We start from the raw sequence: 60,600 nt of genomic DNA, 5'->3' as shown, positions 1-60,600 counted from the left end.
TGAGCCACCTCACCAGAGAACCCACACAGGGGAGAAGCCTTTTTCCTGTTCAGAATCTGGGAAATATTTTAACCGGAAAGCGCTTCTTGTTAAACATCAGAGCAGTCACACAGGGGAGAAGTCTTTTTTATTTTCTTAATGTGGGAAATATTTTACTAGGAAATCAGCTGTTAATAAACATCAGAGACGTCACATAGGGGAGAAGCCTTTTTTATGTTCATAATGTTGGAATAGTTTTAACCAAACTTGAATTTTCTTAAATGGGTTGTCTCTTGTCATTCCTCATGTTTGCTGACAAAGGGATAAAACTAAACTTCATTAATTCCAGATGTAAAACTATACCCATAATTCACCCCCTGAAGGTTAGTCAGTAGGTGACTAAGAGAAAAAAACACCCCACATTTCAGTATATAGGGTGAGGTGATGTATACACACTCACTCTCCAAGCCTCTCATTTCTATGGGTTTCATTGTGATCACCAAAGGCGTCATCAGGTGACTATTTAATATTGATCTATATTCAAGCGAGACTGGACAAAAGACAATTAAAATCATGTATCATGTTATCCGAAACAGAAAACTAGCCCCATATAGGCAGATCCCAGACTTCAAACTATATACTTCATATAGTTTTTACATCACGAGAGACATGGATCTATCATTCTACAGGAAACAACCTAGGGGTTTTCAGCCTCGGTTGGAAGAATACAGATCTATACAGATCTACTATTGCTGAACCATGGATACGATTGGAGAAGCCAGGTTGTGATCCTCGGATCAACTGGCCTCTTACCTTGTATGGACTGAATGGATTGTCATCTTCCTACGCTTATCCTTACCTCCTCTCTGTGCGTGCCACAGGTGGGGTAGCGATCCTGGGAGCGAATCAGCGGAAGGGTGAGACTGTAATGTTCACTCTGTTGGGTATTTTGCTGGGACTGTTCTATGTGTTAGCTGCCTGTTTTGTGGTTCAAAAAAGCATTGCCACACTGTTTTACCCTCACTGTGTGTTGTCTGAGTAGCGTTATGCCCATGTTAAAGGGAGAGCCGGCGCTCGGTGGGACGATCCCTGATTCATGTGGTTTCAGCCAGTGGACGGGGGCACCCGCTGACCACCCCATGTCTCCACAGGCATGCTTCAATAGTCTCAATGGGAGGCTAGAAGCTGCTATAACCTGATCGGCTCTGCTACATACAGGCAATGCTCAGATCACCTGTATGTAGAAGAGTTGCTCACTTGCTATGAGCGCCAACCACTTGGCAGCGCTCATAGGATCCGGCAGTGACAACCATAGAGGTCGGCTGGAGACTTCTGGTTGTCATGCTAACTCATCAGTGACCCGCGCTCATGTGACAGGGTCACTGATGTGCGGGATTTCTGGCCCATCATGTGCGAGAAAAGATGTAGGCTCAGCGCCGTGGCTCACATCAAAAGGACGGAGTCTGACAGCGTACATTTACACCCAATGTCAGAAAGGGGTTAAAAGGGATTGTTTTTACAGACAGAAGTGGTAATCAATCATGTATACATACAAATAACTACAAAAATACACAGCTTCTAATGTTAAATAGTATAGAGTTAAGACAAGAAAATATAATTTGGGTAAATATAATTTGTGCAAAATATAATTTAAAACACAGCAAAGAGGCAGAGATGCTGACCTGCCCAGACCTCCAAACAAATGCACTGTCAGGGTGAGTGGGCCCATATAGTTTTTTTTAAATCAGATAAATTTTTATTTAACCAAATTTAAGGTACAAAACAAAAGAACAAAAATCGCAATGAGAACAGCATTAACAATGGTCATTAGTTTCAGAAATTCTCTCCCTCCCCCCCCATTACATACAAGAGCAGCAAATAATGGATGGTGTAACCTAAGTTCAGGGTCATCTTCTCTCCACCCAAGGTGTCCACAGTGTCTCAGATGTTCTTTTGCCTTTTCTTTTAATGTAAATGTTTTTTTCCGTATTCACAATATAGTCAGATTGTCTGAAAAATTCCCTCAGTGTCGGCGGATCTTCATTTATCCAGTGTCTGGCGATCAGTTTTTGCGCAATATATAATAATCTAGCTAGAGCCACCTTATATTTATTATGTACCTGGACCTCCTCCACATATCCCAGTATACACACCACAGGATCCCTCTCAATCCTACAACCATACGCGCCTCCTATGGCATTACGCACCGCCGTCCAATATGGGTTCAGATTTGGACACTGCCATAACATATAGAGAACTCCAGCCCCCTCCATTCGGCACCGAGGACACTCAGAAGTCTGTCTCAGACCCGCTCTATACAGCCGTTCAGGAGTCCTATGTACTCTATGGAGTACATATATCTGCGAGAGTCTGCCCGGTTCACTCAGCGATAATTGGGGTATGTATTCCATAATCACTTCCCATTTATCTTCCTCTATCCTACCCAACTCCTCCCATTTCCCCTGTGCTCTAATAGGATAATTATTTAAAAAAGTATGCATTAGATCCTTATAAATGCCCGACACTACCCCTTTTGTTCCCCCCTCTGCACAGACATAATCAATATATCCTTGTGAATCTCCATATTCATCGTCCTACTCTGCGTACCATAAGCATGCCTACACTGCCCATATTGAAATCTGCAGACCTCCCGTAGCCCATAATCTTCCTGGAACTTTCCAAACGGCAAGAGTCTCTGCGCGTCCTGCACCTGAACCATGTACTGTATTCCCAGTCTCATGCAATTTTTAAATTCTCCCATTTTAACAAATTCTGGTAGAGTCTCATTTTGCCATATCGGGGAAAAATTTGTCAAGTGTTCCAAACCCCTCATCTTTTTAATTGCTTCCCAGACTTTATGTATCAGCGCTAAAGTAGGATACATCAAACCCAACTTCCTAAACCTTCCTGCCTCCAACCCCTGAACCAAGGGATCCCTCCTCATCACCTGGACCAAGACCCTTTGTATTGAACCAGCCCCAGACACATCCTTCCACCCCCTCATCTGTTGGCCCTGAGCAGCTAAGTAATAAATCCAAGGGTTCGGAAGCGCCAGTCCCCCCTCCATCCTTGGGCCTCTGTAATATCTCAAGTCTGATCCTTGGCTGCTTTTTTCCCACACAAGATCCCTAAATATAGAGTAAATAGCATGAAACCACCGCTTAGGGAACCAGATAGGGGCATTGTGCAAGGCGTATAGCAGTTGGGGCATCAAAATCATCTTAATCAGATGAATTCTTCCCACTACTGAAAGATACAGTTTACACCACACCCCTACTTTACTCCCAAACTTACTCAGCAGTGGAATCAGATATGGGAGTAGAACCAAGCTTACTGCCTACATAGATACAGTAACAGAAGCAAGCTAACTGCATAGACACAAGAACGGAACCAAGAATACTACTTAGATAAGGGAACTGAAACGAGCTTACTACAGCAATAAGGGAGCAGAGCCAAGCTTACTACAGAGATATGGGAGCAGAGCCAAGCTTACTACAGAGATATGGGAGCAGAACCGAGCATACTACAGAGATAAGCGAGTAGAACTGAGCTTACTACAGAGCTATGGGAGCAGATCCGAGCTTACTACAGAGATATGGGAGCAGAAATGAGCTTACTCCAGAGATATGGGAGCAGAACCGAGCATACTACAGAGATAAGCGAGTAGAACTGAGCTTACTACAGAGCTATGGGAGCAGATCCGAGCATACTACAGAGATAAGCGAGTAGAAATGATCTTACTACAGAGATATGGGAGCAGATCCGAGCTTACTACAGAGATATGGGAGCAGAAATGAGCTTACTACAGAGATATGGGAGCAGAACAGAGCATACTACAGAGATATGGGAGCTGAACCGAGATTATTAAGTCTACTACATAAATACGGGAACAATACCAAGCTTACGGCATACACATGGTACCAGAATCTAGATTACTACATCGATACAGTATCAGAACCAAGCTTACTGCTTAGATATGGTACCATAACTGAGCTTACCTTCAAACATACAACTCCGGAAACACGGACATGTAAACACACAGTACGCAGGGGTGTTGCTAGGGTCCTAAAAGACCAGGGGTCCAAGCCCCAAAGTGCATGTTTCCCCATATGACCGCCCTATATCCATATAAAATAGCATCTGTAATTACAGTATATCACTGTTGCTAGCCAACAACACACAATGCAAAGACCAATATTATCAAAATGACTACTACAAAAGACCAAACAATACGGCTACACAATGTCCACTATCATCACCAATACACAGAGAATACATAATAATATAACCATTATCTCTACATAACAAAACACTCTATACAAAGACCAATGATACCACCATACACCTTCTACTACATAATGACTGAAACACATTAACCTGTTACTAAATAAAAAAAATAAAAACACTACTAAAAAGAGCAATCTTACCACCTTACAGTAACTGTATATTGGTAGATACCAGTCCCACAGAACATACACGTGATTACAGTACAGTTTAACTTACACATGATGTTCTTTCTGATTCGGGTTGTTCACTTTTCCAGTCTTTTCCATCTGGCCCAGATCTCCATTACCACTTCTCCAGCCACAGCTTGTCTGCACAGATTACAATAAAAACACATTTAAAGCGACGTAGCCATCTATTTCCAACCTACAAAAACTCCCCACTCTGCGTGCACTTGCGGTGTGGAGCACTGACCCCAATATTTAAAAAATTATGGCATCATTAGGATTACTCCCTCCCCAAAAAATTCTATATAATATCCCAAGTGCCCCCTTCCAGCAACAAATACTCTTGAGTGTCCACTTAAAGTTAATAATGCCCCCCCCAACAAAAATAAATAATGGGACCTGAGTGCCCCTATCAAAACTAATAATGTCTCCTTTTATAATAAATAATGTCCTTTGAGTACCCACACAGCTCTGTATAGACAGAATGATAGTCCTACAGCCCTCAATACACAATATGATTTTCCCCAAAGCCCTTTATAATACATTGAGGACCCCAGAGCTCCCTATATATAGTAAAATGGCTACATAGCCCCTATATACAATATGATGTCCCCACTGCCCCCTATATATAGTATGAAGGTCCTCACTGTCCTATACGTATCATACAGTGGGGAAAAAAGTATTTAGTCAGCCACCAATTGTGCAAGTTCTCCCACTTAAAAAGATGAGAGAGGCCTGTAATTGACACCATAGGTAGACCACAACTATGAGAGTCAAAATGAGAAAACAAATCCAGAAAATCACCTTGTCTGATTTGGCGGATCAGTTTTTTTTCCCATTGACTTGCATTACTGGCGGATCTTGACGGATGGGGATGGCCATCCGTTTTTTTTGCGGATCCGCCATTTTTTTACCGTCCGCCGACATGCCCAGACGGAGCATGTAACTTTTTTTGGCTGAATGATCCGCATTTTTGTATTGCGCATGCCCGGAGGCATGAACTCAGCCGGCAATTTAACCCTGAAATACTTTCTGGCGCACGGAAAAATTCTCCCTCTCTCTCTTTCTCTCTCTTTCTCTCTCTTTCTCTTCCCCAAACTGCGGTTCCTTTAAAATTCTTCAGCCAACGGATCAGTAAAAAAAACAGTCCGCTGCCGTCCGTTTGCATCAGTTACGAACGGATCCGCTTTCTGCCATTTTGGCGGATTGTAACTGACAAGAAAAAACTGAGGTGTGAAACAGGCCTTAGAGGGACACATCAGTCACAGTCACATTAACATTTTAGAGGGCCACATCCACATTATTGATGTCTGTGAATGTGGCTATAACACATTTTCCCATACTTGCTGTGCTGGAGGAGCCTGCCTGGGCTGGAGGACACACGATCAGTAGTGCACTCAGTGGAGCGAGTCACGAGTGGACAGTTTGAGGCCTGGCTGAGGACTGAGGCTCTCACTGTGTGAGCAATGGCGGCTGATCTCTGCCTCTTCTCTCAGATATGGCTGCGGACGGTTCAGAGACGTGCTTACGTAGCACGCTGTACACATGACCCACCCACCCCCCTCTCTCTGAACCTCGGCCACGTCTGTGCTGTCTCACTGTCTCAGTCAGCCTGCAGTGACAGTCTGACTCTGTGTGCAGTGACTGAGTGCCCCTCCCCATGTCTCTGTACTGCTACACAGTACTATAATGAATGATGCAACCTATGTGTGCTGCCGTGTCCTGCCCACCCCCCCGTGTCAGTTAATGTGCTATGTGTGTGCGGCGGCCCGCCCCCCGTGTCTGCTAATGCTATGATAATGTCACATAGCATTTAGCAGACACATGGAGGGAGGGCGAGTGGGCGGGGCGCCGCACACATAGCCTATGTGTGTGTTGCTGCAGTAGTGCCCGGCCACCCGCCCAGCAACCCTGTCTCAGCTAATGCTAACCTATGCCTATGCTATGTCTGTGTGGCAGGCAGCCCGCCTGGCCCCCCTGTGTCTGCAGCTGCTAGTGCGGCGGCCGCTCTCCTCCTCCTGTCTCCAGTCCTCTGATGATGCCGACAGTACTATTATGTACACAACAAGCACTGTGGCCCTGTCCTTCTGCCAATTAACCGGCCCGGGGGGAAAATTCCTCCCTGCCACCCGGCCCAGCCCGCCACTGGTGGACACCCCTGCCTAGTCCCCCTATGAAGCGAAAAACTCCCAGACATTTGCCCATTAACTCTGACCCTAGCGGTCGGAAAAGTATATAGCAACCGTATCCATGAAATAAAGGTTGGCCCAAAACCAAAGCGTTCCAACACCCTCCAAAGATACTGTCACTCAACACTATCAAACGCTTTACACATGTCCAATGATACCACAACCCTACTGCCCCTATTGTCCGACGGCAGCTGCAAGTTCAGAAAAATTCTACGCAAATTAATCGCCGTAGACTTATTTGGCATAAAACCGGATTGGTCCGGATGGACAAGATCCTTAACCACACTCGCCAAACGGCTAGCCAAAATCATTACATCCACCGTCAGCAACGAGATGGGCCTATAAGATTCTGCCAACCCCGGATCTCTTCCCTATTTCGGAATGACCACCACCACCGCCTCCCTCATGGACGCCAGTAATTCACCCTCCCGAAGAGCCTCTTCAAAAACCTTTTGCAGTCTGAGTGTCACCATCTCAATTAATTGTTTGTAGATTTCACTCGGATACCATCTGCCCCCGGGGCCCTATTATTAGCCATAGATGTAACAGCCATTTCTATCTCGTCTTTTGTTATGGGCAGCTCCAGTCTCCCCCTATCACTGTCTTTAATCCTCTGGAGCCCTGCTTCCTGAAGAAAACCCTCTATGTCCCCAAATGAATCCCCCAATCCCGAAGAATATAACTGATTATAGAATCGTCTAAATTCCTCCAAAATACTCTGTGTCCCCCACCTCCCTTCCCTCATCAGTCTTCAATTTATATACATAAGACGATTCCCTCTGCGCCGCTACCGCCACTGACAACAGAGGCCCCACTTTTTCACCTTCATCATAAAATTGCATTTTCTGGAAGGCCCTCCTCCTCTCTGCTTTCCTCAGATACACCTTATTAACCTCTTCCTGTGCACCCCTTAGCCTACTCTGATTTTCTGCTGACGGGTCCAGTACCATATCCCTCTCCACCCTCTCCAAAGTTTCTATTATTTTCCTGTCTTCTAGCTGAGATTTCGACCTACACCTGGAAATGTCTCGAAACAAGAGACCCCTTAGGACCGCTTTCATAGCGTCCCACACCACCCGACTATCAGCACTGCCTTCAGTAATCCGCCAATACTCCTCCAGTTCTTCCTTTATAGTATTCATATCAATATATTCCAGCCACACTGGGTTCAACTTCCACCCACCTCCCTTCCCATTCTTCCCCCCTACCCATCTAATGGACAATTCTAGAGGCTTATGGTCTGGAATCACCCTTGGGAGGTATTCCACTCCACAGACCAGTTGTGTCATTAGTTCATGTCCCAGTGCCATATCTATTCGTGAGAGAGACCCATGTGTCGCCGAATAACAAGAGTAGCACACCGCGTTCTCATTCCTCACCCTCCACAGGTCCATCATTCCAATCTCTGTAATATAATTCCCAAGTACCGTCAGTTTCCTAATGCTTTTACCTGCACTCTGTTTAGGTCTATCCCGCCCCTCATCTATAACATTATTGACATCACCAATAATAAGTAGTGGTAATCCCGTACCCCGCTTATATAATTCCATAACCTCACATAGCTTTGTCCCGCTACATGGCGGTGGTATGTACATAGCTACTATACATAGTGATTGCCCATAGATTCTACAAATAACAAAAATATACTGTCCTTCACTATCAACATGGCTTTCAATTTCTTCACATGGCGTAGACGCTCCTATTAATGGCGAGACCCCTCTAGCATATGAAGAATACGTGGAATGATATGCTCTCCCAATCCACCTCCTCTTCAACACCTCCACCTTTTCCCATAGTAAATGAGTCTCCTGGAGGCATAGAACTTTTTTTTCCATAAACTTTTTATTAAATTTAAATAAAGTCATTAACAACAAGGTAAAACAAAAAAATTAGTCTCACTGTGTCCTATATTATTATTCAGTTCGTCTTGCAATGTAGTGGGTCTCCAGCCAATAGTCGTGACTTGCGACTTATCATAAGAAAGATGTTTTGGCAGGGGCGTGGCTATGTAAGCGACGGAGTGAGGACGCGCTTTGTGGAAGCTCCTGTTATCCTGATAATATCCGGCCAGCGGACCCCTGCTTCGGCAGCACACTTGCCTGTCTTCTGACCCCTCTGGACTCGGGGCCGCTCCTGGACCCCCGCGGGAGAGCGGGGCTGGATTCTTCAGTGCCTGCGGCTCTGTGCACTTGGGCGGCCGGCGGGGCCTGCACAGGGCGCCGGTCATCTTGGAGGCGCGCGCTCTGCCTGTGAGAGATGCGGCGCCGGGCTCCATCGCTGCAGCGCTGAGGATGCCGGAGGACGGTGAGCGGACAATCTGACCAGTTGTGAGGGACAAGCGGTGTGTGCCCTGAAAAATTGGGCCCCGCGTCCCCCTCTTTACTATATCGCCTGCCCAGCCAGCGCCATAACTATAGGGATTTGGATCCCTCTCTAACTGTTGTCCCTGTGGGGTCCTGAGGGTCATTCCCTGGGCTGTGGGGGCCCTTGCCTGCCTCCTGGGGCTGGACATTACCTCCCTGTGAGACGCTGCGGGTCTGTGCTGCTCCTGGGACCCTGCAGCCATCATCTGATCATTATACCCTGTCTGTAACTCTGATTCAGAAGACTCCAGAGTGCACTGTTTCTAATACCCGGCTGTGCCCTATTGCTACTAAAATGAGTCGTTCCAAGGGGTCTGGAACAACGGCTGAAAGGCTAAAGGAATATGCCAGAATAGACCATGCTGAGGGCTCAAGATCTATTAAAAATAGTCCCTCACAAGCTCAGCGTAAGAGCCGCCCCTCTAAAGGTGGGGAAGAGAGTGAGGAGGAGGAATTAACCCTTAAACAGGCGTCCGAGCAACTCTTGCAGGCCATCTCCTTGACCAGGACATCTCGGTCTGGGAAGATAGAGGATGTATGCACCGAGGTGGGATGCCTCCGACAAGATATGCAAGCCATGAAGGGCCGCATTACGGAGGTGGAGACGTGGGTATCCCAGTTGAAGACACCATCACACCCATGGAAGCTAAACTAACGAAAGTGGCAGGCTCCATGAATGTGTGGAGGCAAAAAGCAGATGACCTGGAGAATAGAATGCGTCGGAACAACATCCGAATTATTGGCCTCCCGGAGCGATCGGAAGGACAACACCGGGAGCAATTTCTAGAAGACTGGCTTAAAACCACTTTGGGCGACGAATTCTCCTCAATCTTTGTGGTGGAAAGGGCTCACAGAGTCCCTACTAGGCCTCTTCCTCCGGGAGCCCCACCTAGACCCTTTCTGGCGCGCATCCTCAACTGCAGGGATAGAGACGTGGCTCTACGTCTGGCACGGAAAAAGAGTCCTATCAAGTTCAACAATGCCACGATCTCGATTTTCCCGGATTTCTCTGCGGAACTCCAGAAACAACGGGCGCAGTTTACGGAGGTCAAAAGACATCTACGGGAGAGGAATGTTGTGTACTCGATGATTTACCCGGCCCGGCTCTGGGTGGTTCACCGGGGCTCTACTCTGTTTTTTACAGACCCGGCAAAGGCGGCGGAGTGGCTGCGATCCCATGGAGGGTCTGCTGAAAAAGAATCCTAACGCATCTATTGCTAGTTGGTATTTTTTTTTCTCTATTAATCGGCTGATTGGAGCTTTACTCGAAGGCGTCCAGGTTACCAACAATACCGGACACAGGGCTCAGTGATGGTATCCCCTTGTTTGTTTTGTGATGTGAGTACAGGACTCTGCTCCTACGTTGTTTGTTGTTTATTCACTTTGTTTTGTTTTTTTTTCCGTAGTGGTTTTTGGTATTTTTTAGGTTATAATTGCAGTCAACAACAATTTCAGTCTCTAGGTGATGTCTCTAAACTTTGCCCGGGTAATACTATGCACCATGTTCAGAGGAGTAAAATATGGAGTCGGAGTTAATATGTATGACATGGAATGTGAGGGAAATAAAAACTCCTCGAAAAAAGATCAAGGTCTTCTCACAGGTCAGACATTATCACCCTCACATTGTGGTCTTGGTGGAGACGCACCTGACTAGGGATACAGCGCGGTGAGTGCAGAAGCCCTGGGTACAATGGTCTGCCCATACATTCCATACCAGCTACTCGAGAGGGGTCTCACTGTTGGTACATAAAGACGTCAGATGGGAAGCGAGGGAGACTCGGAGGGATCCTGAGGGTGGTTTTATTTCTGTCCATGCATTGATAAACACCAGGAAATATGTGGTCTTATGTATTTATAACCCCCCTCCGGCTCGTATATCCATCCTGCAGAAGGCAATGAGTTTTTCCCTTAACTACCCAGACGCAGATGTTATTTGTATGGGCGACTTTAATATGGTCATGAACAACCACCTTGATAAATTTAGGCTGGATGATGAAGCGACTGGGGGGTCTTCTCCAACGACTACAACCCCATTTTCATCATTTATGGGGGGTGGTGGGTGGTTGGATTTGTGGAGGGTGCGTCACCCTGAGTTAAGGGAATACACTTGTCACTCATCCACTAAATGCTCTCTATCACGCATAGACTATATATTTGGTTCTGGCGGTCTGGCAATGCGGGTGGCTGATATAGAGCATGGAAGTAGGGGGATCTCAGACCATAGTCAGGTCATCCTTAAACTCAAATATGGGCAAGTAAACAGTGGGATAGCTTGGAAGTTTAATCCTTTCTGGTTAAAACTGATGGGGTCTCCTGACAGAACAATTGATCAGTTGAATTGCTTCATCGCGTCCCCCCCGGAACCCCAAGATAATAATTTATTCTGGGATGCCCTTAAGGCATACCTGAGGGGCTGTTTGTCCTCCACGATCTCTTATATTAAGCGGGTAACCGCAAGGAAGGATGATGAGGTGGAGCAACGTCTGAAAGACGCAGAGGCAGCGTATGTATCTAACCAAACTAGCGGGAACAGGATTGAGTGGCTGGCTGCCCAGAGGTTATATACTCAGCACGTGGACACTAAATCTAAGCGTAAATTATTCTTTACTCGTCAATCCTATTTTGAACTGGGGAACCAGGCGGGTACATTTTTGGCCTACCTGGTGCGCCAACATAACACCTCTAATATGATATTGCAAATTCGTAGGGTGGACGGTACATTGGTGTTTTCGACCGAGGATATTCTTGGCTGTTTTCAGGATTACTACAGGTCACTATATGAATCTAAAAGTGACTTTGACACTTTGGGGTGCTTAGACTATTTGTCAGATATATCATTCCCCACATTAAATTCGGAACAGCGGGCCCTTGTGGACACTGAGTTTACTGCAAAGGAGATAGATAACGCTATGACAGACATGGCTTCTGGGAAGGCCCCTGGACCTGATGGGTTACCTATTGAACTATATAGGAAGTACTGGGATATATTGACGCCACTCCTTGTAAAGGTATTTCGGGGAATATGGGAGGGGAATTCTATGCCTGAGTCCTTTTACGGTGCTAATATCATAGTGCTTCGGAAGGAGGGGAAGGACCCTTTAGAATGTGGATCCTATCGTCCCATTTCATTAGTGAATGTGCACTATAAAATTTTTACCAAGATTCTAGCTACCAGGCTGAATTCCATTATATTGAATCTCATACATCCAGATCAAATGGGCTTTATGCCTGGCAAAAGTACTTCTATCAACATCAGAAGAGTCCAGTCAATAGTCCAATATAGCTCCCTGGTGCCAGACAACAGATGGGCATTGGCATCGTTAGATGCTGCCAAGGCTTTTGACTCTCTTGAATGGCCTTTCCTCTCTGCATGTTTGCAAAGGTATCGCTTTGGCAATAAATTTATAACATGGATCAAAATATTATACATGAAACCTAAGGCCCGTATTATAATAAATAATTCTATATCTGAGTCTTTCGCGTTGCATAGCGGAACCCGTCAGGGTTGCCCTCTTTCCCCGGCTCTCTTCGCTCTTGTGATTGAGGCACTAGCAATACGTATAAGGTCCTTCCCTAATATCCGAGGTATAGATATAGCAGGCAGGGTAGATACCATTGGCCTATATGCCGATGACATGGTGATATTCTTGAATGATGTGGAAGAAACTTTACCGCAGGTGATATCCCCTATAGATAAATTTAGTAAATATTCAGGCTTACATATAAATTGGGAGAAGTCTGCCCTGTTACCCCTTTCCCATGCTCCGATTCCCCAGCTAGAGGCTCTCTCCTCGCTGCCTATTGTATCTAGTTTTAAATATCTGGGTATCCACATTTCTAATAATAGTACGCTTGATCTACAACTTAATGTCCACCCGCTGCTGGACCTAGGTAAAGCTAAATTTGGAGTAGGCTCCCATTATCTGTGGCTGGACGCATTAACCTGATTAAAATGATATTACTCCCTAAATTTGGCTACTCGCTCCAGCACAGTGCGGTAGCGGTGCCCAAGTCCTTTTTTGTTAATCTTAATTCTCTGGTCACGGCCTTTATTTGGGGGAAAACTAGGCCCAAACTTAAATTGTCCACTTTACAAAGACCAAGAAAGGGAGGTGTGGCGGCGCTGACAGATTTTTTCCTATACTACCTAGCTGGGCAGGCTAAAGCTTTAAATAAATGGATGCCGGGTAATTGCCTCCCTAATTCTGAAAGCCACCTGCTTCACGCTGGACAAGCGGATTGCCCATTAGGTTTCCTTGAGTTGGAAAAAAACAGTGCTCCGCGTCTATTACCCCTGCTCCGGCTGGCACGATTAATATGGAGGCAAATTAAGAAGGTAACAGGGTTTAAAGATGTTGTAGCTGAAATGCCCCTGTGGAGTAATAGCTATTTTCCGGAGCTGCTGAACCACCCGTCCGCTGTTTTTTGGGCTCAGTGTGGCATTTCTTCAGTGGGAGACTTGTATGACCAGGGGACCTTAAAGTCTTTTGAACAATTACAAGCCGCGCATGATATTCCGAGGTCTCAGTTTTTTCGCTATCTGGAGCTGAGATCGGCTCTTCAATCACACGAGGGATGGGGGTGTGGACCGTACTATTTCATCTTTACCTCTGATAGGAATTCTTAACTCGCAGGGTCCCCAGGGTCTCATCTCCTCCTTGTACACATATATGCTGTCAGTAGGGGCAGAATTGGCCATAAGCTCTATAGAGATGAAGTGGGAACGACTCATCCCTGATGCACAAAGAGAGGAGTTGGAGGAGATTCTGGAGTCTCCGATTGGAGTATCACCATCTATCAATAACAGAATGATACAGCTGTATATAATAAATCAATCATATTTGACTCCGTTGCGACTTTTTAGGATGGGTCGGCTTCAATCATCAGAATGTTTGCGATGTCACTCGCCAGATGCTGATTTTATCCATATGGTGTGGCAGTGTCCCATTATTCTACACTACTGGAAAGAGGTGACTACACTACTGACGTCCCTGGTGCAGGCCCCTGTCCCTCTAGAGCCATTGGTCTGCTTGTTTGGGGTGTGGGAGGAGGAGATTTGGGATCGCTATGCTGGGGTCTTCTTGCGCGAGATGCTGTTTATGACACGGAAGGTGCTGGCACTGAGGTGGATGGGGGGTTCATGTCCTTCCCTTAGGTTTTGGATCAAGTTGGTAAATTCAATTGTTCCATATGAGCGCACGCTATACCAAAACAGGGGATGCCCGGGTAAGTGTGAAGAGATCTGGGAGAGGTGGAATTCCTCTCACCTCACGTTGCAAGACTGAGACATCACAGGCGACACAATATGATATAGAAACCAGGCTGCGGAAATAGTAGATATTAGTTGATGTAGCGGTAGTTGTAGTTTAGGAATTTTTAGTTAGTTCTTATTGTTGCATGATATGACAAGGTTTGTGAAATTGGATTGATGTACATGTAGGGAAATACATAAACGGTTATCCTTTACATATGCTTGGAAGGAAAAGTACACATTACCTTGTTTATCTATAAGAGTGTGCAATCTCTTTGTATTATGTTTTACTATGGATGGAGATATGTGTGCTTTGTATAATGCCTGTTATCATATGCCATTGTGTATGTTGTACATTCTTTGTACCCTGATATTTAATAAATGAATTTAAAAAAAAAAAAATTTTGGCAAGTCCCAAAAATTTATAAAATCCTCAAATTTATTTCACATATTTTAAAAGCTCATACAGGTTGGGGATACATCTCAACGCGTTTCTGGCAAAAGCCCTTATTCACTGAGATACAGATTCCTTATGATACATGGTCTAAAAACAAATGGTAACCAACCGCTGATCAATGAACACACATGTTAGCAATCAATCACATTTTGAGAATAATTTGCATAATCAGCAAGCTAGATCCCAAGGAAAAAAAAAACCAAAAACCTCCATAATCAAACCACCGGAATTTTAATATAGATAGGGTCATTTCTATCATTCTTACCATTGGGGCATTTTGTGTCACGTCTGATGATCCAAAATCTTTCTCTTCGGAGGAGTTTTTCTTCCACTCACCGCCTCTGATAGGATTCTCCACTCTTTCTATCCCATAGAGTGAAACATTGGTTGTTCCCCCTTCTGTCTCTCTGCACAGTGTTTCCTGCTCCTGAGTAGGAGGCCTTCTTATCTCTGATGTTAGTAACATGTTCTGTGTCCTTTTCTGTAATTTACGCATTGTGCGGCCCATGGATTTCATTTTACGTTCTTTGCAGAATACACAATACACAGCATGGTTTGTGCTACAATTGATGAATCTTCTGATCTCATTGGCGGCATCAATCTTTGGCGTTTGCAGGGTATACTGACACACGGCGCATTTGGGACATGCACATTTAAAAAACCTCCGCAGCTTAGCCAAGGTTCTTTATCACTTTTTGGAGACCTGTATAGACTTGGGGAAAGAGTAGCACCTACTGATCGCCCTTTTCTCGGCACACATACTAATCCATTTTCCAGGATTTTATATAAGTCCCGACCTTGGAATAATATATGGACATATCTGTGTACAATGTTTTTATTTCCTGAAATTGGCCACTATATGGAGAACTAAAAATGGTTTTATTTTTCATTTTGTTATTACTTTGTTATTACTTTTTATTCCGTCATCTCGAGTGTTTCTTACAAGAACTTTTGTTATTGCTGTATCAGTTTGTTTCTTCCTGTGTCCCCATCAGTCTCGATGTCGCTGTCTCTGCTTGCTCATGGCATAGTGTGATGTCGGAGCGGTTTCTATAGATTCTATTTAGTCCCCATAAGGGATGAATTCGCAGTGTGTGCAGGGTGGCAGCTGTCCGCTCTAAGGGTGGTGTTCCCACTGATTTTCTGTAGTGCCGATATCTGACTTTTTGTTGTTTTACATCTCCCATAAGAAACAAATCCAAGAGACTGATTTTATCCTGTGGTTCGGTATATGTAAATTTTACATTTACATCATTGGCATGGATATAGGATACAAAATGTGGGATTTTCTCCACTTGCCCGACCCATATTAATAGAACATCATCCAAATATCTCACATATAGTTCAAGGTCAATTTTGAATGGATTTTTGTCGGTAAAAATAATGTTTTCTTCCCACCACGATACAAAAAGCACCGCTAAAGATGGAGAGAAGCACGAGCCCATTGGGCAACCTCTGATTTGGAAGTAATATTCCTCATTGAACATAAAGTTATGCTCTAACAGATATTCAGTGCTGCGGAGAATAACTTCCTTTGTTTCATCCGTGTATCCGCTGTATTTTTGTAGGTGATGGAACACAGCAGTGCTAAGTTCTGTGGAATAGATGAGAACAGGTTCACCACATCACACGGCGGGCATTTAGACTTTTCAGACCATTTTACATCTTTCATATAATCGATTACTGATGACGGATCTTTTATAACCTGGGCTTCTGGGAATGAATGGCTGTAGATAAAAATCTACCCATCGGCTTAAATTCTCATTCAAGGAAGAAATGCTCGATATAATGGGACGCAGGGTGTAGGAAATCTAATTTATGGAAGCCCATGGAATATTGGTGTTATCGGATTATCAGGTATAATATTGCAAATTATTTTATTAGAGAACACCCCCATTTTCCCTCCATCTTCTACCAGTTTACCCAGGGTTTTTCTGCACGATTCTGTAGGGTCAAATTGAATCCAGGATATCATAAACCCATTTTCCATAAAGTTTCTTATCCATAAGGACCATGCAGTCGGCTTTATCGGATTTCTTAATCACCAGGTCATCTCTTTGGGATAAGCTGGTGATTGCTTTTTTCTTATTTTACCGAAAAGATTCCAAGGTAGAATGTATTTCAACTTTTCAGTCTTTAATTGAAAGAGATTTGATAGAGCTTTCTCCAAAAAAATAAACAGAATGTATCACTCAAAAGAAATAATCTAACCATAGAGGAAAAACACCAATATTTCATGGGCTTCCAAAAACCCATAAATTAGAATTTCCTACACCCCTGCGTCCCATTACTTCAAGCATGTCTTCCTTGAATGAGAATTTAAGCCGATGGGTAGATTTTTATCTACAGCCATTCATTCCCAGAAGCCCAGGTTATAAAAGATCCGTCATCAGTAATAGATTATATGAAAGATGTAAAATGGTCTGAAAAGTCTAAATTCACTCTAGGTATAATAATACCTATATAATGACTTTTCCCTTTGTGGGATTTTTGATAAAAAGGTTGACAACTAGTTGGACAACCCCTTCTCATTCCTCATGTTTGGTCCTGTTAGAATAAAAACACTTACACAAACCTCCCATGCTGGCACCGTCTCAGTGGTGTCGGCACTTGCGTTCTTTGGTCTCTTTTGAGGTTTTTACGTCATGTGAGCCCTGTGCCCAATCAGCGCTGACGTCACTGTCCCCACCTTCGGACAAATCAAGCATCATGAGGCCGTCAGAGAGCAGCCGCAGCCCTGGCTTCATGTTCATGTTCAATACGTCCGAAGGAAGGAACAGTGAAGCTGCCGCTGATTGGGTGCAGGGCTCGTGTGATGTGAGAACCTCACATAGGCCCCGGGACAGTGAGTCTCAACACCACTGAAGTGGAGCCGGCACGCCAGCGGAGTATGTGTGTTTTTATTTTAAAGAGGCCAATCATGAGGAACGAGTTCACTGAGAAAAAAAAAAGATGTATATACCGTATTTTTTGGACTATAAGACGCACTTGGTTTTAGAGCAGGAAATTAGGAAAATAAATTAATGCAAAAAATGTGGTCAATTCTGTACTTAATATCCCCCATCCTGGTATATATGGTCCCCTCACCCCCATCCGATACACAACCCCCCCCATCCCTATCCTGGTATGCAGGGCCCCCATCTCGTCCTAGTATGCAGGGCCCCCATCTCGTCCTGGTATGCAGGGCCTCCTCCCCCATCCTGGTATGCATGGCACCATCAGAAAACATTAAAAAAAATTACACTTACCTACCCGGCGCTCCCTCACAGCGTCCTGCTCCAGTGTCAGTAACTGCTATATGCTTGTAAGCAGCACATGGCAGGGACATCATACGCTGCTCACAAGCAGAGCACAGCTGCCAGAGTACTCGCCAGGACTGTTCATCGGAGATCGCAGTGAGTACTCATTGCTCTTCAGTAGCGTGCAGAGTCAGCCACCGGCATCCTGCTGCTGCCGGTGGTCATGTGTGCCGCTACTTATGAGAAATGAATATTCATTGGATTCATTGATCAGGAGACTATTTAATATTGAACTATATTCAAGCGAAACTAGACGAAGAAAACCCTAAAATCATGTATCATGTTATCTGAAACAGTCAGAAAACTAGCCCCATATTGGCAGACTCCAGCTTCAAACTATATACTTTGTAAGTTTATAAGCCACTCCAGTGTCAGGAATAGATAGTATGTGAAAATACAGTATATACTGCTCAGGGAACACTTACCTTTCAGAGATAATTTCCATATTCATACTAAATAATGGCACAGATCTCCCAGACATTATGATTGCACATATCCCTAGTCTTTATACCGATATTGCACTCATTCCCTGACAGACCGCAGCATGGCCATTAGTTAGAAGCTTCTAATGATCTTTGGAGCAGGTACGTTTTCCCTGAGTGGTACATATTGGGCCGTCTGAAGACTGAGTTTAGTCTAGGACAATTTGTCTGCACTACTAATTAACAGCAGTTACATTACCAAACTAGGGCAGTCCCTATAGGAGAAAAACACAAGAATTATACTGTATTGTCACATACTATCTATTCCTGACACTGGAGGGGCTTATAAACTTACACAGTAGATAGTTTGAGGTCTGGGATCTGCCAATATGGGGCTAGTTTTCTGACTTTTTCAGATAACATGATACATGATTTTAGTTTTTTGTCTAGTCTCGCTTGAATATAGGTCAATATTAAATAGTCTCCTTATGAGTCGCCTTTGGAGAGGACGATGAAACCCATAGAAATGAGAGGCTTGGAGAGTGAGTGTGTATACGTCACCTCACCCTATATACTGAACTGTGGGGTACATGTTTTTTCTATTAGTCACCTACTGACTAACCTTCAGGGGGTGAATTATGGGTATAGTTTTACATTTGGAATTAATAATGTTTAGTTTTATCCTTTTGTCAGCAAACATGAGGAATGACAAGAGACAACCCATTTAAGAAGATTCAATTTTGGTTAAAACTATTCCAACATTATGAACATAAAAAAGGCTTCTCCCCTATGTGACGTCTCTGATGTTTATTAACAGTTGATTGCCAAGTAAAATATTTCCTATCTTAAGAAAATGAAAAAGGCTTCTCCTCTGTGTGACTGCTCTGATGTCTTACAAGAAGCGCTTTCTGGTTAAAACATTTCCCACATTCTGAACATGAATAAGGTTTCTCCCCTGTGTGACTTCTTTGGTGCCTAGCCAATTCTGATTTATTGATAAAACATTTCCCACATTTTGAACAGGAAAAAGGCCTCTCTCCTGTGTGAATTCTCTGGTGACTAAAAAGATGACATTTCTGGTTAAAAGTTTTCCCACATTCTGAACATGAAAAAGGTTTCTCCCCTGTGTGAGTTCTTTGGTGATTAACCAATTGTGATTTCCGGTTAAAACATTTCCCACATTCTGAACAGGAAAAAGGCTTTTCCCCTGTGTGAGTTCTCTGGTGATTAACCAATTGTGATTTCCGGTTAAAACATTTCCCACATTCTGAACATGAAAAAGGTTTCTCCCCTGTATGAGTTCTTTGGTGATTAACCAATTGTGATTTCCGGTTAAAACATTTCCCACATTCTGAACAGGAAAAAGGCTTCTCCCCTGTGTGAGTTCTCTGGTGATTAACCAATTGTGATTTCCGGTTAAAACATTTCTCACACTCTGAACAGGAAAAAGGCTTAAATCCTGTGTGGAGTCTCTGGTGCTTAACACAATCTGATTTATTATTAAAACATTTCCCACATTCTGAACAGGAAAAAGGCTTCTCCCCTGTGTGAGTTCTCTGGTGAGTAATAAGATGCTCTTTCTTGTTAAAACATTTCCCACATTCTGAACAGGAAAAAGGCTTCTCCCCCGTGTGAGTTCTATGGTGATTAAACAAATCTGATTTCCGGTTAAAACATTTCCCACATTCTGAACAGGAAAAAGGCTTCTCCCCCGTGTGAATGCTCTGATGTCTAACAAGAATCGCTTTCCGGCTAAAACATATCCCACATTCTGAACAGGAAAAAGGCTTCTCCCCTGTGTGACTGCTCTGATGTCTAACAAGAATCGCTTTCTGACTATAACATTTCCCACATTCTGAACAGGAAAAAGGCTTCTCCCCCGTGTGACTGCTCTGATGTCTAACAAGAATCACTTTCTGGCTAAAACATTTCCCACATTCAGAACATGAAAAAGGCTTCTCTCCTGTGTGGATTCTCTGGTGCTTAACACATTCTGATTTACTGTTAAAACATTTCCCACATTTTGAACAGCAGAAAGGCTTCTCCCCTGTGTGAATTCTCTGGTGAGTAACAAGAGATTTCTTGTTAAAACATTTCCCACATTCTGAACATGAAAATGACTTATTTACTTTAGGAGAAGTTTGTTTTTTACTGCTTTTTTTGTGACCTTGATTTCCCTTAGTAATCAGTAATGAGTCAAGAGATGGGACCTGTTTCATAGGACCAGATGACAGATCTTTGCTGTAAATAGATGATGATATATCTGGAGTAACAGCAATCACTTCACTTGTATCTTGTAGGATCTCAAGATTATCAGATTTAAAAATTGAAGATGTCAGCTGTCCCTCTGATCTCCTGGTACAGTCATCTGCTAAGATAAAAAAACAATTTTTTTTAATAAAATATCCTTGAGTTTTATATTTTTGAACATTTCTACTTAAACTGTCCATAAAAATTGCAAGCTATGTAAAAAACTTTAATTATTTACCAAGACAATGACAGTTCACAGTCTAATAGAAAACCGTGTTGGATGAGCCAGTAGTTTGTGGTGTTCAACTGTTTGTTCATTCTGCCTCCCAAATATCGAATAAAAAGAAACCAATCAATGTTATGTAGTCGAAAGTAATACCGATTCTCATCTCACAAAAACAAGTCCCCACTCAGGTCCATCATTTGTTAATGGGAAAACAGATAAGGCAGGTTACAGTTAATGCTATAGATAGGGTTAGTGTTGGGGCTAAAGTTAGGGTTACTGTTAGGGTTACTGTTAGGCTAAAGTTAGGGTTTATTCTAAAGTTAGGGGTAGGCTAAAGAATTAGGCTTTTCTCAATTGTCTCCCAAATAATTTGGTCACGTCAGAGTTTTCTATTTCCAGAAAAAAAAAAATAAAAACAAATAAAATGTCCCGTCAGTATTATAGTGCAGAGGAGGCTTATGCACTTTTATGTTCTGACAGTGAAGAAAGTGCAGTGTCAGATGGCGATGTGGATTTCGAGGGTTTTAGTAGCAGCGACAGTGATAGCTCAGAAATGAGCAGTGATTCTGGTCCATCCTCACACACAAGGACCAGTACAACAAGAAGGACAAATAGCGCTTCTGGAGAAATGTCTCCAACTCAGGGAACAATGCCCAGTACTAGCGCTGTCCCTAGTGCTCGTGAATTGGCGCACACCAATGTCCAAGGGGCTTTGCCTCTTGATGTAGCATTTCCCAGATGGGAGGCTTCAGATTCGGCTACTCCATTCATCCCTAATTTTAATGCCATTCCTGGTATAAATGTGGAGGTGGAACATTTTGGACCAATTATTTTTTTTAATTTGTTTATGACAGATCGCTTGCTAGAGCATATTGTCCTACAAATTTATATGTGTCCCAATTCATCAGCCAGAATCCACGATCCTATTATGCTAGGTCAAATTTATGGACACCAACTAATGTCCTAGAAATGAAAACATTTTTAGGACTTACATTCGCTATGTGGCTTGTTAAAAAAACGAGCATTCGGTCCTATTGGTCCAACCGCCCTGTTCAAGCCACCCCTATGTTTTCTTCCATTCTTCCTAGGACCTATTATGAAAGCTTTTCGTATTTATGAGGGGAATGATAGCCAACTAAACCCACCAGGATGCCCTACTTATCTGTGGACATCTGGAAAAATCGTTTGGGAGCGGATAACTCCATTTTTACAAGAAGGCTACAATCTGTATGTTGATAACTATTACACCAGCATATCTCTATTAAAAAGTCTGGTTGAACATTAGGGGCTTGTGGGACCATTCGCAAAAACCATCAGGGGTTTCCACAATCAATGGTCAGCAAAAAGTTCTGAAAGGGGCAGTCAGGGGCTTTCCGCAATGGACAGCTGCTTGCCATTAAGTATAAGGATAAAAAAGATATTTTTATCCTGAGCTCGATCCACACAGATGCCACAAGTGCCACTTCAGACCAACAGGGATCCACTACTCCAAAACCTGTGTCTGTCATTGACTACCACAAATATATGGGGGTGTGGACCTTGCAGATCAGGTTCTACAGCCATACCAGGTATCAGACAAATCATATATCTGGTATAAAAAGTTAGTCATGTATTTGTTTCAGGTGGCCACATATAATTCTTTTGTGTTATACAAAAAAGCCGGAAATGCAGATACTTTCCTTGATTATCAGGAAAAGGTCACTGAAAATTTTGTTTTTGATAATTCTTTCCCCGCCAATCCTTTAGAATGTGAAGATGTCAGAAGACTCACTGAGCGACATTTTATTGCACTCATCCCAGTAACTGAGACAAGAAAGAACCCCAGAGAAGATGTCGTGTATGTTCCTAGAGAGGAATGAGGCATGATCCCCGCTATTATTACCCACAATGCCCATCACTGCCAGCCTTATGCCTCCATGACGGCTTTACAATCTTCCACACAGAACCACGGTTTTGAACTGTTTTGAGATTCAAGCATTTGGTTTATTTAGTGACAGACACATTTGAGTGGAGCTGACTTAACAATTTCCGGGGGTAGGTGGGGGGAGGTCTCCAGAGACACAAGCTGGGCACAATATATTGGGCACTACCATGACATTGCTGCAATTTTTGCTCTGAAACTTCTACTACGAGTTTCTGGAAATCATCCATGTAGTGAAAATGGTCACTATATCCATAGATGAATTCCCAGAGGGGTGTCATTTCCAAAATGGGGTCACTTCAGGGGGGAATTCATCTATGGATATAGTGACCCTTTACCTATCTACCTACTTTCCAATGTAAAATCTGGGGTTAAAACAACATTTTAGTGGAAAAATATAATTATTTTTTCTTCACTGCCCAATGGTATAATTTTCTATGGAACAGCTGTGGTGTCAGTATGCTCACTGCACCACTAGAAGAATTCATTCAGGGAAGTATTTGGTAAAATGCAGTCACTTTTGTGTCACCCACAAACAATTCCAGCAAAATCTGCTCTCCAATACGGCGCTCCTTCCCTTCCGAGCTCTGCCATGCGCCCAAACAGTGGATTACCCCCACATATGAGGTGTCAGCATACTCAGGACAAATTGCAAAACAACTTTTTGGGTCCAATTTCTACTGTTACCATTTTGGAAAAAACATTTGAGGTCGAAAAGTTCATTTTTTGTCCAAAAAATATGATTTTTTATTTTCACAACTGTATGTAACTAACTTCTGTGAAGCACTTGGGGCTTCACAGTGCTCACCACACATCTAGATAAGTTCCTTGGGGGGTTTAGTTTCCAAAATGGGGTCACTTCACTGTTTAGACACGTCATTGTCTCTGACAATGTGACATGTCACCCACAAACAATTCCAGCAAAATCTGCTCTCCAATATGGTGTCTCCCTAACTTCCAAGCTTTGCCATGCTCCCAAACAGTAGTATTCTCCCACATATGGGGTATCTACGTGTTCAGGAGAAATTGCATGGAGCAATTTCTCCTCTTACCCTTATGAAAATGCAAAATATGGAGATGAAAAGATTTGTGAAAAATAGTATTTTTTATTTCCACGGCTCTACGTTATAAACTTCTGTGAAGCACCAGTGGTTTCAGCGTGCTCCATACACATCTATATAAGTTTCCTAAGGGGTCTAGTTTCTAAAATGGGGTCCCTTGTTGGCGGTTTCCACTGTTTAGGCACATTAGGGGCTCTCGAAATGTGACATGGCAACCGCTAATTAGTCCAGCATATTTTACATTCAAAAGTAAAATGGCGGCGCCTGCGCAGTAGCATATATAAGTAAGAGATAGAGGCTACTGGACAGGCGCTGCTGGTGTCATTTTGCTAGATGTAATTTTTTTCTAAGCATCACAATAGCCACAATATTATAGGAATTATCACCAATAATATCAATGCTATTATATGCATTATGTAATAATGGGGGCAGGTCAGTGAGGGGTCAGCGACCTGTCATAAGCCAATACAGATGAATATGTAATCAGAGCACCACATAAAGCCCCACCCACAGCCCCGCCCTAGAGCACGAGAATCTCATTAACTGAAAACTACAAATACAGATTACACAACAGTAAACCAGAGTTGCTCTCATTTATGGTGGATCATTGGAGCTACTATGGATCCTGAGCAGAAGATTAAGTCTGCTGATTTCTATGCAGCCGCATCTCCGGTCCTGAGTACCAGCGGTAGCACCGGATGTTGATTACGAGAGATTCGTGCGAGTTTCTCGTATCACACAAGGTAGTGTGAATCCGGCCTAACTCTGTGTTCGGTGTGACTCTTTAAGCGCGCACTCGGCCTATATTGGGTCAGATACAAGCAATCATATAGATCTCGCTTTAAGGGATCACCCTCACACTAATACCAGGGAGTAGGTGGATCCTCCAGGTTGTAAGTTCTATAGAAAAGGGCTTTCACTGCCCAAAGTCATTTCAACAGTTTTGGGTGGAGGAGAATGTTGTGGTCTAGAGGCAAAATGGTGGTCATGGTAATACGGCCGGACTACACCACCGATAAAGCAGCCACAGCCGGTGACTGAGAGGAATCTGTGACTTCTCTGCATTCAGTGGTTACTACTCACCTGGGTAGTCATATGTGGGAATCTCCTCTTTACACCGCTCATCACCCCTCACATATGTCTCTGTAGTATTAATATGGGTCAGATCTTCACCCTGAAACAAATATTGTAAAAGTCACAGACAGATGGAGACGTCCCATCTATGATCAGCTCTAATCCTGCCATCTCCACCGCTCTCATTACACAAGTATAAAACATATAATACTGGTGGATAAAACAAGACTGAGCACAAGACCTTCACAGCCGTCTACACATCATAGGGGAGATCTCCTGACACCTTCTCTCCATCTACCTGATGATCCTGAGGAGCACTGGGATCTTCTTGGTTACAGTCCTGTGGAAGAAGAGGACGGGGACATCTCTCTGGTGTTGTCCTCTTACTGGATAGATCTGGAGGAAACACATACAGGGACTGAATTCATTCTCTACATACAGATAATTATAGGCCGTGTGTATTTAGTCCTGTCTATTACCTGGTGATGTGAGGGGTTGGGGAACCTCCATTATGACATTCTTGTATAGATCTCTGTGTCCTTCTAAATACTCCCACTCCTCCATGGAGAAATAGATAGCGACATCCTGACACCTTATAGGAACCTGACACATACAATGATACCGTCATCCCCCGATCCCTTCATAGCGTTACTGTATAATGTCCCAGCATTCCCAGCAGTGTCACCTCTCCAGTCAGCAGCTCAATCATCTTGTAGGTGAGATCTAGGATCTTCTGGTCATTGATGTCCTCATGGATCAGGGGGTGAGGTGGAGTCCCCGTGATTGGGCTCAGGAGACTTCCCCATCCCTCAGACACAGGGTCCTGACAGCGATCACTAGAGGTCTTCTTCACCACTGTGTAATCCTGGTAATGGAGAGACACATTAATAAATCTCACTAAAGACATTTCCAGAGTCCTCACCTCTCCAGTTCTGTCCATCTGTTATTCCCATAGATAAGAATGATGCAATGTGACTGTGGTGCCTCTGAGGGTTCAGTCGTCACAGAGGTACTGCACCTCCTCCTGAGGTGTGGTGCCCCACCATCCAGGTAAGGTGGAGACACCTGACCACGCTCCAACACCTGCATCCCACACAACATAGTAGTGTAGCAAAGCACCTTTGGTGGCTCCCTGCTTGGAACACGAACAACATGGGTGGTCCTAAGAAAAGAGCGCAAACTGTTCTGGGCCTCCCCTGCCTAAACTTCTATGCTACAGCAACATGGCCCACCCCCAGAGGGGTTCGTATACTGGCCTGTTATGGAGGAGTAGGAAGAAGATGCCGCCCCCAGAAGGAGGAGCGAAGCCCCATGGTGGGAAAGGAGCCCAGGAAGGAGAGAGAATGCCAGGACACCATGATGGAAGAAGGATGGGGGCCAGGAGAAAACGGTGGAGAAAAACAACTCTCTCCGAGACAGCACCTGCGGAGCCCACGGCCGCTGCGATACCAGTTGCAGGACCCGCCACAACCTCCAAGTCGATACTGCCACTGGATGCGGCCTGCCAGGAGGAGATACATGAGAGTCCCAGAGCAGCCTGTGGGGCAAGGGCTGTGTCCCCGCCCGGACCCGGCGTGGCCGTGCAGGTCCCTACCGGAGGCATCGGCAGGCACCAGTCCTGTGCCCGCTCAGATCCAGCTGTCACCCGCTCACCAAGCAGCTCCGGAGGTTGCAGCTGCCACCGTTCACCACCCGGTACCTGCACCGGAGCCAGAACATCACCAGGAGGCACCAGGTATGATCACTGCCCCTGCCATGATCCTGGTGCTGGGAACTGTACCTGTGGACCAAAATGGTCCAGTGCTTGCTCAGGTCTTAAGCGGCAGCACTCAAGTTTCACCAGCTGTCAGACCAAAAAGCAGAGCAGCGGAGATATCACCTGAAGCTGAGGAACAACACACATTGGTACAAGTTGCCACCCCTGCTGTACCCCAGGCAATGGTTCCATCAGCTGCCACCCCATCTACACAGGCAGCTCCAGCCACCACCTTAACTCCTTGGGAGCAGGAATACCTGCAATTTGTCGATCATCAACAGGAAGAGGAAAACCTGAAGTTTTCCCCTGGAAGCAGCCCAAGAAACCTGCTTCCACCACCCAAGGAGGAGACCCACATTAAGGAACATGTCCACGATAACTAACTGTTACCCAGGAGGGTATTAGTACCGTTGTGCCTTTTTGTTATCATGTTTTCTTCAGTTTTCTTTTTGCTTAGTTGCGTTGGCAGCATTTCTTATTGAACTGCAGAGATCATGGACAATGAGTGATCCACAAACTGTCCTTGTAAATAGTTGAGCCTCTTAAGGTGCCCTCTCTTGGTTTTACATAAGTCTTTTATAGATAAGAACTACCTCAACTTGGAGCATGGCTCCCACCCAAAGGACACTGCAAGAAATCCCGGCTGGGAGCGGTGTCCAACAAGTGCAAGAATTATTGACGTCTTAATGTGAAGTATTATATGATGTGCCTTAAAAATATTAATAGCAATAGAGTATAGTTATAGAACTTTATAGTGGTCTTTAATAAAAATGTTGATAGCAATAGAACAGATTTTATATAGAGTTTAGCTGGTAGTAATATCTAGGTATCTGATTAGGAGTGAATATTTTACAGAATTTAGACTTATGGTAGCACTTTGATAAGGATGTGTAAAATTTGAATAAAGATTTGAATACAGGTGACAAACCAGGCATCAGCGGTCTGACTAAGTAGTCTGTGAGATAAGATCCTCTGAGTGGGATGGATTGAAGGAAGTGCTGCAGCAGACCTCAGTGACCTGTGTCTGCTGGCACAGGAAAGAGATATTCAGAAAGCCTAATTCTCCATAGGAAAGATAGTTTTGTTCGGAACGTAAGGAGAAGAAGAGAACTAAGGACTAGGGTTAGAGCAGAGGCCTTCCTCAAGTTCTAACCGAATGGCCGGGGTCCGGTCCCTGAGGTTGTATGGATACTAATGGTCCTGCAGCAGACACCGGAGGAATAGAAGTTGTCACCACTTTATTCCCACACAAGACTTGGGGGCACAACAGCAACGTGAGTGAGCCGGGACTTAGTAGCAATTAGTCCCCGAAGCAGGCTACAGCTGTCTGCCGTACAAGTAGAGTTCATAGGAACATCTGACAGGAGGAACTCCAGTGTAACTCAGTACTAGGAGTACTTCAAATAGGCGCTATAAGGGAGATGTTCAGAAAAGACATATGTTGGCGGAGTGTTGGAATGGAGTACTTCATCTTGCCTGGAGGTTGGCTGAGCTCCTGACCTGGAGGACACGGCATGGATGCGGGCACCTGTATGCACAACAGACTGTGAGTAAAGCTTTGGAACTACATGCCCTGGTGTCCTCCACTTATTCCTGCACCAACACACTCAGCACTGGTACATCTCTGTGCTTAACACCGCACCATCTCCCTCTTTTCACTGTCTCTATGTCTACTCTGCCCTGGGACTGCAGCCCTACCTGTGGAGGGCCACAACATCATTGCTGCACCACACCATCTGTCCCAGAGGATCTGTCTGCAACGTCGGCTTAAAATCTTCATTGCCGAACACCACAGGTGGCATCACGAATCATCCACTCATAAACTTTAATCATTATCCACAAGTACTTGCAATCATCCCCCTTTTACAATGGACGCCCAGGGCCACGGACCGGGTCACAGCTACCGTGACAACTCCCATTGAGATCAACGGGCCCGGTACCGAGTACCCCGCCGCCCTGGGTGAGGGCGATCCATGACGTCATCAGAATCTCTCACCTCTCCAGTGAGACGGGAGAGGATCTCTAGGGTGAGGTGTAACATCCTCTCCGTCATCTTGTCTCTGTCCATATCCATCCTTGATGGGTAAATCAGGAAAATTCTTTGTAGAAGATCTTCACTGAGAGGATCCGATATTGTAGAGACCTGAATGAGAAGAAGATGATCCGATGTAACATCATAAGAATCCTGTGTAATAATACAATTACTGGAGATAATAAGGGAAACATAGGAGGAGATTTATTATCTTACAGGGTTTAGTTTTCTTCCCTGACATCTACTAATAAAACCTATATATTTAGGCCACAGACAACAAGCAGTTTCCTCCTCGGAGTCGGCAGCTGAACACGTTCCTCATAGACTCATCTTCCATAACGCTAATTCTCCTCTCATTACCGACACTGGAATCGGCATTAGCAATACTGCAGGAGATATTCATTACACGCGACATGAGAAATAACTCCTTCATGATGAGGACGACATCTTCATCTTCTACTGCGGCTCTAGAGACAGATGTGGCCAGAGTCGGTCACTGACTCCATCCCCACCGGCCGTCTATATGAAGGTTTCCCGTCTTCCCCGCACTGGAATCTTCTATCACATTAGATCTCAGCTCTGAGTCACACACAGAAGTTTGAGGCTTTTAGAAAAGATTTTTTGTTTCCACAAACACAACGGACAGAAATGATCTGATCCCAAAGTCTCCATGTACAGTGATTTATGGGGATTATTTCTGGCCTTAGGCTTTCCTATATTACAAGAAAAACACCAGAAAAAGCCGATATTAAAATGTTTCTAAAGAAAAATTGGCTCCAACAATTATTGTAAGAAGAAAAAAATATGTAAAAAGCAGAAGACACATTTTATAAATTTTAACGTGAAACATTTATTAAAAAGAAATGAATCTTTTTGGGCCCCAGAACATAGATGTACACCGCAGGGATGGCACAGATGAGGCATCAACAAAAACCCTGAAAAGCAAACATGGCATCTAAGAAGGTGTGACAGAGTTTGGCTGAATGCCCCCCGCCCCAAGTACTCGATAGTATGGGGCGGCCTAGTTACTCCCATACTTACATGCCTAATAATGGGGTCTGGGCTGCAATGTATGAAGGTCTATTAGGCCGGGCCAGAGGCATCGTCCAATAAGTTACCTTATAACGCCCCCATACACATTAGACTAAAGTTCCATGAAAGCACTGATTTCGGGGGGTTTGGCCGACCATACAATGTATTTGGGGGCCTCCCGACAGATGATGTCAGGGCAGAGAAGGATCCGGCATCCTGAATTTCAGAGGATAATCCGTTTGTTCTTCCTGTAGATAATCCTCCTCTAGAGGAGTCTGGAGGCGACTCTCTCATACAGACCACAGGAAAGCTGGAATATTTGTGTGTATGGGGGAGTCGGGAGAGATCGCCGTCTGCCAAATGACCGTTCAGCCAACTCTGATCTCATGTGTATGGGGCCGTTAGTATTACACTGACAGGAAGTGATGATACACGGCACTACAGTAGTACAGGGCATCACCGGAGCCATCAGAGGCTTGTATGTTGTGTGATCGCACTGATCAGAGGGGTTTAAAAAAGGTTTAAAGTGAAAAAAAAATATCACAGCTTCAGCAACAAGAAATATCCGTCACTATATGGAAAGCAGAGTCACTGCACAATGTTAGTTACGTCACGTCCATAACTACTTTATTATACTCTGTTATCCTGTACACAGTGGAGTAGATAGAAATCACAGATCCCACAGCAATAGCTGGAATTAGACCCTCCATCGTAAAGAAAAAAAATCTCTCTATCTATATACACGGTTCAAAAAAATAAAGGGAACACTTAAATAACAGAATATAACTCCAAGTAAATCAAACTTCTGTGAAATCAAACTGTTCACTTAGGAAGCAACACTGACTAACCATCAATTTCACATGCTGTTGTGCAAATGGAATAGACAACAGAAGGAAATTATTGGCAATTATCAAGACACCCTCAATAAAGGAGTGGTTCTGCAGGTGGGGACCACAGACCACATATCGGTACCAATGCTTTCTGGCTGATGTTTTGGTCACTTTTGAATGTTGGTTGTGCTTTCATACTTGTGGTAACATGAGACGGACTCTACAACCCACACAAGTGGCTCTGGTAGTGCAGCTCATCCAGGATGGCACATCAGTGTGAGCTGTGGCAAGAAGGTTTGCTGTGTCTGTCAGCGTAGTGTCCAGAGGCTGGAGGTGAAACCAGGAGACAGGCCAGTACACCAGGAGATGTGGAGGGGGCCGTGTAAGGGCAACAACCCAGCAGCAGGACCGCTACCTCCACCTTTGTGCAAGGAGGAACAGGAGGAGCACTGCCAGAGCCCTGCAAAATGATCTTCAGCAGGCCACAAATGTTCATGTGTCTGCACAAATGGTTAGAAACTGACTCCATGAGGATGGTCTGAGGGCCCGACGTCCACAGATGGGGGTTGTGCTCACAGCCCAACACCGTACAGGACGCTTGGCATTTGCCACAGAACACCAGGATTGGCAAATTCACCACTGGCGCCCTGTGCTCTTCACAGATGGAAGCAGGTTCACACTGAGCACATGTGACAGAAGTGACAGAGTCTGGAGACGCCGTGGAGAGCGATCTGCTGCCTGCAACATCCTTCAGCATGATCGGTTTGGCAGTGGTCAGTAATGGTGCGGGGTGGCATTTCTTTGGAGGCCACACGATGTTGGGCTGTGAGCACAACCCCCATGGAGACACAATTGTGCCTTTACCTGGAGATAAATTCCCAGTGGGGGCAATTTCCAAAATGCAATAACTTAAGTGGGGAATTCAGCTCTTTTCACACTTAAGGGATCTGTATATGGAGTCTACAAACTACAGTGGGGAAATAAGGATTTGTTACGCTGCCAATTTTGGGGTAAAGTCACATTTTTGTGAGGAAATAAAGTAAAATTGTCATTTTTTCCTTCCACATTGCTTATATTCCTGTCACACTGTCCGAATTCAGATATTGTCCTGTCAGAAAGGAGAATACAGGGAGCGAAAGGGTTAATAGGACTCACAGGAGGAACCGGCCCAGAAAGCAGAAGGTCCAGGAGTGTCCGCCACATATATGACTGCTCTGTGTACAGGACCTGTGATGAGGTCACAGGAGGGGAGGAGTCAGGGGTCACATGATCGGGGCCTCAGTGTGTGCAGGACTCAGTGTGCTGGAGCGCTCCCGATAATCAGCTGCGTGTGTCGCGCTGTGTGATAGTCACAGCACCTGCATGGAGGGCGACACATGCAGCTGATTATTGGGAGCGCTCCAGGGATCCGGGGTCCCGATGTAGCTATTCGGTAAGTGATATTAGCCAATAACAACTTCTCCGACGATATTCGCTCATCTCTAGTAATAACAGCTCAAAGAAATTCACCAAACTTTTCATTAAGTTTAATAGCAAGACCCTATTAAATATTGAGCACCAGCGGGATGAAGCATTGACAGCGGCATGTAAAAGTGTGGGCGCCCCGGGTCAAAATGACCGTTATTGTGAGCAGTAGTAAGATGAAGAAGAAATGATCTCTAAAAGGCCGAACCTCTAAGATGACACATGGCCTTTGTATTTTAGGCAAAAATAATAATAAAAAATTATATATAGAGAGAGAGACATTTATTACAATTTCATAATTTCAAAAAGGAAAAAGGGGCGATGCAAAACTTTGAGCACCCTGGGAGATTTGTGTACTGAGATAATTTTGACCAAGATTTCACACCTTAATTAGCTTGTTAGGGTTATGGTGAGATCACATGGTGCCCAGGAGCTACAGTCTGAGGAAAGGGCTAAAAAGCCTTCACTAGACCCCTGTACAGCTGTATAATGAGGCCCAGGCTTTATAGTGAAGGGACAGGAGTGAGGGCCTGTGCCCAGGAGCTACAGACTGAGGAAAGGGACAAAAAGCCTTCACTAGACCCCTGTACAGCTGTATAATGAGGCCCAGGCTTTATAGTGAAGGGACAGGAGTGAGGGCCTGTGCCCAGGAGCTACAGTCTGAGGAAAGGGACAAAAAGCCATCACTAGACCCCTGTACAGCTGTATAATGAGGCCCAGGCTTTATAGTGAAGGGACAGGAGTGAGGGCCTGTGCCCAGTAGCTACAGTCTGAGGAAAGGGACAAAAAGCCATCACTAGACCCCTGTACAGCTGTATAATGAGGCCCAGGCTTTATAGTGAAGGGACAGGAGTGAGGATCTGTTCCCAGTAGCTACAGTGTGAGGAAAGGGACAAAAAGCCTTCACTAGACCCCTGTACAGCTGTATAATGAGGCCCAGGCTTTATAGTGAAGGGACAGGAGTGAGGGCCTGTGCCCAGGAGCTACAGTCTGAGGATAGGGCTAAAAAGCCTTCACTAGACCCCTGTACAGCTGTATAATGAGGCCCAGGCTTTATAGTGAAGGGACAGGAGTGAGGGCCTGTGCCCAGTAGCTACAGTCTGAGGAAAGGGCTAAAAAGCCTTCACTAGACCCCTGTACAGCTGTATAATGAGGCCCAGGCTTTATAGTGAAGGGACAGGAGTGAGGATCTGTTCCCAGTAGCTACAGTCTGAGGAAAGGGACAAAAAGCCTTCACTAGACCCCTGTACAGCTGTATAATGAGGCCCAGGCTTTATAGTGAAGGGACAGGAGTGAGGGCCTGTGCCCAGGAGCTACAGTCTGAGGATAGGGCTAAAAAGCCTTCACTAGACCCCTGTACAGCTGTATAATGAGGCCCAGGCTTTATAGTGAAGGGACAGGAGTGAGAGCCTGATCCCAGGAGCTACAGTCTGAGGAAAGGGCTAAAAAGCCTTCACTAGACCCCTGTACAGCTGTATAATGAGGCCCAGGCTTTATAGTGAAGGGACAGGAGTGAGGGCCTGTGCCCAGGAGCTACAGTTTGAGGATAGGGCTAAAAAGCCTTCACTAGACCCCTGTACAGCTGTATAATGAGGCCCAGGCTTTATAGTGAAGGGACAGGAGTGAGGGCCTGTTCCCAGGAGCTACAGTTTGAGGATAGGGCTAAAAAGCCTTCACTAGACCCCTGTACAGCTGTATAATGAGGCCCAGGCTTTATAGTGAAGGGACAGGAGTGAGGGTCTGTTCCTAGGAGCTACAGTTTGAGGATAGGGCTACAAAGCCTTCACTAGACCCCTGTACAGCTGTATAATGAGGCCCAGGCTTTATAGTGAAGGGACAGGAGTGAGGGCCTGTGCCCAGGAGCTACAGTTTGAGGATAGGGCTAAAAAGCCTTCACTAGACCCCTGTACAGCTGTATAATGAGGCCCAGGCTTTATAGTGAAGGGACAGGAGTGAGGGTCTGTTCCTAGGAGCTACAGTTTGAGGATAGGGCTAAAAAGCCTTCACTAGACCCCTGTACAGCTGTATAATGAGGCCCAGGCTTTATAGTGAAGGGACAGGAGTGAGAGCCTGATCCCAGGAGCTACAGTCTGAGGAAAGGGCTAAAAAGCCTTCACTAGACCCCTGTACAGCTGTATAATGAGGCCCAGGCTTTATAGTGAAGGGACAGGAGGTAGAAAAGTGGGGAAAGGAGGCAGAAGAGCCGGACTGCCCATCACTAACCTGTAGAGCCGCACTCCACATATATGGCTGCTCTGTGCACAGGACCTGTGATGAGGTCACAGGAGGGGAGGAGTCAGGGGTCACATGATCTCCGGAGTGCAGACCTCCATGGAGGCTTCTCCTCAGTCAGTGACATTCCCGCCATTATTCCCCCTCACTACTGGCACAATTACCCCGCGCCGCCTTCTCTACACAGTGTTATGTGTGGAATGTGACGTGTGATTTCTCTGGAGGGAAATAGACCCCACACAGGAGGGAATTCTCACCGGTTACCGGCCGTCTACTATATGGCGGCATATGATTGTGCTATCGACTCCACACCAGGAGCTAAAATGCCCAAATCTCTAATGTAACCGCTATAAGAGAAGATATAACAAATTTCCCCTAAACTCACACAGCGGAGGAGGCCTCACTTGGAGCAATGTGACTCGCGCACAGAAAATCTATTCCCGGTTCTGTGATAAGTTATCGGCCGACAGGAAGAAGAAAGGTCTGAATTACAGCCCAGACTGGAGGAGAAACTGCAGGAGTGAGAATTGGCCAATCAGCGCTCTTCACCCCTATACTTATCTACACAAATACAAGACATGAAATGACAATTAGACGCCATTCTCACCACCAGAACGGAGAGGCGCTAACTTGGAGTAAAGCCGCGTTTTATCACCATGCCAATAAGCCTAATAAGATGCCGCTCGTAAGCTCAGAATGAGAGAGTCACTGCATATAATCTCCTCTATAAAAGACCCTAAGGGTCAGATCTCAGCCCACCCCGATGTCATGTATAGCACTTATAATTAGAGTTGAGCGATACCGTCCGATACTTCAAAGTATCGGATCGGAATGGATCGGCCGATCTTTAAAAAAAGTATCGGTATCGCCGATTCCGATACCGGAAGTCCCATTCAAGTCTATGGGACTTCCGGTATCGGAATAAGAAAAACCCTGTTTTTGCCTTGTACAGCCTCTCTGGGGTCTGTACGGGCCTTTCGGGGGGCTGTGCCGGCCTGCCAGGGGGTCTGTGCAGGCTCCGGGGGGCTGTGCCGGCCTGCCGGGGGGCTGTGCCGGCCTGCCGGGGGGCTGTGCAGGCTTCGGGGGTCTGTGCAGGCATCGTCCGATGGGACTACAAGTCCCATCGGGCGATGCCTGCTACCATGACAGTGATTGACACATTAGCCAATGATGGGACAGTAGTAGTCCCATCATCCGGCTAATGTGTTGAATGTAAAAAAAAAAAAAAAAAATTACATGCTACATACATGCTACATACATACAACATGCATACTACATACTACATACATGCTACATTCATACTACATAAATACTACATGCAACATACATACTACATATATACTACATACATACTACATATATACTACATGCATGCTACATACATACTGCATGCTACATACATACTACATGCTACATACATACCACATATATACTACATACATACTACATGCATGCTACATACATACTACATACATACTACATACATACTACATGCATGCTACATACATACTACATGCTACATACATACCACATACATACTACATGCATACTACATACATACTACATACATACTACATGCATGCTACATACATACTACATGCTACATACATACCACATACATACTACATATATACTACATGCATGCTACATACATACTGCATGCTACATGCATGCTACATACATACTACATACATACTACATGCTACATACATACCACATATATACTACATACATACAATACATTCATACAATACATACATAGACATACAGTACATATAACATAGAGTAACATACTTACCAATACTTGTCACATTGTTCCCCGAAGCCATTGTCTTTTCCGGAATAAATATTAACATAACAAACCACAAAAATACTCACCCACGATCCGAAGCAGTCCACGAGTGTGTCCCACGACGATCTTGGGTAGAGAACTGCAGCATCAGATGATGCTGACGTTCTCTACGGGCTGCAGGAATCCAATGACGGATGGAGGTATCCTTCCGCACTGTATTCCTCCACCACTTAAAAAAAAAAAAGTCCCTAGTCTCACTTTATGCCATTGCTGTGTGGGAATTTCCCACGCAGCAATGGCATAAAGTGAGACTAGGGACTTTTTTTTTTTTTAAGTGGCGGAGGAATACAGTGCGGAAGGATACCTACCTTCCGTCATTGGATTCCTGCAGCCCGTAGAGAACGGCAGCATCATCTGATGCTGCAGTTCTCTACCCAAGATCGTCGTGGGACACACTCGTGGACTGCTTCGGATCGTGGGTGAGTATTTTTGTGGTTTGTTATGTTAATATTTATTCCGGAAAAGACAATGGCTTCGGGGAACAATGTGACAAGTATTGGTAAGTATGTTACTCTATGTTATATGTACTGTATGTCTATGTATGTATTGTATGAATGTATTGTATGTATGTAGTATATATGTGGTATGTATGTAGCATGTAGTATGTATGTAGTATGTATGTAGCATGCATGTAGCATGCAGTATGTATGTAGCATGCATGTAGTATATATGTAGTATGTATGTAGCATGTAGCATGTAGTATGTATGTAGTATGTATGTAGTATATATGTAGTATGTATGTGGTATGTATGTAGCATGTAGTATGTATGTAGCATGCATGTAGCATGCAGTATGTATGTAGCATGCATGTAGTATATATGTAGTATATATGTAGTATGTATGTAGCATGTAGTATGTATGTAGCATGCATGTAGTATATATGTAGTATGTATGTAGCATGTAGTATGTATGTAGCATGCATGTAGTATATATGTGGTATGTATGTGGTATGTATGTAGCATGTAGTATGTATGTAGCATGCATGTAGTATGTATGTAGTATGTATGTAGCATGCATGTAGTATATATGTAGTATGTATGTAGCATGTAGTATGTAGCATGCATGTAGTATATATGTAGTATGTATGTAGCATGTAGTATGTATGTAGCATGCATGTAGTATATATGTAGTATGTATGTAGCATGTAGTATGTATGTAGTATGTATGTAGTATGTATGTAGTATTTTTTTTTTTTTTTTTTTAACATTTAACACATTAGCCGGATGATGGGACTACTACTGTCCCATCATTGGCTAATGTGTCATTCACTGTCATGGTAGCAGGCATCGCCAGATGGGACTTGTTGTCCCATCGGACGATGCTTGCACAGACCCCCGGACATCAGCACAGCCCCCCGGCAGGCCGGCACAGCCCCCCGGCAGGCCGGTACAGACCCCCACAGGGTGCACAGACCACCGGCAGGCCGGCACAGCCCCCCGGCAGGCCGGTACAGACCCCCACAGGGTGCACAGACCACCGGCAGGCCGGCACAGCCCCCCGGCAGGCCGGTACAGACCCCCGGCAGGCCGGTACAGACCCCCACAGGGTGCACAGACCACCGGCAGGCCGGCACAGCCCCCCGGCAGGCCGGCAGAGACCCCCGGAAGGCCCGAAATGACGGCGCATCATGATGCGCACACACCGCGCATCATGATGACGTCAGGCTGTCAATCAACTTTGAACTTCCGATTCCGATGCCGACTTCCGATATTGAAAAAATATCGGAAGTCGGTATCGGAATTCCGATACAGCAAGTATCGGCCGATACCCGATACTTGCGGTATCGGAATGCTCAACACTACTTATAATGAATACTCCCAGAGTTTGTATTCCCCCCACAATCACCCCCCCACTACTGGAGTCATTCCTTCACACACTACATCTACCTAACCTGACTGAGTCCGCGGCACAACAACTCCATTTACACATCTCTGAGGAGGAAATAGTTTCAACAATCAAAAAACTAAAAAGATGAAAGGCCCCGGGGCCGGATGGTCTTACAGCAATATATTATAAAAAATGCAGCGATGTGCTGACACCACATATAAAAACCTCTGTAATTCACTACTAAATGGCTCACAGCTGCCCCCTGAGTTCTACGTGGCGCATGTAACCGTAATCCCTAATCCTAAGAAAGATCATCTCACAACAAATTATAGACCTATATCCCTCTTATACATTGACTTCAAAATCTTTACATCCATTGTGACTAACAGGATCAATAAAATCCTCCCTCACCTCATCCATCGGGATCAGGTTGGTTTTATACCAGTGTGATAGGCCCCAGATAATATTAGGAGAGCGTTAAATATTATTCATACAACTAACCTACAGCGAAAGCGACTTCTCCTGCTTGCATTAGATATTGAGAGGGCTTTCGATTCGGTGTCCTGGACGTATCTCTTTACGGTTCTATCGGAAGTCGGATTCTCCCCTAAACTTATAAAGTGCCTCCAATTGTTATATGATAGCCCTATCGCTTATGTAAAACTCCCGTCACCACATCCCACTCCAATTAATATTCAGAGGGTACCAGGCAGGGCTGTCCTCTATCTCCGGATCTTTTTGCACTTGCAATGGAACCCATTGCGGAAGCAATAAGGAGAGATCAGAATATCCTGGGCCCTGAGAATATGGGAGACCAATATAAAGTCAGCCTCTTTGCGGATGATCTCCTGCTAACATTAATAAGTCCCCACACTACACTCCCTCACTTGTTTTCCCTCCTTCACGAATGTGAGAAGATCTCAGGGTTAAAGATTAACATTGATAAACCCGAAGCATTATTTGTAAATTTTCCTAAGAGCAAACTAATATAGCCTCCCATTTTGGGTTTATACACAAAGAACAATATCTAACATATCTGGGTATCAACTTAACAGCCAACAGGTCAACTCTGTTTCGGTGGAATTACACTCCACTGATCCAAAACTTCCAGAGGGACCTGGATAGATGGGCTTCCTCAAAGTTATCCTGGCTCGGCAGAACACATGCATTAAAAATGGTGTCACTGCCTCGCTTCTTATATCTATTTAGGTCCCTCCCAATTATGGTACCACCCAAAACGTTCACTCAGTTACACTCTATGATGTCTAAGTTTCTTTGGCTCGGAAAACAACCCAGAATTGTGCAAAAACTTATGTTCCATCACAGAAAAGAAGGGGGTTTATCCCTCCCTAGTTTTACACTTTATTACAAGTCGGCACAGATTGCTCCATTAATAAGTGCGTGTTCATATCCCAATAGTCCGAGATGGGTTATTCTGGAATCATTTCTCTCCAAACCATTCTCTTTATCAGGCCTCATGTGGACCACAGACCGACTTCCACGGGGGTTAATGAATGTGGCTCCTTTTACAGTCCACTCGTTGCTTCTTTGGAGAAAAGTCCGGTTTAAATATAACTTACAATCAAGCCCTTCTCCCCTGACAGCTATATTACAAAACCCCATGTTCCTGCCTGGCCTTGAACCACAAATTTTTTCTTGGTGGAAGCTGAAAGGTATTCATATACTTAAACATTTGTGTTCCCCATTTAATATCTTACTTGACAGACAGGAATTTGTTCAAAAATTTGAACCTCTAGCTAGGGATTTCATAGAATCGTAGAGTTTTTAAGGGACCTCCTGGGCCATCTGGTCCAACCCCCTGCTCAAAGCAGGATTCGCTAAATCATCCCAGTCAGATGTCTGTCCAGCCTCTGTTTGAAGACTTCCATTGAAGGAGAACTCACCACTTCTCGTGGCAGCTTGTTCCACTCATTGATTACTCTAACTGTCAAAAAGTTTTTTCTAATATCTAATCTGTGTCTCCTCCCATTCAGTTTCATCCCATTGCTTCTAGTCTTTCCTTGTGCAAATGAGAATAAAGTTGATCCTTCTACAATGTGACAGCCCTTTAGATATTTGTAGACAGCTATTAAGTCTCTTCTCAGTCTTCTCTTTTGCAAACTAAACAATCCCAAATCCTGCAACCTTTCCTCATAAGACAGGGTTTGCAGACCGGTCACCATTCTGGTCGCTCTTTTCTGAACTTGCTCCAGTTTGTTGATGTCTTTTTTAAAATGTGGTGCCCAAAACTGGACACAATATTCCAGATGAGGTCTGACCAAAGAGGAGTAGAGGGAAATAATGACTTCACGTGATCTAGACTGTATGCTTCTGTTAATACATCCTAGAATTGCATTTGCCTTTTTTGCTGCTGCATCACACTGTTGACTCATATTCAGTCTGTGATCTATTAGTATACCCAAGTCTTTTTCACATGTGCTGTTGGTTGGGCCTATTCCTCCCACTCTGTATATGCTTTTTTCATTTTTATTGCCTAGATGTAGTACTTTGCATTTTTCCCTGTTAAAAACCATTCTGTTAGTTGCTGCCCACTTCTCCAGTTTATTTATATCTTTTTGAATCCTCTCTCTCTCTTCTCTAGTATTAGCTATCCCTCCTAGCTTTGTGTCATCAGCAAATTTCATCAGTTTACCCTCAATTCCTTCATCTAAATCATTGATAAAGATGTTGAACAATACAGGGCCCAGGACAGAGCCCTGTGGTACCCCACTTGAGACATTCTTCCAACTGGATGTGCAGCCATTTGCGACCACTCTTTGGGTCCGATCACTAAGCCAGTTATGAATCCACCTAACAGTTGCCTTGTCCATTCCATACTTAGTCATTTTTTCAACAAGGATTGTATGAGATACTTTATCAAATGCTTTGCTGAAGTCAAGATATACTATATCTACAGCATTTCCTTGATCCACCCAATCAGTGATTCTGTCATAGAAGGAAATTAAGTTAGTCTGACATGACTTATTAGTTACAAACCCATGCTGACTCTGTTTAATCACTTCATTCTTATCCAGGTACTGGCATACATGTTGTTTAATAATTTGTTCAAAGATCTTTCCTGGTATAGAAGTCAGACTCACCGGCCTATAGTTGCCTGGGTCCACCTTCTTCCCCCTTTTGAAGATAGGAACAACATTTGCTCTTCTCCAGACTTCTGGCACTTCTCCTGTTCTCCAAGAATTTTCAAAGATTATGGAGAGGGGTTCAAAAATTTCTTCTGCTATCTCCTTCAGTACTCTGGGGTGTAATTCATCTGGACCTGGAGACTTGAATTCATTTAGGTTAGCTAAGTGTTTCCTCACTATCTTTCTGTTTATAGATATCCTGGATTCTTTAATTCCCTTAATAGGACAGTGAAGAACAGTTGATGTTACATTTCCTTTCTGAGAGAAAACAGATGCAAAATAGGAATTTAAAAGTTCGGCCTTCTCAACATCCTGTCTTACCATTTCATCATTTTCATCCTGTAAAAATCCTATAGCATCTTTGACTTTTCTTTTACTTTTGACATATCCCCAAAATCCTTTATTATTGCTTTTGACATCTCTTGCAAGACTCAATTCATTGTCAGCTTTAGATAATCTGATTTGTGCCTTGCAGGTTCTGCAGACAGCATTATATTCTTCTTTAGATATGCCTCCCTCTTTCCATTTTATAAACATTTTTTCTTCCTTTTTAGCATGTGCTTAAGTTCTGTGTTCATCCATCCTGGCTTCCTTAAATGCTTCCTATTCTTCCCTCTTTTCGGAATTGTTAACAATTGTGCTTTGAGAATTTCATTTTTCAAGATTTCCCATCCTTCCTGGACATTTTTGTCTTTAAGGATATCCAGCCATTGGATCCCTCCAATTCTCTTTCTGAATCCCTTAAAATCTGCCTTTCTGAAATCTAACCTTGACGTCTGAGTCTTCACAGGTCTTCCTCCTCTAGTTATCCAAAATTGTAAAATAGCATGGTCGCTACCTCCTAGGGTCCCAGCCACTTTTACCTCCTCAACCATTTCCTCCCTGTTTATAAGGATTAGATCCAAGGTAGCAGTTCCCCTTGTTTTCTCCCCTACCTTTTGGAAGATAAAGTTGTCAGCAAGAGAGGATAAGAATTTCCTTGACCTGTTAGTTTTGCCTGAGAGAGATTCCCAACAAATGTCTGGATAGTTGAAATCTCCCATGACCACTATGTCATATTTTTTGGAGAACTTGGCCATTTGATGCATAAAGAGTTCATCCATATCTTCAGCTTGCACAGGCAGCCTATAGTAAATGCCTACAATGGTGTCCTTTCCATTGTTCTGTCCTTGTATTCTTACCCAAACAGTTTCCACAGAACTCCCAGTCTCTGAAGCTTCAATCTCTGTGCAGATATACGCCTTTCTAACATACAATACGACACCTCCTCCTCGTTTATCAAGTCTGTTTCTTGGAAATAAGTTGTATCCTTCTAGTCTTGTATTCCAATCATGTGTATTGTCCCACCAAGTTTCAGTGATTCCAATTACATCATATTTCTTTTCCTGTGTTAGTAGTTCCAATTCTCCTTGTTTGTTGCCCATGCTTTGTGCCTTAGTATAGAAACATTTTAGTTTGTGATTGGTTTCTCTTTCTCCAATATTTTTATTAATTAGATTCTTTTGTCTTTGTTCTTCCACTTCTTCCAGAGTTCTCAATAGCATTTGTCAGGCGTATGGCTTTTTCTGGTCTTTTGCTTCCCTTCCCATGTTGTTCTATTTTAAAGCTCTCCTTAAAAGTGTAGCAAGGCGACTTCCAAATACATGCTTTCCAGTCTTCGTAAGGTGCACCCCATCTCTAGCAAGTAATCCATCGTAAAGGTAATTCACTCCATGATCCATAAATCCAAATCGTTGCTGACGGCACCATCGACGTAGCCAGTTGTTCACCTGCAGAATCTTATTCCATCTCGATTGAACCAGATCTCCCACTTTGCAAAGCAGATCCTCCCAAGCGCTACTACTCTCAGGGCAACCAGCTTTGAAAATTAATGTCTAAATGACCCTTTGGGCAGGGGAACGATCTCATTGATCTACTATGCAATAAATTCTCCACAAAATGATAAAAAATTGAAGTATATGTTACAGTGGGAAGAGGATCTGGGGTTTGAACAGACAATTGATGAATGGTATCGTAGCTGCGACACCATATCAGAAGGTAGTCACCAGACTTCCCTTGTGGAGACCTCCTTAAAACTATTGCACAGAGTCTATTATGCACAGGAAAAATTTCACAGCATTTTTCCTAAAATCTCGGGAGACTGTTTTGGGGGCTGTGGAAAATCTGGTGACATGAGACATATTTGGTGGTCTTGTATGGTGGTTTCTGGGCTTTGGGAGAAGGTGAAGCGTCTGATAGCACAGATGTATGGTGGACCGGTTGTTCTGGAACCTTCTACCCTTTTACTGGGAACCAGGCCTTCCCGGCTTCCAGAAAGCTTTCAGAAGCTAGTAAACTACTTATGTATGGCCACTAAAATCCACATTACGGCAAAGTGGAAGTCGCCCTCACTGCCAAGATCTATGGTGAAAGAGAAGATGAACGACATTATGTTATTCTCATTTGTGGCCCCAGCGTTTCTTGTAGAATAAATCCCTTTCTCACACAGTCCTGTAGTAATGACTTTGTTCTCACGTTTTGTAGGAGGGTTCGTCTGACTCCATCTTATGTTATCAGTGCGAGAGATGAGAGACCGACGACCGCAGTTTTACCGCGTGTGTCCGGCGTCAGTTCTACAGTGTGAGAGATGCGGGGTCTGTTACCGAAGCTGGGGGTATACGGGTGTATACAGCGTCCACTGAGAGGTCTGTGACTGAAGCTGGGGGTATACGGGTGTATACAGCATACACAGAGGGGTCTGTGACCGAAGCTGGGGGTATACGGGTGTATACAGCATACACAGAGGGGTCTGTGACCGAAGCTGGGGGTATACGGGTGTATACAGCATACACAGAGTGGTCTGCGACTGAACCTGGTGGTATACGGGTGTATACAGTGTGAGAGACGCGGGGTCTGTGACTGAAGCTGGGGGTTTACAGGTGAATACAGTATACATAGGGGTCTGCGTCTGAAGCTGGGGGTATATGGATGAATACAGCGTACACAGGGGTCTGCGACCAAAACTGGGGATAAACAGGTGTATACAGTGAACACAGGGGTCTGTGACCGAAGCTGGGGGTATACGGGTGTATACAGCGTAAAGAGAGGGGTCTGTGATCGAAGCTGGGGATATACGGGTGTATACAGCATAAACACAGGGTTCTGAGACTGAAGCTGGGGGTATACAGGTGTATACAGTGTGAGAGACGCGGGGTCTGTGACTGAAGCTTGGTGTATACAGGTGCATACAGTATACACAGGGGTCTGCGACTGAAGCTGGGGGTATATGGGTGTATCCAGTGTGCACAGGGGTCTGCGACCAAAGCTGGGGGTATACTGGTGAACACAGCGTATACAGAGGCATCTGCGACCGAAGCTGGGGGTATACAGGTGTATAAAGAGCACACTGAGGGGTCTGCGACCGAAGCTGGGGGAATACAGGTGTATACAGCGTACACTGAGGGGTCTGCAACTGAGGGGTCTGCTCCGTACACCTCGTACACATGCAGCTCCGCTCCGTACACCTTGTACACACGCGGCTCCGCTCCGTACACCTCGTACATACACGGCTCTGCTCCGTACACCTCATACACACACGGCTCTGCTCCGTACACACACGGCTCCACTCCATACACCTCGCACACACACGGCTCCGCTCCGTACACCTCGTACACACAGGGCTCCGCTCCGTACACCTCGTACATACACGGCTCCGCTCCGTACACCTCGTACACACACGGCTCCGCTCCGTACACCTCGTACACACGCGGCTCCGCTCCGTACACCTCGTACACACATGGCTCCGCTCCGTACACCTCGTACACACATGGCTCCGCTCCGTACACCTCGTACATACACGGCTCCGCTCCGTACACCTCATACACACACGGCTCTGCTCCGTACACACACGGCTCCACTCCATACACCTCGCACACACACGGCTCCGCTCCGTACACCTCGTACACACATGGCTCCGCTCCGTACACCTTGTACACACGCGGCTCCGCTCCGTACACCTCGTACATACACGGCTCTGCTCCGTACACCTCATACACACACGGCTCTGCTCCGTACACACACGGCTCCACTCCATACACCTCGCACACACACGGCTCCGCTCCGTACACCTCGTACACACACGGCCCCGCTCCGTACACCTCGTACACACAAGGCTCCGCTCCGTACACCTCGTACACACGCGGCTCCGCTACATCCACCCTGTATACCCTCCTGACCCCACACAGAAACTTCCCCTCATCCAGCACCATGACAACCAGCACAGCAGAGTCCTGCACACACTGAGGCCCCTGATCATGTGACTCCTGACTCCTCCCCTCCTGTGACCTCATCACAGGTCCTGTGCGCACAGAGCAGCCATCGTCGCTCCTGAATGATATTGTCCAGTGTAGGGACTCGCCCTTTGCTGGTAACGCCCAGTTGTCAGTTTATTGTTATTTTCAAGGCGTTCTAGAATTTTACAAATAAGATTTCCTGGGCAGAGCGGTGGGAGCTGTGACGGCTCACTGTGAGGATGCCCTGAAGGTTGTGTGTGGCTCCAGAACGTGACTTCAGGACATATAGACGCTGGTGGCGTTCACCGTCACAGCTGCTTCCATCCACTTCTTCTCTAATCCACCACCGCGTCAGCCTTGATGTTTCCAGCAGCTGAGCCGTTCCTGTAAGATCACAAGTCCGGGTTCTTACTTGTACTGAGAGTAAATCATCCTGCGCGGGTTTCACCCATCGAGCGCTTTTCTTTTTCTTCTGATCCTCGGCAGCTAAGCTGCACACGTCACGTCTCCTATGTGGATGTCTGTCACGGAGCTGAGGCATGACTTCACATCCTCTGGGTAGAAGAATGTGTCTGGTATTCACAGGACTTGGTGGGTAAATAAGACTAGGCCTGACTTCCTGGAGATATGTGTAGACTAGGCATGACTTGCTGGAGATATGTATAGACTAGGCATGACTTCCTGGAGATATGTGTAGACTAGGCCTGACTTGCTGGAGATATGTGTAGACTAGGCATGACTCGCTGGAGATATGTGTAGACTAGGCCTGACTCGCTGGAGATATGTGTAGACTAGGCCTGACTCGCTGGAGATATGTGTAGACTAGGCCTGACTCGCTGGAGATATGTGTAGACTAGGCCTGACTCGCTGGAGATATGTGTAGACTAGGCCTGACTCGCTGGAGATATGTGTAGACTAGGCCTGACTCGCTGGAGATATGTATAGACTAGGCATGACTCGCTGGAGATATGTGTAGACTAGGCCTGACTTGCTGGAGATATGTGTAGACTAGGCCTGACTTGCTGGAGATATGTGTAGACTAGGCCTGACTCGCTGGAGATATGTGTAGACTAGGCCTGACTCGCTGGAGATATGTGTAGACTAGGCCTGACTCGCTGGAGATATGTGTAGACTAGGCATGACTCGCTGGAGATATGTATAGACTAGGCATGACTTGCTGGAGATATGTATAGACTAGGCATGACTTGCTGGAGATATGTATAGACTAGGCATGACTTGCTGGAGATATGTGTAGACTAGGCCTGACTTGCTGGAGATATGTGTAGACTAGGCATGACTCGCTGGAGATATGTGTAGACTAGGCATGACTCGCTGGAGATATGTGTAGACTAGGCCAGACTTGCTGGAGATATGTGTAGACTAGGCATGACTCGCTGGAGATATGTGTAGACTAGGCCTGACTTGCTGGAGATATGTGTAGACTAGGCATGACTCGCTGGAGATATGTGTAGACTAGGCATGACTCGCTGGAGATATGTGTAGACTAGGCATGACTCCCTGGAGATATGTGTAGACTAGGCCTGACTTGCTGGAGATATGTGTAGACTAGGCATGACTTGCTGGAGATATGTGTAAACTAGGCCTGACTTGCTGGAGATATGTATAGACCAGGCATGACTCGCTGGAGATATGTATAGACCAGGCATGACTCGCTGGAGATATGTGTAGACTAGGCCTGACTTGCTGGAGATATGTGTAGACTAGGCCTGACTTGCTGGAGATATGTGTAGACTACGCCTGACTTGCTGGAGATATGTGTAGACTAGGCATGACTTGCTGGAGATATGTGTAGACTAGGCATGACTTGCTGGAGATATGTGTAGACTAGGCATGACTTGCTGGAGATATGTGTAGACTAGGCCTGACTTGCTGGAGATATGTGTAGACCAGGCCTGACTTGCTGGAGATATGTGTAGACTACGCCTGACTTGCTGGAGATATGTGTAGACTAGGCATGACTTGCTGGAGATATGTGTAGACTAGGCATGACTTGCTGGAGATATGTGTAGACTAGGCATGACTTGCTGGAGATATGTGTAGACTAGGCCTGACTTGGTGGAGATATGTGTAGACTAGGCCTGACTTGCTGGAGATATGTGTAGACTAGGCCTGACTTGGTGGAGATATGTATAGACTAGGCCTGACTCGCTGGAGATATGTGTAGACTAGGCCTGACTTGCTGGAGATATGTGTAGACCAGGCCTGACTTGCTGGAGATATGTGTAGACCAGGCCTGACTTGCTGGAGATATGTGTAGACTAGGCCTGACTTGCTGGAGATATGTGTAGACTACGCCTGACTTGCTGGAGATATGTGTAGACTAGGCATGACTTGCTGGAGATATGTGTAGACTAGGCATGACTTGCTGGAGATATGTGTAGACTAGGCATGACTTGCTGGAGATATGTGTAGACTAGGCCTGACTTGCTGGAGATATGTGTAGACCAGGCCTGACTTGCTGGAGATATGTGTAGACTACGCCTGACTTGCTGGAGATATGTGTAGACTAGGCATGACTTGCTGGAGATATGTGTAGACTAGGCATGACTTGCTGGAGATATGTGTAGACTAGGCATGACTTGCTGGAGATATGTGTAGACTAGGCCTGACTTGGTGGAGATATGTGTAGACTAGGCCTGACTTGCTGGAGATATGTGTAGACTAGGCCTGACTTGCTGGAGATATGTATAGACTAGGCCTGACTCGCTGGAGATATGTGTAGACTAGGCCTGACTTGCTGGAGATATGTGTAGACCAGGCCTGACTTGCTGGAGATATGTGTAGACCAGGCCTGACTTGCTGGAGATATGTGTAGACCAGGCCTGACTTGCTGGAGATATGTGTAGACCAGGCCTGACTTGCTGGAGATATGTGTAGACTGGGCCTGACTTGCTGGAGATATGTATCTGCACAGACGGAAGACTAGACGTCTAGAGCGCCTCCAGGAGGCCACGTACTGTAGGGAAACATGGCGTGCTGACGGTGAACAGTCCCCGCAGGGGGATATATACAATGCTGTGCTGGCTAGTAGGTGAAAATTCATTGATGATAAATATTTCCTGGCTAAATGCAACTTTCTAAATAGTCTTCATTAGAAATGTTCTATCATCAGTGTCTGCAAGTCCTTTTATCTAGCAGAGCGCTCTGCAGAAATGCTACAAATCCGGCGGCGCTCCTGGCTGTGACTGCTCTCCCTCTCTTCTCTCTGTGTTAGGGAAGAGTCAGACGCCGTATAACTCGGACGAGTGCTAAGACTGGCCGTCTGCTCTCCTGGTTCTAGCGTCACAGCTGCACAGAAATACAGCGATTTGCAAAAGTTTTCACCCCTCTTGGCTTGTTACCTATCTTGTTACCTGTGTATAAATATTTTTGTAATCTGATTTGTGGGTGATAAATCAGCACTAAATAGTCTAAGTTGGTGAAGTGAGAACAATATAGGCATACAATAATTTTTTGGTTGGGATCTAAAAATCTACCTGTGCATATGTGTTCACGCCTTTTGCCATGAAGCCCCTAAAATTTTCTGGTGCAAGCGATTCCTTTCATAAGTGAAAGATTGCACCCAGGTGGTCTTCCTCAGGGTCACATGGTCTGTCAGTACACACACACCTTTTCGGAGAGTCCACAGAGGCTGCGACCCCAGTAAAGTGAAGCTGTCGGGTCCCCATTCCCTCTAACTCACTTATGAGTAAGTTCCCGGCCTATCTGGCCCTAGATAACATTTTTCCAGTCACATGGCGCTCGTTGCCCCGGACTAGTCAGCCCTCTTTCCATGTTCTCGGGCCCCTGTGGGCGTGATAACATAATGTGCACACGCGGTGTCATCACCGCTTATGCGGATCTGGCGCATGCGCCGCTCATTCCGGCCACGTCACTGCGTCTCTGAAGCCGGGTGTACGCACTCCGCATGACCAAAAGTTATCTTCCAAACTTCTGCACATGCGCCGTGCGCCTCTGGAGCCGGCTGGATTTTACAATCGAGGTAATAAAATCTATATTTGGTGACAGAAGATTTTAGGTTTTTTTTTAAATTTTTTCACTTTTTGTATCCACTTTTCAGACTCTGGAGCTGCCTTCATTTTCCATGACCCCGTCCCATCGTCAGGTTGTGTCTGAGGGGACAGCCTCGCTTTCCAGTGCACGGCGTCCTACATAGCCCAGGACATGCAGGTGTTGTGTTCTCCGGATGGGAGGACTGTGGGAACGGACGAGGCGCAGGGGATTTTTGTTCAGAAGAACATGATCCACAGCTGATCACTGATCGCCAGGTGCCCCGTGTTCTCCGATATATCATCGGGATATATATACGTTGTGTAATGGACAAACCATAAAATCCCTATAGGAGTTTGGCATTGTATAAGAAGGCAGCAGCCTAAAGATCACTGCGCATATTGGGGCATAAAGAGTCATTTATTCTGTTATTTCTCCCTTACCAAACCCCGGAGAATTGTCTGCATTGCCCTGCAAGACCCCACAGTTTCCCCAGACTTCTACCCCCTGAGCTGGATGGGGGGCGATGCCGCGTCCTATAGACATTTTCATCATTCTCAGCCCATGCATGGCCAGAAATATTCAGAGCCGCGGGTACAAGTTACAGGGGGGTTGTCAGGGTTACAAGAGAGTTTTTCCTATTTTATTTTTTCAGCAAAAAAAAAACCTGATCTGGACTGTAATGTGTAATCCCCAGTACATAAGTGTAAGAGCGCGTTCACACTGCGGCAATGTCACAGACAAAACCCATAGGAAAATAACACAAGAAATATGTATTTGATCCAAACAGCGCTCAGTCCCCTGTGTTATATATATAAGACGTGCTGTTAGTATTTGCTTATTTTCTGTAGGGTATGGGCTCATTTTCTTTTTTCCTAGGTTCTGTCTGTGAAATGGCCGCAGTGTGAACTTGCTCTTACACTTTGCATACATGCCAGCTTATAGTCCAGCTCAGTTTTTTGGTCTCTTTTTGGTAGCGGGGGGTTGTATGTAATTTTTTTGTAAATTTGCTATACTGTTCCAGAAATATGAGCCTTTTTATTTACTTGCTATAATTATGCTCTTCACTAAGGAGAGGTGACTTACAAGGACATATAATGCAGAGCAGCCCAAAGACCCGCCCCAGAGGATCCTGTGAGCCTCGCCCCATGGTAAAGTCAGTACTAAATAAAAAGGCCCATATCCCCGATACATACAGAAAAGCTACGGAACACTCTGGGGAACAGCAGGGAGAAAATAAGAGTAAACCTGGCCATTGTTGTCCTGGTGACAGGTCCTCTTTACAGTCTTTTATCTTCTGTGGTGAATGCTCCAGTAGGTGAGTTATGAAAGGGGTATTGGGCTGCGTCGTAATTCTTGGCAGCCCACCCACTCACTGCAAGAGCCCCTCCTTCATAAAGGAAACAAGATGTGTCTGCTTATGTGTCACACACCACATAGCAGCTAGGGTTGGTAAATGTTACAATGACATTTCCCAGTGAATGCATTTGTTTTGGTTCAAAGTAATGTAAAAGTTGAAAAACGCTTCAAAACCACTGCGTCTGAACATAGCCCAAGTGGTGGAGGAACGTTTTGGTCTGGGGTTAATTATTTTGCCTTATATACAAGTCATTAACCTGGAAAGGATGTACCGTAACATATTTCCCAGCAAAGTCCATTTTGGTTTCGTTTTGGTATGTTTTTTGGTGCACCGGTAAAAATGGCATGAAACTCTTACAACATTATATAAAGCTGTGACCTAGGAGTCAGGAATGCTTCCAGGGGCGATCCCCATGATGTCCCCGTGTCATATGAGCAGTGTTTCCATCATTTTCAGACGTTTTTAGACCTTAAAAGGACCCCCGGGGGGATCGTGGTAAAAATGCTCGGGTCTCCCATAGACATTGGGCTCGTTGTTCTGTCCGAGTACCTGAGTATTCCAATTTGCTCGACCCGAACAACGAGCACCCGAGCATTTTAGTGCTCGCCCATCACTAATGATCACCAGTTACATTAGTGTTTAACTTTATTCAAAACCCTTATTTCTTACTATTGTTGAAAGCTGTTTTCAATTGGACCACTGATGCAATATGTACTATTAGCTAATTTACCTTTAAGACACTTGTTACTCTGCTTTAAAAATAGATTTAATAATGTAATTGGTCCAATTGGATTTGGACTTCATATCATCAGAGAATCTAAAAACTTTTTTTTTCATACGTTGAAGCTTATAAGCACTAATTGTATGTACAAGGGTACTGATCTAATATGTACTAATATTGCTACTTAGCATCAGGAATAATTTAATTGATCTAAATGTACCTGACTACCTATTATTTGAAAAATCATCAATTATTATATTTTTATACATCGAAGCTTATAAGCACTAACAGTATTTTTTGTTTTGCAAAAGAATTGGATGCTTTTTCTTTTATCTTCTCTGGACCAAATCATAATCGTAGCACTACTTTATTGGTATTCAATCTATTGCTCTTAATATTGGGTATAACGATCCCTCTGTTTGCAAGTCCATTTTTCTTGTGTTTACCCATTGGAAATTTTTTAAAAAAATTGTGTATTATACAGTATTCAATAAAATGTATTATCTTTTAAAATTTACTGGGCATCTGCTTCCGTATATTCACATCCAGTACATTCTCCGGTTTTCTAAATGGCGCAGACTTCAAATCTTAATGACACAGCTCGGTTATCAAGTAAATGATGATGAGAAGTAGCTGAGTGCTGGACAATCAATTCACTTATCATCCTGCAGCACAAGAGGAGCTCTGATTAAACCCCTCAGTTATTAGGCATCAGGCGCAGGTCTACACATCTGTATAGTGCTGTCACATGATAATATTCCTAGTAATACATGTGATATCATGGATCACTATCTTAGTAGAAGCCATTATAATGATATGACAAGGGGGAAATATCATATATGTCCTACTAATCTGCTTATTAATGCTCCGAAACTACTCCTTAATATTACTACAATACTGTGCCCAAAGCCTTCTGCTGTACTACTGCCAAATTTACCCACCACACATTGCGTAAGACACATGGACTATAGTTGTATGGGTCTGAATGTTGACACTAGAATTGATGTTTGGGAAATTGCTGAATGGCAGCTGTTTACCTCTTATATCAGCTCCTAGGGATTATTGTCTGCTATCTTTGAAAAAAAGGGACGCAGGGTCATTGAACAATCATGTTTGCTAATATGTTGATTACACATTGTACCAAGCCATGGAGCTTGTTTACTTGGAAAACAGAGGAAGACAAACTGCAAATTAATTAAATACTCAAACAATGAGGTGTGAGACACTGCAAACTTCCCCCAATCCCGTGGAAAAAATACCTGAATAAGAGCTGTGATGTATAAAAGAGGATCTGCTTCTTGATCAGGTAAACTTTACAAATCACAGCCAGAAACACTCTACAAGACAGCTGCCGGTACACCATGGCTCCATCAAGAGGGACTCAGATTTAACATTCTGCAGGATGCCAGCTTAACGACCTCAGCCCCAGCTGGAAGAATACTGATCTGCTACATTGACCATCACTGAACCCATGGTCCGCTCTGAAAACCACCTGAAAAATCACTCAGAAACTGCACCAAAATTTCTATTTATCTCTTCAGTGTCTTTGAAATTCTTCAGGTTTCCAAAAACACCAAGAGGTTGAAAGAAGTGAGCCGACCATTCTTCAGGCATATTCTGTTTCGCAGATGCTCAACCCCAGAAGATGCCTGGGTGTCAGTTGGAGCATTTAGTGACTTTTTGTCTTAAAAACGCTCTCATTTTATGCATTGCTTAATGGACTTATCAAAACTTCTGACAATAGGTCCAAGAAGCACTAAAAAAAGCTTAAGAAAATGAGACTGCATACGTTTGGGCAGCAAGGTGGCTCAGTGGTTAGCACTGCTGCCTTACAGCACTGAGGACCTATGTTCACATCCCACCATGGACAACATCTGCAATGAGTTTGAATGCTCTCCCATGTTTGTGTGGGTTTCCTCCAGATTCTCTGGTTTTCTCCCACATTTCAAAAACATTCTGATATGGAATTTAGATTGTGAGCCCCAATGGGGACAATTTCAATAATGTTTGTAAAGTGCTGTGGAATAAATGGCTCTATGTAATGAGTAAAATCAGTAATGTATATGCTGCTTACATAGTCATTCATATATTTAGAAACAGTAATGTTACATTATTATTTTTATCAACTAACAAAATGCAGAGTTAAATTTATTCATTAATAGATGAAAAAATCTCACTAAAAATATTTATAATTTTTTTTATTGATAAAAGGATAGAAGGAAAAGGGAGGGAGAAGATCGGGAACAGAATCAATAGGCAAAATGATAGTCAGGAGGGCAGCCGGGGTCAGATACCAGTAAGAGTCCAGTCAGTCAAGCAGTATGAATACAGCGGAGCCTGGTGACAGAGGCGATACATGTCCGGCAAGAGATGTAACAGAAGGCCACAGGTAGATGGTGAAGGTTCTTCTATACAGGTCCAGCAGTGATGGTGGATCTGCTGGACTTCAAGGAGGGAGAAGATCGGGAACAGAATCAGTAGCTGAAATCATAGTCAGGAGGGCAGCCGGGGTCAGATACCAGTAAGAACCCAGTCAGGCGAGCAAGTAGGATTACCGCAGAGCCTGGTGACAGAGGCGATACATGTCCAGGTAGAGTTATAACAGAAGGCCGCAGGTAGATGGTGAAGGTTCTTCTATACAGGTCCAGCAGTGTTGGTGGATCTGCTGGACTTCAAGGAGGGAGAAGAACGGGAACAGAATCAGTAGTCGAAATCACAGTCAGGAGGGCAGCCGGGGTCAGATACCAGTAAGAGTCCAGTCAGGCGAGCAGTAGTATTACCGCAGAGCCTGGTGACAGAGGCGATACATGTCCAGGTAGAGTTATAACAGAAGGCCGCAGGTAGATGATGAAGGTTCTTCTATACAGGTCCAGCAGTGATGGTGGATCTGCTGGACTTCAAGGAGGGAGAAGAACGGGAACAGAATCAGTAGTCGAAATCATAGTCAGGAGGGCAGCTAGGGTGAGATACCAGTAAGAACCCAGTCAGGCGAGCAGTAGGATTACCGCAGAGCCTGGTGACAGAGGCGATACGTGTCCAGGTAGAGTTATAACAGAAGGCTACAGGTAGATGGTGAAGGTCCTTCTTTACAGGTCCAGCATTGATGGTGGATCTGCTGGACTTGTGGGAGCGAGATGTGGAGGTTTCCTGTATTTTAGATGTCTTTAGGGGCACAACTCATAAATAAAATGTTGGACACAAATGGTAATAAGTGTTTGTAGTATAAGGTTCGGCCACCGGCCAGTATCTGTATATGTACTGAATCTTATCAGATAACAAAATACATAGGTAAGTTTAATAAATGTGAAAAAAAATTAAGCAAACTTAGAATTTTTTTTTATCTTTATAATTTTAATTAATAATAGGATAGAAGGATAAGGGAGGGGTAAAACTAGGAACAGAATCAATACGTGTATGAAAAAGCTCTGTCGTTAATACTGTTTGGGTAGAGCTATTCGATAGCGCTATCCATGAAGAAAGTGCACGGGTAGAGCTATCCCATAGCTCTATTCCTAAAGGAAATGAACGGGTAGAGCTATCCATGAAGAAAGTGCACTGGTAGAGCTATCCCATAGCTCTATTCCTAAAGGAAATGAACGGGTAGAGCTATCCGATAGCGCCATCCCTCAATGTTCCTGAGTGTAAGCTATTTCACATGGTTGAGCGCACTTGGGATCTGCCCCCAAGGCCCTGCCCATGCCCAATGTTTGGTCCGTAGACCGCGGCTAGGAGTTAGTCCCGCTTCAAAACAGGTCCAGCAGTGATGGTGGATCTGCTTGACTTCAGGGCGCCGGATGCTTAGGTTTCCTGTCTTTCAGATGGTTCTAGGGCAACAGTGACAACCTGCAAATACTCGAGCAGCCCTGGATAATCCACGCCGGCAGGATGATAAGATCCGGCGGAAGATGGAACCTATGAGAAGAGAAGTGAATATAATGTAAGTGATGGGACGCCATCGGACATGATACTACTGTGCGGTCACTGTGGCCGGACGGCAGAGGAATATTATCACACAGAGGTCAGGGATCATTGTCAGCCATCATACATGTGATAATCCCATCACTGACAGATGACATCTGCTCCACATGAATGATTCTCACTGATATCACACAACATGGGGCTGATTTTCACACTTACCTCGTCTCTTTTTCCCCTTTTTTCCTTTTTCTGATTTTTCTTCTTCTTTACTCAGATTTATTGTAGATTTTCTTTCCTCCTGAGCAGGAAATTCTGATCATAAAGTAAAAAATAAAACCTCAGTAACGCCATATCCTAATGGGATCTGCTTTGTCTCCTGTATATAGTAGGATTGTTCTAGTCCTGTCTCCTATAGTCCTAATAATCTGGTATTATATCATAATAGGGCAGAATAAGTCCTATATAATGTACATAATCCCATCTGAGGGGCATTAGCTGTGTCACTGATATAGAGCAGTAAGCGTCCTGTGTGCCGCCATGTGGTGCATCACTGATGAGCGATATTCTATTGTAGGAGACGATGTCTCCTTATGATGATGGAGGTTATTGGACGCTGCAACGCATCTCACAGAATCCATGAAAAATCTCCTGTGCAAAATTAGTGAAATAGAGATAGAATATGGGCCCATGGACAACATAATTGTGATCCATGAATCATGAATAACATAGGAGACCTACTATAGGAAAACCATGTGGAAATGTTTGAGACTTGAAGTCAACATTCAGATTGTTGGTGCTGCAGACATGGACATACCTGATAGTGGGGACGAGGATGGTAAGATGCTAATGGCGTCGTCTCTATCAGCTATTGGGGAAGATTCTTTCTGCCTGTTTGGAAGAAGAAAAACACATGAATCACAAGGAAACACAGTATAAAAGGGGTTGTCTCACTATAAGAACACTGACTATAAGGCCTAATAGGACATATGACTGCCATAGTGGGGAAGGTCTAATGCTCAAAACTAACTTTTATAGACTGGAGTGGAAAAAAACTACCAAGAAAGTCTGGCAGGTAATACTACATCTCTCCTACAGTGTGTGTATTACTAAAAATGCATGACTGGCCACAATCATGGGCTGTTATCACCAGCGGTTTCTGAAGCCAAAAGCACAATGACTGCTAACCAGGGGGCGGAGGATGCTGCATGTGATATTATGGTATTTCTGTCCTATATTTGGTGTTGTGCACATATATCAGCCTGAAGTTCCCAGTAATGACCCCATAATCTACTCACATTTTGGAGCTGTCAGTGTTGGATGTTGGGGTACACTCTGGAGGAGACTTGGGATCCTCATCATTCATCATTCCGTTAGTGGTGGTATAGAGCTACGTGCGGAAGCAACAAGATATGAAATCATTTTATGTTCAAGGTTCTTTTTATGCATATTTTGGATTTATTAATCACATACTTACTTTAGAAAGCCTTTCAGATGATGATGTAAAATTTTGAGAGTCATACCACTTATTCTCCTCACTTGTACCCTTCTCCTCCTCTGAGACCAGATGTTTAATCATATTATAATGGTCTATAAGACATAGACAATCAAGTGTTATTAGAGGTTGTCAGTATAACACAGTCACCATTTATCATTAATATTAATGGGATCCGATTATCACATAATATGGAAGACGAGACAAGCAGACACTATGCCTAGATGATGTCTTTTCTACTTACTGACAAAAAATAAACTGGTGTCCACATCTGATGCAAGCTGAGGAACGTACACCGGCTTTTGACTTAGAAGGTTGTCAAAGTCTAAATCTCTAAGGAATGCATGACCCTTGATCTCAAATGCGCCTCCTGGATAAAGAAAAACAAAAGTGATGGGGACATTGTCAGAGACAGCTCCATACCAACAAATTAAGGGAAGCGCTTAATCAAGTAGGCTGGGATGGTAACTGGGGATTCTGACCATAAATGGGACATGTTTAAGGATATCCTACTAGAATCCTGTAGAAAACGTATACCCTCTGGTAATAAAATGCCCAGGAATAAGAAGAAACCACCAATTTTGCAAAACGATCTGGATAAGACGTCTGAATGAGCAAAAACTTGGCAAATGAGGTTTAATGTAGATAAATGTAGAGCAATGCAGCTAGGACGGAGTAATACTATTGCTGCATATACATTAAATGGGAGAATACTTGGGAATACAAAACAGGAGAAGGACTTCGATATTCTGATTAAAAGTAAGCTGAGCAGCAGTACTCAATGTCAAGCAGCAGCCGCAAAAGCAAAGATTTTAGGATGTATAAAAAGAGATAAAATCCAGCGATCCCAATGTATTGTTACTCCACTATAAATCACTTGTGAGGCCACATGTAGAATATGGGACCCAGCTTTGGGCTCCACATTTAAAAATGGATATTCAGAAATTAGTCAGTTCCAAGGCGGGCTACTAGATTATTACAAAGGTTGGAAGGCCTCTCATATGATGAGAGGTTGGAAAAGTTGGGCTTGTTTTCCTTAGGAAAAAAGACACGTGACTGGCGCATGTCTTATTCCTTCCAAGGGCCATACTAAGGACCAGGGGGCACTCATTACCGGTGGAAGAATGGCAATGCCAGCAGCGAAATAGGAAAGGGTTCTTTACAGTAAGAGCAGTCAGACTGTGGAATGCCGACCAAAAGAAGTAGTAATGGCAGACACTATAACAGCTTCTAAAAAAGAGCTGGAAGATTTCCTCAGTGCACATAAGATTGTAGGTTATAGGTAATTTGGTGACAAAATGAATAATTGGTGGAGAAAGGGAGAACTTGATGGACCGAGGTCTTTTTTCAACCTATGTAACTATGTAACTATATCTGAACAGTTTATCTTAATCTGAATGAATTAGGTAACCGAGCAGACATGTAGGAAATAGAGTGAAAATTTTATCAATGAGAACTATAAATGGAGAAGCTGATGGAGAAGTAATGATCCTCATGGACATGAGTGATATGTCCTCGGTGTAACAAGCGAATAGTGATAGTATTGGATATGTTACCTGTCCCAAGTCTATCCACAGGATCTTTTCTGAGCAGCTGAGTGATGAGGTCCTGAGCATCAGGTGGAATAGTTTCATTACTGTCCCAAATTATATCTCCTGTTATATAGAAAATTACAGAACATAAAACCTCTTTACTGGACTGTAAGATAAAGCAAAGGAAGTAACTAAACCAAGATGACCAGTGAAAGCCATGATCAGATTATTCTACTTACCATTGATCACATTTTCATTAATCTCTGTCCAGGAATTTCCATCGAATGGTCTATATCCCATGAGAAGCTCATATAATATGATGCCCATTGCCCACCAGTCCACAGGTCTTCCATAGCCTTTCATCAGGATGACCTCAGGGGCCATGTACCCCGGGGTGCCACAGAACTAGAAACCAACAGAAGATCGAGATGAGAATCGATGAAACAATTATTATGATAAAGTCTTGACATAAAAACAGAAATACAGAAGATAAAATATCAGTGAAAAAGTTCTCTAGAAATGAAGAACGTAGGGAAGAGACAATAGGGTCATGAGATTGATGCAGAACAAGCTAAGTTCCTGTAGGTAATGCCAACCTCATGGTCCTGGAACTCTCTGGAGATGTCCTCTGCTGATGGCTTGTAGATGTTGGTGTTTGGCATCATGACACCAAGTTTTGAAATTCCAAAGTCGGTAACTTTAATATGTCCAGCAGATGTTATCAGGAGGCTGTGAAAGAGAAGATGGTTTTAGCTTCATAGACCGTGAGATAATAAAGGATAACTTTCCTCTTTTTCTCATACTACAGGTATTCACTTACTTCTCCGGCTTCAGGTCTCTGTGCACCACACCGTAACTATGCAGGTATTCCACAGCAAGGACCGCCTCTGCAAAGTACAAGCGGGCCAACGGGACAGGGAAAGGACCCCTGGTGTTTAGAAGGGTCCTACAGTCTCCACCTATAGAAGAAAGGAAATATGGCCGGTGAGGGGTTTATACAGCCGATCACCATGATGTGTGATGAGAAGTGAGCGGAGACATTGGGGCAGGAGACAATATATGACGATATAATATACTGTATACTGCACAATGAATTAGTCTGACGTCATGATGAAATGTCATCTATGTAACTAATAACATAAAGTGATGTCACATCTCGCCTACAGCTGGAGATACTGACGCTCTCAGTGCGGACATACAGGGAGATCACACAGATCAATGACTTTCTGGGCATCTTGGGAATAGATAACCTATAGTAAATGCTCTGTGGGATGTAACCGTCCACGGGGACAATCCTAATGATATGGGAGGTGATAAGATGTCAGCAGGCATGGGAAGAATATACAATGTACGTGTCCTACCTCCTACATACTCCATGACCATACACAGGTAAGATGTAGTAGGGAAGGAGCAGAGCATGGAGACCACAAAGGGACAATCTGCGAATGTTAGGATGTCTCTCTCGATAAAGGCGCTTTCCACTTTCTGTGGAGTATCCAGGTTCCGCTTGGCCATTTCCTTCATAGCGAAGATCTGTTGTGATTCTTTATGGCGCACTAAGAAGACGGACCTGGAGAGAAGGAGAAGCCATGGTTTATAATGAAGCCTTATTAACAGTCTGTATATACAAGTCATTATATGATCTTTTAGTAATGTTTGATGTCAACAGTCCGGCCATCACTAGAAATCCACATCTAGAAATACATAAAAGAGCTCTGCATAGATCACCTACGGGAGGTCTGCACCACGCCACGTCTGCCCTCACCCAGGTCACATTACAGATGAGAGAATCTACTGAAATTCATCTTGGGCAGATTCGCTATAACCGACCAGTACATACGATTCAGTCCAAATATAAATTGGTCTAAATTCCAATTGCCGTAGCAGGATGGTTTTTAGGCTTTCTCCACAGCCCAAGGCAGAATAAATGGAGGGAAGAGGTTAAAATATAATTAAACACATTACACCCCCTTGTCCTCGTCCCTGCCCGTCCATCACTGCAGTCCTCCGTCCTCTGTGCCAGTCTTTGGTTGTCCTCCCTTCTGCTGCTGAGGCCGGTGATCGGACTCACATGGTCATGGTGGAGGGTGGGGGTGCAGATGTCATTGGCGTCAGTATCGTGTCACCCCTCACCTGACCGTGTGCAGCCAATCACTATTATCAGCTCCATAATGAGGCCCC

The 60,600-nt window shown here is 44.4% G+C and overlaps 1 protein-coding gene across 1 annotated transcript; it reads right to left on the bottom strand.

Moving 5' to 3' along the window:
• Positions 1-19,129: 19,129 nt before the first annotated feature.
• Positions 19,130-58,746, bottom strand: LOC141082389 (uncharacterized). Its single transcript, XM_073566328.1, has 5 exons — positions 58,659-58,746; positions 56,870-56,982; positions 25,629-25,808; positions 25,423-25,546; positions 19,130-20,782 (listed from the first exon to the last, which is right to left on the bottom strand). The coding sequence occupies exons 1-5, from the start codon at positions 58,744-58,746 to the stop codon at positions 19,257-19,259; spliced, it is 2,031 nt and encodes a 676-aa protein (XP_073422429.1). The 3' UTR covers positions 19,130-19,256.
• Between the last annotated feature and the right edge of the window lie 1,854 nt (positions 58,747-60,600).

This window comes from Dendrobates tinctorius, unplaced genomic scaffold, assembly GCF_039654945.1.
Source record: "Dendrobates tinctorius isolate UK_male_01 unplaced genomic scaffold, ASM3965494v1 ptg000017l, whole genome shotgun sequence".
Taxonomy (NCBI): domain Eukaryota; kingdom Metazoa; phylum Chordata; class Amphibia; order Anura; family Dendrobatidae; genus Dendrobates; species Dendrobates tinctorius.
The sequence above is the reverse complement of the archived record's forward strand: the minus strand, read 5'-3'. Positions and strand labels throughout refer to the sequence as shown.

What these genes read in the sequence shown, in the direction of transcription:
- LOC141082389 (XM_073566328.1), bottom strand. Translation starts at nt 58,746, where the DNA reads ATGGGCATCATATTATATGAGCTTCTCATGGGATATAGACCATTCGAT. An exon ending in TAATGAAAATGTGATCAATG is followed by an intron (nt 56,983 to 58,658) that starts GTAAGTAGAATA and finishes TATGTCTTATAG; the next exon opens with ACCATTATAATATGATTAAA. An exon ending in CCAACCCCTCACATCACCAG is followed by an intron (nt 20,783 to 25,422) that starts GTAATAGACAGG and finishes TTTTTATCTTAG; the next exon opens with CAGATGACTGTACCAGGAGA.